The sequence below is a fragment of the Pelodiscus sinensis genome, chromosome 3, assembly GCF_052426305.1.
Source record: "Pelodiscus sinensis isolate ZL-2025 chromosome 3, ASM5242630v1, whole genome shotgun sequence".
NCBI classification, from domain to species: domain Eukaryota; kingdom Metazoa; phylum Chordata; order Testudines; family Trionychidae; genus Pelodiscus; species Pelodiscus sinensis.
In genome coordinates, this window is record NC_143054.1 from 23,425,660 (window position 1) to 23,497,748 (window position 72,089).

Below are 72,089 nucleotides of genomic sequence, written 5' to 3' on the forward strand. Positions count from 1 at the left end.
GTCCCCGTGGAACCTGGGGAGATAAATCACCTAACCCGACCAGCAGATAGATGGTAGATTGACACTCAGAGTAAATGTGCTGCTGGATCCATCTTTATACCCTTAGGGACCCGTATCCTCTTTCTTATCTAAGATGCCAAATTGTACTGGTCCGTTTTGTGGCGCCAGTTCTTACAAGCAAGTTTCAAGTTAATTTACACTTGCAAGAGAGAGAACTAAATTGTGAGTACTAGACATTTTTTTTACTGGATGAGAGATTTCTCCCCCCGCGGACGGCTGTGTGTTCGTATCAATATGGGTTTTAGCCAAGGGCGCTCCTCGGCAGCCTCTTGGTCAGCAATTGGCGTATCTCTGTTTACAGCCATTCACGGTCACAGCAGCCTGCATATCCAGGCAAGCAAAGATGGATGTTACAGGGGGGTTCCTGTCTGTCTACAAGAGGATCTGTGCCTTACAATGAGCCACAAACTGAATGAGTCAACAGTGTGAAACAACTGCAAAAAAAGGCTAATATCTTTGGGTATGTCTACACTACCACCTTAGTTTGAACTAGGGTGGTTAATGTAGGCAACCGAATTTGCAAATGAAGCCCGGGATTTAAATATCCCGGGCTTCATTTGCATCTTGCCGGGCACCGCCATTTTTAAAGCCCCGGTAGTTCGGATTCCGTGCCCGCGGCTACACGCAGCATGGAGTAGGTAGTTCGGATTAGGCTCTCTAATCCGAACTACCGGTACACCTCGTTCCACGAGGAGTAACGGTAGTTCGGATTAGAGAGCCTAATCCGAACTACCTACTCCATGCCGCGTGTAGCCGCGGGCACGGAGTCCGCACTAACGGGCATTTAAAAATGGCAGCGCCCGGCAAGATGCAAATGAAGCCCAGGATATTTAAATCCTGGGCTTCATTTGCAACTTCGGTTGCCTACATTAACCATTAGTTTGAACTAGGGTGGTAGTGTAGACATACCCTTTCTGAGTTGCCTTTAAGGGAGTGTTGAATATACAAGACATGGGATGTAATTTTCCCACACTGCTCGGTACTGGTGAGGACCCATCTGGAGTACTGTGTCCATTTCTGGGCACCATAATTTAGGAAGGACATGAATGAATTGGAGAAAGTCCAGAGGAGAGTAACAAAATGATAAAATTTAGAAAACCTGACTTATGAAAAGAAAAGTGAAGAGTAATTGATCAGTCTTCTAATATGGTAAGTGAAGTTTTAAAAGGATGATAATAATTTGTTTCCATGTTCACTAAAAGGAAGACAAGAAATAATGGACTTAATCTGCAGCAAGGGATATTTAGTCTAGATATTGGGAAACATTCCTAAAAAGTTTAAGGAAAGTTAATCTGTTCAATAGATTATGGAAGTTATAGGGAATTCCTTTCGTTTGGAGCTTTTAAAAAACAGTTGGAAAAATGCCTGTCAGGAATGGGCTTGATTTACTTGACGAGAAGCACTGGATGACTTATTGAGGTCTCATCCATCCTATATTTCTGTGATTCTGTGAGACCTACCTTTCGCTCCCTGTAATCACCTGCTTCATTAACCATATTTTTTTGTAGATGTTGGATGGTACGAGTCAGGAGTACTATAGCCAACAGCATCCTTCAGCACTGATTCATCTCCAGTGCTGATCCATCTAGAGAGCTGTGATACACCTTCTGGAATCAACCAGTTGAAATCAGAACTAAGGGCCCTATTCCAATCCCAATGACGACAATGCATTAAGAAGTTCAGCTATAGCTAGAAGTTGAATCAAACCCTAATGCTTCCAGCATAGGTTCTTGTGTACATTATTAAATGTTCCCGCTTTTAGAGTGAGAGGACTGTTAATTATACTCAGTCAAAGGGGGTTTACATTTTAGATTATTGTTATATAATGCGGCTCAGCATATGATCCATTCTTTGGAAAAGTGTCTTGGGTGTATATGTATAAATTTAAAATATGATTTTCTTCCTCTGAGAATTATTCAGTTTTAAACTTGTATTCTGTTGCTTAAAGCATTTTCTATATGATTAATGGTTTAGCAAAGAGGCTGATTTGAATTCAGGCTGTCAGACATGACTGTCTAGCAAGGAAAATAAATGCAGTTTATTTTTCCAAATATAGCTGAGCATTTGCAAATGAACATTTTATATATATAAATGTTCAATTGTATGTCTTATTTGAATAAATGTCAATCTATTATTATAGCACTTAAGGGCCCCAGGTGAGAACATGTCTACACAGTGGGGTAGGGCGCTCCATAGAGATTTGATTTCTAAAGCATACTAATGTAACTGCCACCAGGTGGATTTGAACTTCGGACCGCTTAGCTAAAAAGCCAGATGGCTCTCAGCCAGTGAGAGCTCACTCATTCTTATTTCTCACTGTAAGTGGTCTAAGTGCCACTACATGGAACAGTGAACTGTACTACTAGGTGTGTGGGTTACACTAACATATCACACACTAATAGATCCATGTAGACTTTGCTGTGTGCTCTATAGATGTTGTATGCTAAATCACACTGAGGAACCTTTCATGCTCACCAGCAGGGTCTACATGAACCAGTTATAGTGCAACAAGTTACTGCATTCAAGAAATCACCCCCCCCCCCCCGTATGAATTACCCACTGTATTGGGGTCTGGTGGTGTGAAGGCACTGTGTATATAAACATTCTCTACCTTTGATAAATGTGTAGTCTAAATGAACAAGACAGTAAAAAGTGAAAGACAGGAAATATTTTACTCCTATTTTCAGATGAGAAACAGATTATGAATTACTCAAGGTTACATGAAATGTCTGTGGCAAACTTAATAACTAAACCCAAATCACTGAAGTATCTGTCTCATACTTAAATCACAAGATCATCTTTCCTGTCACACAAATACTGTAACACATGAAAATCATGCAAAACCCAAAGAAAGTAGTCACTTTGATTGCACCCATGAGTTCATTTGGAATTTGACACTTGAGTTTTATGAAAAATATATTATAGGGTAAAATAATTTGATATTTAGCAGGATAAATGGATGGGCATCATTAAGTAGCACAGTGTATACATTCAAGAGTATCAGAGCTCCTGACTCTTCTATGGTTTTTTCTCCTTACACAAAGTTTTGTCTCCTTTCCTACCATATTTCTGAGCCTAGGTCTACACTAGACCAAACTGGTTGGCTTAAGATACACCATCCAGTTATGTGTAGCTGGATTTAGCTAACCTTAAGATAAGCCACCAGAGTGTCTACACTGTGGGAGGTTGACAGGAGCACATGCTCCCATTGGCTTCCCTTACTCCTGGCAAAATGAGGAGTATGGGACACAGGTGGGGAATGTAGGGATATGTGTAGACAGAGGATATGTGTGGACATACCATGAATATCATTGAATCCTCAGCTAGATTTCAAGCTTACACCCTCAACCAGTATATGTACACCAAAATAATTACTTCATATTTTAAATTTTTAATATACAATTTTCAAAATAATGTTGCCTTAGTCTGTCATAATTGATCTGTTTTGTAAAGTAATAGGAATTATTTTTGCCAGTAAAAAAATCCACTTTCTAGTGATCAAATGGTGCAACTGAATTAAATTTCTATATATTTTGAAGCAAAAAAAAAATGGAGCTATATTCATTGTGTTAGTAAATTGTTAATATGTATAAAGTATTAAGTATTGGTGGAGCATATAGATTGAGAGCTACAATACTGAAGCACTTTGGGGCATCCTGTTCCATCCAATCTCTATCCTGAGACAGTTCATTTAGGTGCAGCATAAGAATAGCATGAATTTCAAAATGGCTCTTTCTCTTCAGTGAATTCTTTCTGCAGAAAATACTGCTTATTCAATTATTTTAATCTGCTAATTATTTAAATATGTCTGACTACATTATCCATTAACAATTAACACCTCTACATTGTGATCCAAAAAGAAAATGTAACATTTTTATTTTGCATCCATATGTGGAGATCTCTACTGGGATGTAAAAACAAATGTCAGGAAAATTGCAGTGAAGTGAAAAGGACGCCTACTGCATTGCAGATCCTAAGCAAGTACTTCATGAAAAACAACAGACTGCAATGAGCAGTGCAGAAGCTGGCAGCATCTAAGCATTAACCAATGTACTGTTAAATTAGATTTCAGAAATTGTCCTTTGTCTGCTATTCTGTGTTCTATATTCAGACGATAATGCATCTCAATCTATTTTAAGATCTCTGATTTTCTCACTATGTGCAAATATTCAAAGGAAATCACACAAGGAAAAGCACTAGACAGATAATACAATCACTGAAGTGAATCAAATGAAGGAAGATCCAGTAGAGAGAATCTGGTGCCTGAAGGAAACACGTCCTTGGTTGCTCCATGGTTAAACCTCAGCCTCTCTGAGGAAAAAAAAAATCTCTAAATGACTCACTAGCCAAGAAAAGGATTTGAAAGAGAGCCTTCATTTTGTTTCCAAAAAGAGGAAGTAAATGTGCTTTTTTTAACTAGAGTCCGTTGAATTTCTCCCTCTGTGAGCTATATGTTTAGTAAAGTTGTTCTGGACAAAATAGATGCTCTGCAGTTATCTGAAGTTGTTATATCGTTCTATTTAATCAGATGGAGAGAGATTCATCTCACTCTCTGAGTGAATTGCTTTACAGACTTTTTACATATGCCATTAGAATTAATCTATTATTCAGTACAGTACAGCTGCAAGAGACTTCCTCAGAAAGTAAGAGAGAATGCATTAGTAATGGATATTTTATTAAAGTTAGCGTTAGGGATTAGAATCTGCTAATGTACACTAGTGGACATTATTTCCTCTATAATAGCAAGTAGCACTGCCCTGGCATAGCACAAAGGGCACATTCAACCAGCTTTTCTCCAGTGGAGGAACTGGTGAGTCCCTGAGGCAGGTCCTCCAGTTAGGAGACTGCAGAAGTAAAGAACATGGATTGGGCATGGGTAGAATCAGAGAGTGAATGAAACCAGATAAATGATGGCTGAAGAAGGGGTAGGCTAGCAAAGCCAGGCAGTGAATTTAAACACTGAGCTACTAGAACGGGGAAAAATCTAGAGTAAGAAATAATAAATCTACTACTACCTCTTTGGGAATTAATTCTTTTGGAGCATTGGAGGAAGGTGGGAGTTCAGTTGTGGTGCTTCCAGGACCAGGTGGCAGTGGTACGCTAGATTGTTACTTAACAGCTAGGCTGTGTCTACACTGCACCCCTTTTCCGGAAAAGGGATGCAGATTAGACACATAGGAATAGCAAAATCCGCGGGGGATATTTAAATCTAGATGTGATTCTCCGGAAAATAAGCCCTTTGAAAGCCTACTTGAAAGTAGAAATAAGAGATCCTCCAGAAAAGGGCTTATTTTCCGGAGAATCACGTCTAGACTGGCGCTTTTCTCCGTCTTATCCCCAAGCCGGAAAAGAGCGGCAGCCATGTAAATGCAAATGCCGCGGGGGATATTTAAATCCCCTGCGGATTTTGCAATTCCGAAGTCTACATTGGCATCCCTTTTCCAGAAAGGGGTGCCAATGTAGACACAGCCCTAGAGTGTATGGCCACTTTGCTCTTGCCAAATGGCAAGAGTCAGTAGCTATAGCATTCAGTGGCAAGGGTCATTGGCCACCATGACTAGCAGTGTGAGTCACGGTACTAGGCTCCCCTCCCACTCACTGGGTTCCAACCCAGCAGCCAATGAAACAATAATTCAGAAGGTAGTTGTTACATTTCACTTGTAAGATAGAGGGGTATGTCTACACTACCACGCTAGTTCGAACTAGGGTGGTTAATGTAGTCATTCGAAGTTGCAAATGAAGCCCGGGATTTAAATATCCCGGGCTTCATTTGCATCTTGCCGGGCGCCGCCATTTTTAAATCCCCTTTAGTGCGGACTCCATGCCCGCGGCTACACGCGGCATGGAGTAGGTAGTTTGAATTAGGCTTTCTAATTTGAACTACCGGTACACCTCGTTCCACTATGTGTTAGTGGTGCTCCTGTTTAGCCTTTGTGTGACTTATTGGATGCTCATGATGTGCATGGCAGTTGTCATGGCCTTCCTGAGGAGATAGAGGTCAAGTCTACCTTTATTTCAATGAGGTCAGAGATCAGATTAAAATCCAGGTAGAGTGTGATGTAAAATTAATAGAGTCAACTTTCTAGGACTTCTGCTAATAAATGTGCAGAAGTCTACTTTCTCCTCAGTTCAAAGAATAGAATATATTTGGCAGATCTTCAACTCAGTCCAAGCCTTCCTCTGGAAGGCTTGGGTCTAAGCAATAGGGATAATTCTAGAGTGTCTCATAAATCAACCAATTTCTATGGTGAGAAACTTCTTAAAGCCGCAGGGCCACATGACATCATGCATTTGTGTGGAAAAACATGTGAGACTTCAGCTCAGACCTCTCCAGGAATGGCTCTCCAAAGCCATATTGACAGGGTCATCACTTCCCCATCATTGATCATCTCTCTCCATTAATACAACAGCTGCCTGCAAACCGTAGAGACCCATTGCTTTAACTTAATGACAACATAGATAGCTACAATTTATATGTATCTCATGGTAATAATTACCTTGCCCTGTTATTGTCTGAGAGTTGTGGCAGATTGGTTTTGTTATAACATCAATGTTTGTGGCTTCACCAGCTTGCAAAAAGAAACTACATTTAGTAAATCTTCATGTGCCTCCCTGCTCTGCAGAGGAAAGACAATATCTAACCACAAAATAAAATCTTAGAATTGCCAGAGTTTCATGTTTGAACAGTACACATTCACTTTTCTGGCTATACTGTTGCCTTTGCATGCAGATAATACATACACAATAAATAATAATATTGTTCCAGGGGATAATGTGTTAGTTGCCTATCCAGAGATTGTTCCTTTCCCATTGCTCCAAGATGTCCCAAAATGTTGTTGCTGTAGCAAGGAATTTCTAAGAAGAGTTTTATAGCACTGGGATAGTTGACACTGTGATACTGTTCCTAGATATACTGCTTTCGTAAAACAAAATTTCTGGGAATGAGTTCAAATCATGGTGAGCCAGCAAATATATTTATTGCACTGGTATAATCCTGCCTTTTTAACAGGAATTTAAAGTTATTTAGTGGCATTCATCATAGAGGACAGGTAGAATTTTAAAAAGGATAGCAGGAGTGAGGAGGATAACAGCTACTCTTATATTAGGACTTTTTAAAATGTATTTATAGGTATTTAAGCACTTTACACGGAAGTCTGAATTGTTGTTTTACAGATGTAGAAACAGAAGGTGACCTGGATGCACAAAAGGAAGTAAGCACAGAAGTCCCCACTTTAGGTGAGTAGGTCACAGTTGGTGTGTAAGTTTTTGGAGTAAAAATTCCAGCGGTGCCTATGTTTTTGCCTCTGAGCATGTTTACTGCTTCCTGCTTCTAAGGATTTCATAACTCCTTCTATCTCTTGCCTAAGTCCCAGAACATTACACAGACCAGAGAAGATCGATGTTCAGCTGCCTTTGAGACCTATGGGACCTGATCCAGTGGGCATGCTCAGAGGATTCTATCAGATCAAGCCCCACACCTGAATTCACAAAAAGCAGTTGGGGAAAAGAGGAGGCTTGTATTTCATTTATAATCATTGTAGCAGAAGAACTAGATTCTTAGTCTCTCAAGTCTTGGGTGAATGCTCTAACTAGCTGGCTATGGTCATTCTCATGCTTGTGTGTGCTCTCTTTCTTCTCCCTGCCCAACCCCCATGACTCTTCCGGTACTTACAAAGAACGCAACAGCTTCCTTGGGAGAGACCAAGGGAGCCTCTGATGTGACTATCCTATAGTCCAATGGATAGAGCACCCAGCTGAGGATTGGCAGATCCCTAGTCAAATGCCATCTCTCTCTCAAGTGGAGGGAGGCCTTGATCTTGGAATCTCCCACATCCAAGGTGTGTGCTCTGACTTTAAGCCCAGTGACTAGGCAGGAGCTCCCACCTCCCTTGGTTTCTTGTTAAAATGGCAAAGGCACCCACTTCCAGAGAAGGTTTTTACAGTGGAGAATCACTACCAGAGAAATAGGTCCCACCCCGCAGCCTGGACTTAGGCACTATTGTGTATGGGAGGGTGGGATTTTACCACACCCCATTCTTATTGGCGTCTCTCAGTGACTAGCTTAGGTGGCTCTCTGGCTTTTACGAAATGTAGTGGAGAGTCATGCACATCGATGCTGCTAGTTAAATAACAAAGATGAATAACTATTCACTGTTTTTAAAGATGAATTAGTGGGCCTCTGTAGATGTTGGGTATCCTGAATCCAAGCCCTAGTTACACTTGCAACATGCTGATGTGGGTGAAGACATGCCAGGCAATATAAACCTGGCAAGCAGTTCTGGAAGCTCTCAGAAATGTGTGGCAGTGACTTTTCATTGATCCATTATGCAGTAACAGATGCTACTTCATTCAGCCTTGGCAAGAATAATAAGAGAGAGGCAAAGGTAATGATGATTCATTGCATCATAAGATGTTTGTAGGCAGAGTCTCACTGTATTCAGAATGTCAGCCATTATTTACCAACCACGAGCATCCTGCAGTGCAGGTTTCATAGCTAATTCTCCCAAGATTGTGCATGCCATGTTGTGTGTAAGATAGCTACCAGCAAGGTGAATTTTCAGAAGAGGTGAAAGATCAGAAATTGTAGGTGGGGACCTTTTAATTTTTTTTTGACTAGCACAGGAGAAAAGAAAATACATAATTTCAATATATAATGCTAGCACTGAAACTGAAACTAAGCAGCAACAGAAAGTCAGAATGGATTTTATATCTGCGCTAACAATAATGATGGTATATTTCCTGTTAACTGATTGAACTAGAAAGTGCTCCCATAGCAAATCGTACAATTAGAGGTTTGATTCCATCAGATTCCATGTGTTTGTAACACTTGTGTGATCTTAGTAGGTGCTGAGTGCTCAGAATCTTTTAGCATCAGGTAATATTCTTAAATTGTACTTGATCTAACTCAGATAATGCATAACACACATGTAAGAGGCAACAATTTCAAAAATTAAGTGGTTAAGTTGCCTCCCAAAATAAGCATGGGCAGGCTCAAAACTGCAGGGGTAAACAGTGAGGTGGTAAAGTTTGTGGATGATACCAAACTGTTTAGGATAGTCAAGACAGAAGCAGACTGGGGGTATGTCTACACTAGCCTCCTAGTTCGAACTAGGAGGGTAATGTAGGCATACCGCACTTGCAAATGAAGCCCGGGATTTGAATTTCCCGGGCTTCATTTGCATAAGCGGGAGCCGCCATTTTTAAAACCCCGCTGGTTCGAACCCCGTGCAGCGCGGCTACACGGGGCACGAACTAGGTAGTTCGAACTAGGCTTTCTAGTTCGAACTACCGTTACTCCTCGTGGAATGAGGAGTAACGGTAGTTCGAACTAGGAGGCCTAGTTCGAACTACCTAGTTTGTGCCCCGTGTAGCCGTGCTGCACGGGGTTCGAACCAGCGGGGTTTTAAAAATGGCGGCTCCCCGCTTATGCAAATGAAGCCCGGGAAATTCAAATCCCGGGCTTCATTTGTAAGTGCGGTATGCCTACATTACCCCGCTAGTTCGAACTAGTGGGGTAGTGTAGACATACCCTGAGGGACTCCAAAAAGGTCTCACCAAACTGAGCAATTGGGCAACAAAATGGCAAATTAAATTTAATGTGGATAAGTGTAAAGTAATGCACATCGGGAAAAATAACCCCAACTATACATACAGTATGATGGGGGGCTAATTTGGCTACGACAAGTCAGGAAAGAGATCTTGGAGTTATCGTGGATAGTTCTCTGAAAACTTCCACACAGTGTGCAGTGGCAGTCAAAAAGGCAAATAGGATGCTAGGAATTATTAAGAAAGGGATAGAAAATAAGACACAGAATATCTTACTGCCCCTGTATAAAACTATGGTTCACCCACATCCTGAATACTGCGTACAGATGTGGTCTTCTCACCTCAAAAAAGATATTTTGGCCTTGGAAAGGGTTCAGAAAAGGGCAACTAAAATGATTAGGGGTTTGGAACGGGTTTCATATGAAGAGAGGTTAAAGCTACTGGGACTTTTCAGTTTAGAAAAGAGGAGACTGAGGGGGGATATGATAGAGGTATATAAAATCATGAGTGGTGTGGAGAGGGCGGATAAAGAAAAGTTATTTATTAGTTCCCATAATAGAAGAACTAGAGGATACCAAATGAAATTAATGGGTAGCAGGTTTAAAACTAATAAAAGAAAGTTCTTCTTCACACAGCGTGTAGTCAGCCTGTGGAACGCCTTGCCAGAGGAGGCTGTGAAGGCTAAGACTATAACAGAGTTTAAAGAGAAGCTAGATAATTTCCTGGAGGTTAGGTCCATAAAAGGCTATTAGCCAAGGGATAAAATGGTGTCCCTGGCCTCTGTTTGTCAGAAGCTGGAGAGAGATGGCAGGAGACAAATCGCTTGATCATTGTCTTCAGTCCACCCTCTCTGGGGCACCTGGTGCTGGGCACTGTCGGCAGACAGGGTACAGGGCTAGATGGACCTTTGGTCTGACCCAGTACGGCAGTTCTTATGTTCTTTTGCATATAATGCATTTGATTGTGGAACAAAATGGGGGGATGAGGGCACAGATAACAATCTTTGCCCATGAATGTAGTTTAGGTGAATTTTTTGAAAATTTGGCCCCAAGTATGAAGTGCCCAAACCAAAAGTTCTTATTAATGGAAAGACGTTAGTGGACTTTGGATCAGGCCCTCGGGGTTTTAAAAATTATTGATATTGATTATTCAATGAAACATCTGTGCATGCATGTCTTTCACCCTTTGAGGACCTATTAAAAGGCACATTTATATATGTGGTCACAATAAACTCAGTCCTGTTTCCAGTAAAGTCACTCGCAAAATTCACATTGACTTTAGTGGGAATGAAAACAGGTTGACTGATTTACAGTTAAATTCCATTAAATTATCTGTCAAAAGGGCTATGCCTACGTGACAGGCTTATTGCACAAGAAGCTTTTTGCGGAAGAGATTTTGCGCGTCCACACAACAAGAGCACAGTGGAAAAGTGATGCGCTTTTTTTAAAGGGAAAGGGCCTACTAAAACAATCCTTTCATTTGAAAGCTGCTGAAACTAATGAATACAAGGACATAAAAAGAACCACTGCCTATCACTTTGACCAATATTACCTCACTGTTTGCTTGTACTTTATCTGCGTATATTCCTTTGCACCTCATCTTACACATAAATTGCAAGATCCTTGAGATGGGAAATGGGTTTTTTGTTCTGTTCTGTGTTTAGTACCCCATTGTGCTAGATGTTATACAGTCTATCACTAGAGCTCCTATTATCACATAGCTAATTTGAAATAAGTGCTGTGTAGACCGTGATGGCCACTGCAGCCTCAAACAAGAATCCCATTGATAGTCCAAATGTAGGTATTGTAAAATTCCTTTTATCTGGCACTTCACCAAGCAAGCTCAATAAACTGACATTTCTGATCTGCCCTGAAAGCCTGGTTTATAGTGCAGTTGGTGGAGAGTTTGCAGAGGGTTGGAGCATGATGCAGATAGTATGTAGCTCTGGCTGAGCAGGGATTGGCCTGGCTTGATGACCTGGCAGTGCCTCCCCTACCCCACCTGTGAAATTACTTTTTGTGTCCAGTCAGTACATCTGACCAGACACTGCCATGTCTCCTTTTTTACCACAATTTCTGATTGAAAACCAGACACATGGTAGCACCTCCCTCTGTCAATCAGGGCATGTCTATATAGCAGAGCTAAAGCTGAAATAAGCAACGCAACCTGAGCTATGTCAATTGTGTAGATTAAGTTGAAATAGCTTATTTCGGCTTTTGGTGCCCTCTACACAGCAGGAAGTCAAAGGAAGAACACTCTTCCTCCAATGTCCTTTATCCCTTGTAAAATAAGGGTTACAGGAGTCAGAGTAAGAAGTCCTCCAGCTCGACATTATTTTGACGTTATGTCAAAATAAGTGCTTGTAGTATAGATGCAGACTCTGTTTTTTTGGAATAATATCAGTTATTCTGAAATAACTGCTGTGTAGACATAGCCTAAGTCCACTAGGCATTCAGCCAGCCTCTGTCCTTTAGTGATAGCATGCACTTCCTCTTATATGCTCTATTCTGGCTTCCTGGAGATTAAAATACTCCAGATAGTTGGTGACTCGGCAGGTGAATCCTTTCCTTCCTTCAGAAACATCTTGGCATGTAGCTCTGAGATTTTCTAACTGTATCACTTCCTACCCAGGTGGAGACCTATCTCCATTCCTTTTTTCAAAGCTGTCTATTTAAAAAAAAACTATTTAAATGTACAATATACAGTGGAGTAATGCAGGATAAGGAACATAGGGAATGGCATCTACACTACAAGACCCCTACAAATGAGTGTTGAGTCCCACTGGGATGTTGGGAGTCTGATTTAATAGATTACTAGACCGTTCACTTTGTCGTCAATCCGACATGGCTTCTATGCGAAATTTTCTTTGTAGTAGTTCTTAAAATTCCAAATGATTAGACTTTCAACGCTAGAGAAAGGAAAATGAATGGAGGAGAAACATGCCAAAACCAAGGATTAAAGAAACCTTTAGCTCCTAAATTGTGAAGAGCCATTATCATTCCCCTATGTAATATTGTCTCTCAATGTTAAATATACCTGAATAAGTTTACTTCAGTCATTAATCAGCAAAATCTGTTGTTGAGGGGTCAGGCACAGAAACTCTCTTGATGAATGAGGTAAACAACATGCCAGTCAATTCTGAGAGTGTGATTCTTCTAAGACATCTAGAAAAGTTAGATGCACCACTCACATTGGGATTCAGTGAAAGTTGGGTATTATGAGGGGTAAAGAAAATAGATATTTCTATAAAATTAATAATTAATTCCTGCTCACAAAAAATCAGAAATACTGATTACCTCTATTTATCCGCAAATAGGAGCCACCTAAAAGATAAAGAAAATTATATGATATAATATGAAACACTTTGTCAAAGGATCATAGATCATCCAAGGTTGAGAATAGAAACTAAGGCTGTATCTATAGCACAGCCTATACTGGCAAAACATGTGCCACTCAAGGGTGTGAATATTTCAGCCCCCTGAGCAACCTAAGTTTCATGGAAGTAAATTCTAATGTGCACAGTGCTATATCAGTGGGAGAGATTTTCCTGCTAATATAGCTTTTGCCACTCATAAAGGTGTTTTTTTATGTTGACCAGAGAGCTGTTTCCCATGTGTATAGGGCATCTTCACCAGATGCAGCTGCTCAGCTGTACATGGAGATGTACTTTAAGATGATTAAATGAAATTATTGGTAATAACATAGGCAAGAACCTCTCACAATTTGCACATGGAAAAAGCATCCTTTGTTCTCCCAATGTGGCTAAAAAACTCCAGGAAGTCACCAAAGTGGTGTTGTCTTATGTAATACTATTGATGAGAGAATCAAGAAATGGATGGGGAAGCTGCTTAACCAAACAAGAAATAACTGTAAGATTAAAGGTCAAATAGGGAAAATTGCCTATTAACCCAAGAAATCAAGCCATACATTTTTACCCCACACTATAAACCATACATTTGTTTGTCTTATAAATCAAATATGCCATGATAGCTATGTTCCATCAATTTGCCTTTCACTGGAAATTAGAAGATCCACATTTGTTTGCCTGATATGTCAGAAAAAATGCTCTTTCTGTATATGTGAATAATGTGTCTCAGGATAATGTACGTCTTAAATAATGTGAAATACTTATACCTAGTCAAACAATGCATGGAGTATATCCACACAATGTTGCCATTTTTGTTTTATTTTGTTGATAAATGACTATTGCTCTTTAGAGGCAATAAGCATTATATAGCACCGAAAGGAAGGTGGAAATATATCATTCCTACCAAGAGTATAACTTTTACTTTCTAAAAGAAAATGCTTTAAAAGGATAAGTTTCCAATTAATTACCTGGGCATACAATCCTTGACATGAACCAAACATAAAATGCTTCTGATAAGAAAAGGATTAAAGAAATGTGTCATCTACTGGATAATGACAGAAGTAACAGAGGCACTGAAAGGGCTGAAATGCAAAGCACCCTATTGGCAAAAGGCCAGTAAAACTCAGAAGGTGGCCCCCTCCAACGACCTCTGGAATCACGGTTCATAAAACTGAGGTTTCCATATGGGATCTTATGCTACATGTATACTACGAGCCTCTTCCGCCAGAGGAAATACAAATAGAGCACTCATTTGCATTTCCTCCTCGGATCCCTTTTGTGCAAGAGGTTTTGCACAAAAAAGCTCTGTGTAGACGGCTCCTTTTTGCACAACTCCCCCTTTTTTTGCGCAAAATGGGATCCGAGGAGGAAATACAAATGAAAGTGTGACATATGCAAATGAGAGCTCTATTTGCATTTCCTCTTGCGGAAGAGGCTCGTAGTGTAGATGTAGTGTTAGAATTGTCTGAACCCATGAAGAAGCTGTGGAATCCCCAGTGTGACCGAAGGCTGCACCAGCTATGTGGAAAGGGATCTCCCCACATCCCAGGGTTCACAGGATACGAAAGTGAGATTTCATGTCAAGGACTGCATTTATTTATCAAAGCAATAATGCATATAAAATGCTGCTATTAACATAGCTAAAATAACTGAGGCATGGTTTATTTGTTTCTCAGAATATTTAGCATTGCTTAGCACATAGATGACATAGTCAGGATCAGAACATCGGAGGCTGGTGCTGTGTGGACATCTCAAATCATATTTAATATGAGTTTAATTCACAAGTAATCTCATACAAATTAGTGGGCCCACATATGGGTTTAGATACACCATACTTTCAGGTTACGTCTATGCTGCAGGCTTCTTGTGCAAGAGCACGTCCACACTGCCATGTGCTTTTGTGCAAGAGATGTGCTTTTGTGCAAGAGCGTCCATGGCAGTGTGGATGCTCTCTTGTGCAAGAAAGCTCTGATGGCCATTTTAGCCATAGGGGTTTCTTGGGCAAGGAGCCCCTGTTGCCCGTCCAACTGCCTTCTTGCGCAAGAGGGCTTATTCCTCGTGGGGAGAGGAAAAACTCTTGCGCAAGAAGCCCTCTCTTCTGATGCTTTACTGTAAATTTACTTGTGCAAGAACATGCGTGCAGTGTAGATGCTCCGCAAGTTTTTGTGCAAGAACAACTGTTCTTGTGCAAAAAGCCTGCAGTGTAGACGTAGCCTCATTGAATAGTATCAGGATCTTGCCTATAGGATTAGAGTTAGTTTGAAGTCAATAAGACTACTAGGGCTCGTCTACACTGGCCCCTTTTCCGGAAGGGGCATGTAAATTTCACCAGTCGTCGTAGGGAAATCCGCGGGGGATTTAAATATCCCCCGCGGCATTTAAATAAAAATGTCCGCCGCTTTTTTCCGGCTTTTAAAAAAACCGGAAAAGAGCGTCTACACTGGCCCCGATCCTCCGGAAAAAGCGCCCTTTTCCGGAGGGTCTTATTCCTACTTTGAATAAAAGCGCCCTTTTCCGGAGGGTCTTATTCCTACATTTAAATAAAAATGTCCGCCGCTTTTTTCCGGCTTTTAAAAAAGCCGGAAAAGAGCGTCTACACTGGCCCCGATCCTCCGGAAAAAGCGCCCTTTTCCGGAGGGTCTTATTCCTACTTTGAAGTAGGAATAAGACCCTCCGGAAAAGGGCGCTTTTTCCGGAGGATCGGGGCCAGTGTAGACGCTCTTTTCCGGCTTTTTTAAAAGCCGGAAAAAAGCGGCGGACATTTTTATTTAAATGCCGCGGGGGATATTTAAATCCCCCGCGGATTTCCCTACGACGACTGGTTAAATTTACATGCCCCTTCCGGAAAAGGGGCCAGTGTAGACGTAGCCCTAGTGTGTGAGTAAATGCTTACCAACACTGTAAGGCTTGCAAAGACTAACCCCTAGTAAGAGGACATCTGTGTCCTGGTGAACTTAAAGTTTATACAGAAGACACAAAAATGAGCATTAGAACCAAAGAATGAGGCCAATCAAGAGTAAAACTCAAATTTTCACCACTTGAGCTAAAGGAAGAGAAATAGGATATATGAGAAACTAGCTTTCCATTCAGCTGAAAAATAATATGCTCAAAAACATTTAATACTATGCCTTTGTCTTCATTGTGTCACAGCAATCCAGCCTGCCTTCAGTAAATGTTACAATATAGTGTCAGCTGGTTTTTGAGCGTCCCTATTTATATTTGTTTATTATGATCACTTAATTCACCTGTAACTGTTATTTTTCCAAATAATTCCAACATATGAAAGAAGATCAGTTCTGCTTATAGTTGCTGGGTTTTTTCCCCCCGGATAGGTCTTTTTTGTTTGTTTCTGTGACTCCCTCTCATTTGATTACAAAACACATTTGTGACAGTGTCAAAGTCTGAACTGCTTTGAAATGCAGTTCATAAGCTAAGGGCAATCAAGTATTCTGTGGACATGTTAAGAAAACGTCCAGAAGGCACATCCAGGCTTAGACAGATCAAACTTGTTTATATTACAATTTAATTTCCTAACCCCATTGGGTTTGAAATAATAAATACTTAACTAACCTTAGTTTGACATAATAGGTATTTGCATATCAGCCATTTCTTTATGGACAGTGCAGCTTTTGCCAGATGCAACTGAAGAGTTACTATGCCTTACTAACTTAATGTAACAAATAGAGAAAAGACCGAATATTATTGTTTGAAGAAAAACTGGAGCAGAGGACTTGATTTTCTCCTCAGGAAATCTATATCTTCTGACAATTCAGTATGAGTGTGAAGGATGAAATAGGTTGCTAGGCAATGTGATAGTAGGCTATAGTAAAATTAACTGGGCAATTCAAAATGAGTAGGCTGGGAGGAAATATATTTTGTTTAATTCATAACAGGGCAAGATGTTTTAAATAGGAAGGACAGATTACCAGACAGCTGGAGACTGCAGTATAAATGGTAGAGAAGGGGGGAGGTGAGTTTTTTGTAAGAAAGATAGAAAGGAAATTATTTAAATGGGAGAAAAAAACCACAAGCACTTCAGAAGACATTTAACAAGGTACAATTTTAGGAAAAAAGATTTTTTTGGGGGGAAAATAAGTAATAATTTAAAAGAGCAAGAAAGGGTAGAGATGAAAAGATCCACTATAAATGTTTGCTCAGTTACAAAGCACAATTCCATCACTGTGTCAAATCAGTGCTAGAGTGCAGGAATGAGCTCCCAGACACTAAATACTACATTATACTCAGAGATGGTCAGGGGCAGCAAAAAGGAATCCTCCCTACCAACCTGTAGACTTACAGCAGAGATACCAGTACACCTCCCTGGCTACTCTGTTCCCCATCACTGGTTGTTGGTTTTTTGTTTTGGCTGCTGGATTCACCTGACCATGGATACACTGTTTGTGCTTACCTCACCTTCAAAATCCTCTGTGTGGGGATTATAGCTTCTCAGGGCTGTATGGACCCTGTGAGGGTTTTGGTATGTTGCCTGAGCTACATTCATGCCACAAGCACACTGGGGCTGATGAACTCTGGGACAACTAGAAGGAGAGTGTTAGGATTTTCTTTGTTGGTCTAAACTCTACACTCAGTTACACTTGCTCAGTTCCGTTAGAGTCTTTAAGGCTCAGTGGCAAATTTAGGCCTTAGTGTGAATATGTAATTTACCAAAAGGCATCATCAGAATCAGGGCCTCATCACATATTCCATTAACTCTTTCACTCGCTATTGTAGAGCAGCAGTCTGGAGTAATTCTCTGGGCCTTAATCAGCTCTCATATCCAGTTTTTGTCCATTAGTCTTGCTACCTTGTATCATTGGGTTGGCACACCCTCCTTCAATTCTGTCTTTGACAACAACTGCAGCAAAGTGTTACATGTGACAGCCTGCTAGAGCTAGAATCTTCAACATATTTTTCATATGTTTTTGTTAGTCTCTAAGGTGCCACAGAACTACTCAATATTTTTCAGTAGTAAATTTTTCTTAACTGGTTGCTCATATGGGTCAGTTCTCCTTTGAAGCTGCTGTTTGGATTCAATTTGCACTCTGTGAAACTGCTATCTTTGCTTTGCAAGCATTCATACTAAAAAAATTGATGTTCTGTGACCCCTTTCAATACTTATGAACTGATTCACAGTGCACTTTCAGCACTTCTGACGGTAAATATAGATGTGAAATTTCACCGCCAACCAAATATGTAATTGTAAATATGGGATAGACATGCAAGGATTGTGAGTCTCTGAAGATAAATTCCAATGAAAAAATGTGATAGATTAGGACTGGTTAGATTAGAGAGGAAATTAATGAGGAGATATGTAAAAATACACATGATTGCTATGGAGAAATTGAATTGAAAACAGCTTTTTACCTTTTCGCAGAGTAAGAGAGCAAAGAGAAATGCAAAACAATTAACAGTGATAAGCACAAACAACAATTTTTGCACAGTAAATAAGTAACTTTCAAACTCATTCCTCAAGATATCATTTGGCCAACAGCTCACTAGGTTTGTCTACACAGCAGGGCATAACTCAAAATAAGCTATGCAAATTGAGCTATGTTAATTGTGTAGCTTATTTTGAAATTGGGAGCATCAACATAGCACTTATTTCAAAATAGAGCACTCTTTTTCCGACTTCCGTTACTCCTCGTACAATGAGGGTTACGGAAGTTGGAGTAAGAAGTCTTCCAGCTTGACAGTATTTCAACATTATTTCAAAATAACTGCCTGCTGTGTAGACACAGATTAAGTTATTTTGAAATAGCACTAGTTATTTTGAAATAATGTTATATAGACGTACCTGAGGAGAGTTAGACATAGAGCAGATAATATTCACTGGTAAATTAGACAAGACAAAAATTATAAGGGATATTAATCTTCACACTTCAGGGTGTAAGCCAACCAATAACTGATGTGGGTCAGGAAGAATCTTCTCTATGAGGAGGTTATTCCATTATTGTCTACTATGAGAAGTATTTCTCTTTCTGATGCATAGTGCATCTGACATTGGCCTATCAGACAGAATACTGGCCTAGATGGACCACTTGACTAATCTGTTTTAGTAACTCCTATGTAAATATACACAGGGTGAAATTTATTGTTTTTGCAGCAGATATCCCTTGTTGGAGTTGGAAATTATCTCTGCATTCATTTGAGAATGCTTTATTTTGATAAAAAATTAAGAGTGTTTTATTGTTCTATTTCACCACTGAAATAGTGATGTCTGCAAATGATGAACATATGATTTATCAGCTTTGTTTTCTGCTATTTTAGGAATAAACTAATGTAATAGCTTCCTTTGTTTGAAAATAAGCTTCTATAATGATCGACAAAATCCATTTTCTTAAAAGGGATAATCACAGAAGACAAACATGCTGCTAATCCTACAACTTGTATTCAAATTTACCTAAATGCATGTAAAAGCTACTTTTTTTTAATAAGGAGTACAGCATTTGTTAGTATTATTTATTAGCATGAGTATTTTCCTACACATCAGTTGAGTATTTCACTGTACAATATTGTTTGGGAATCACATAGCACCTCATTTATATAAAATATGTGTCTCAGCTCTTGTTTTAAATGAGGGAACAATCCCTGCAATTCAAGCAAATGGAGAGTAAAAATCAACTTTTTCTTGAACATTATTCTTCACAATTTCCTATAGCACTTACAGACAAAAGTGATAGGTGCTGTAGGAATAGCTGACAGATTACATGGATACAGATAGGCAGTCACATAGAACTCTTTGCAAATCATTTTACTGCATGAAATGGAGCAAATCTTTTCAAATGAGGTCTTACTATATTTGAAATTGCTTTTAGCAGCTTAACTGAAATTGGGTATGACATGTAGGTATAAGAGCCATAAGAAGATGTTCGTTTTCATGAGATAGGAACAAAAAATTACACCTATTACAGCACAGTAATGACCAGATCCAACAGGTCCAAACTTGCATCAAGCAGCAATGGCCCAATAGGAATAGTAGAAAATCACTTTGCCTAAGTTTTTGAACTAATTTTAAAATGGAGGATTCAAATTTGCACCCTAAACACCAATGCAATTGCATTCCCATTTTGTTTAGTAAACATATGTAGAAAAGGAGACTTACTGGGATTCTCCCACTTCCCTCGGAGCAGGAAGGAAAAGAAAGCAAATGTAGGGGCCCTTATCCTAGGATTTGGGGGGGGGGACATACTGGAGAAAGTCGCAGCAGACAGAAAACAAATCCTAACATTTACATAACTACATAAACTTGCCTTCTCACCCCTTTTGCAGGGAGTCTTGCATTTCTACTTAGAATTTCATGGAATAATGGGTCACTTTCCTACTGGAACTGTACTTATTGTCTCTGCAAAGCAGGAAGGTGGAACCCTTTGACCTGCTAGAGGAATAGCAAAGATCTTCACACAACCTACTATAATGAACCTCAGTCAAATATATCATCAGAAAGGGCTGAACTAAGGTTGTCACCTTTCTAATGGCTGTTAAGACCCCTGATGCCCTGTCCTTTGCTCTGCCTCTGCCCCTACCCCTACCCTGCTCCCTTCTTTGCCACTTCCCCCAAGTCTCACTCCTATTCTCCCTTGACCTCCAGATACCCCTCACAGACATTAGGGCTTATCAAGTGGCACCTGGGCACAAGCCAAAACTCAGATTGCCTGGGTGAAAACTGGGCAGGTGGCAGCCCTACACTGAACCAGAGACTGTCCATAGAAACCCACAGATCTCTACTACTTAATATGAAGATCTCCATTAGTATTTATATTAACATACATAGTTGCTGTGGACTGCCCTGAGAGGAAGTCAAGTTCATGTACAGTCAGCCTGTTGCACTCCTTTAACAGATAACAAGTGACTATTCACTTTCTCCCTTAAAAGATCTGCTCCATTTAGCATTCAGAGTCAAAACAGGTGCCGTTAGTGACTCCCACTTAGGCAGATATGTAAACATGGATGTATGGCAGTTAGTTGATGCTTTTTACTGTTACCCTTATATTTAAAAGTACAGTTATGTCTACACTACAGTTTAGTTGGAAAAACGGCCATTTTTCTGACAAAACTTAAGGAATGTCCTCACTGCAATAGCGTTCTTCTGCAAGAAAATTGAAAGAACAGAGGGTTTTTTCCAGCATTGGTGATCATTCTATGAGGAAGAAGCCTTTTTGGAAAAGAGGTCTTTCGTAAAAAGGCATGTGTTGACAGGAAAGAAGGAGTTTTCAGCAAAAGAGGAAAAAAGCAGAGGTGCTCTGGTGGCCATGCCATCCATAGCAATCACAGCTTACATGAGAGAGAGTGTCCATTCAGTGTGGATGCTCTCTTTTGAAAAAAGCAGATCTTTTTTCGATGCACTTTTGCAGTGTGGACACTGTCTTTCGGAAAAAGTATTTTTGGAAGATCTCTTTAGAAAAAAGCTTCTTCTGAAAGAAGCCTGTAGTTTAGACCAGTGTTTCTCAATCTTTTTAATAAAGTACCCCTTTAAAAAAATTATAAGTACCTTCTGTACTTACAGTTTTCAGACACACAGTTTTTGCTACTACAGGCAGTCCCCGGGTTACGTACAAGATAGGGACTGTAGGTTTGTTCTTAAGTTGAATTTGTATGTAAGTCGGAACTGGTACACATTGTAGGGGAAAGTCTAGCCAAACATTTCTCCAGAGCTCAGTTTTATTCTCCCACACCTCACTTCCCTCAGTCCTTTATTCTCAAGCTGAGGTGTCTGCTGAGAAAAGCCGCTCTGCGTCTCCCTGGTCTGCGGGGGGCGGGGCGCTAGCTTCGCGTCTCCCTGGTCTGCTGAGGGGAAGCAGCTAGTGTGGGGTTGCCTCACCCCGTTTGTAAGTAGGGATCCGATGTAAGTCGGATCCATGTAACCCGGGGACTGCCTGTATTGCAACACATTTGTTTAAAGAACATAATAGTAGCCGGGTGGGCGATGAAATTTTTGGGTGTAAAAAGTACAAAAATAATAAAACGCTGTGAAACTTAAAACAAATTCGGTTTTCTCCAAATTTCAGACTTTTCCCGAGTACACCTAAGGGTACTCTTACTACTTGTTGAGAAACAGTGATTTAGACATAGCCTCAGGTGCATCCATGTGTTACTGCTGGAACTCCATTGGTGATGGCTGTTAGAGTGAGTTACTCTCTTGCTTTAAAATTTTGTTTTGCTAAGCCTGAAATTAAAAACAATCCAGACTAAAAGCAAAAGCCTAAATTTTGCTTTTGGGGATATTGAAAATGTAAAGTGACAAGAATGGCATTGGAAAAACAGAATGCTCAGAGAACGTGAATAAATAGTGAATTCTATGGTAATTGAAAATAAAGAGAATAGAAAACGTGAGCTGCCACATAGGCCATGTTTACACTAGGAAACTATTTTGAAATTACAGCCATTCCCTGACTTATGACCACCTTGATTTACGACCATCCACACTTCTGACCAACCTTGCGGCAGGACGTTGTGTTTGCGTGTCTGCGGTCAGGCAGCGTGTTTAGGTTTCATTCCCTCATAGTGTTTTCGGTGTTTGCTTGTGGCCATCATGTCAAGTAAAAGAAAAAGGGCTAGTGATAAGGGTGGTGAGAAAAGAAAGAGAAAAACTATTGATTTGGAACAGAAAATAGCGATGAGACAATATGAAGGGGGTCAAACAGCGTCCTTCGTGTCGCATAAGTTAAAATCCACTATCAGCACCATTTTAAAGGATAGCGATCGCATTCATGAAGCAGTGAAAGGGTCTGCTCCTATGAAATAAAAAATTCTAACAAAGCAAAGAGCAGGTCCCATCCTGGAAATGGAAAAACTCTTAGTGCTTTGGATGGAAGACCAAATTGAAAAATGCACGCCATTAAGTCTCATGACGATACAATCTAAGGCTCATAGTCTTTTTAAGACTTAAAGAAAAAAGGGTATGACTATGACCAAACTTTCACTGCCAGTCACGGTTGGTTAGACCGTTTCAAGATGCATGCAAACCTTCATAATGTGAAATTAAGTGGGGAGGCAGCCAGTGCTAATTCGAAAGCAGCAGAACCTTTCATAGAGGAATTGGATAAGCTGATAAAAGAAGGAAATTATTTTCCAGAACAAATCTTTAATGTTGATGAGACAGGTCTCTTTTGGAAGAAAATGCCCGAACATACCTACATACATAAAGAAGCAAAAACTATGCCTGGTTATAAGGCTTTCAAAGATCGTCTAACAGTCTTGCTAGGAGGCAATGTTTCTGGGTATAAATTGAAACCCCTCTTGATTTATTGCTCTGAAAACCCTAGATAATATCGGGGGGGGGGGGGGGGGAATTTGATAGCAGCCTTCAACTTCCTGAAGGGGGTTCCAAAGAGAACGGAGAAAGGTTGTTCACAGTAGTGATGGATGCAGAACAAGGAGCAATCGTCTCAAGTTACAGTGAGAGAGGTCTAGGTTGGATATTTGGAAAAAACTATTTCACTAGGAGGGTGGTGAAGTACTGGAATGGGTTACCTAGGGAGGTGGTGGAATCTCCATCCCTAGAGGTTTTTAAGTCTCGGCTTGACAAAGCCCTGTTTGGGTCGATTTAGTTGGGATTGGTCCTGACTTGGGCAGGGGGCTGGACTTGATGACCTCCTGAGGTCTCTTCCAGCTCTATGAATCTATGATTCTAACAGGCTTGATAGTGTAGACGCTCCACTTATAAATTCGACCTTAGGGGGGTTATTTCAAAATAAAATCCTGGTATAGATCAGGGCATAGAGAAACACAGAGGGTGCGTCTCCACTGCACTCTTACCTCAAAATAAGCTACGCAATTTACTCTACGCAAATTGTGTAGCTTATTCCAAGGTAATTTCAAAATAGCTTATTTCAAAATTTCTAAATAAAGCGCTATTCCAATAAGTCCCTTAACCCTTGTGGAATGAGAGTTACAGGGATGCTGGAATAGCACACCCATTATTTTGAAATATATTCTGAAAGAATTAGTGTGTTTAAAGATGCAGAACTAATATTTTGGGATACTTCTGGTATTCTGAAATAGCACTCTCTCTAAATGTAGCCAGAGAGTTAAATGAAAATTCTTGAAAGCTGTACAGTAGAACCTCAGAGTTATGAACTGATCAGTCAACCACACACCTTTTTTGGAAACAGAAGTACACAAATAGGCAGCAGCAGAGAACAAAAATAAGTATAGTACAATGTTAAACAACGAAAAAATAAGGAAAGCAGCATTTTTATTCTGCATGGTAATTTTTCAAAGCTGTATCAAGTCAATGTGCCTTCTTTTGAATGTTTTGGCCTTGTATTTTTCATAGTAGCCATGTGAGATGGAGTAAATAGACATCATAGATGTGCTTAAAAAGGATTTGATTAAATTTTTCCCTAATTAAACACAAAGAAGAGAATGAGGTCAGAATATTGTCCTGTATATGTATAAATAAAACAAACCATTTTCAAGCTGAAAGATGTATTTCACTTAATGCAAAACAAATATAAGGAAAAACATTCAATATATATTAGCTTGTCTAAAAAAATCCTGTCTGTAACCTGCTATATCAGTAACTTGCTCCTAGAAGAACTGAGAGATTGACTGTGGGAGTTTTGGGGGGGATCAGGCAGTGAGAGATAAAAGGTCCTGAATGAATAGAAAGGTTTCTGAGTTCTGGGCAGCGGACGCTGGCCAGTACCATGCCTGGTAGAAGTGAAAGGAGAGACAATGAAGAACCATGTATTGGCTAATGTTACAAGACCAATATTAGGAGTTTCAGAAAGGCCCTGGTATGTGAGCACTAGAAAGGAATATTGAGTCTGCTTGGTATTATCCTGAAGAAGATTATGAAAATGTTGCTGAAGGGACAAAGAGGGTGCTTACAAGATGGAGAAGGAACGGAAAGATGAGTAAGAGCATAATGCTTTTGCTGGGGGGGAAGGATAGCTCAGTGGTTTGAGCATTGGCTGCCTAACCCCAGGATTGTGAGCTCAATCCTTGAGGGGCCATTTAGGGATCTGGGGCAAATCTGTCAGGGATGGTACTTGCTCCTCCTAGGAGGGCAGGAGACTAGACTCAATGACCTCTCAAGGTCACTTTCAGTTCTTAGCTAGATAGATAGGTATATCTAACAGGTACTTTTGTCTGCAATACAAACAAACCAATAGATTCAGGCTTATACTTTATAAAGTGTCCACTGATTTTAGATGCCCTGCTTGAAAGACATCTTGGATTTCTCAAGTAGTGAGCACCCAAATGTCATCAGAGAGTAATTCAATAGCAGCCGTCACCGCTATCCAGCCACTCAGCTCTGAAGGCAGCAGTGCAGAAGTAGTCTAGCACGGTATGGTATTGGTATCCTTACTTCTGCACTGCTATGGGTGGGGCGTTGCCCTCAGAGCTGTGTGCCCAAACAACAGCTGCTGCTCTCCAACCTCCTAGCTCTGAAGACAGTGTAGAAATAAGGGTGCTAAGACCACAACTCCCCTAAAATTACCTTGCATCCCCCTGTGAGTTCCTTTTGGGTGAGGACACCCAATTTAAGGCTATGTCTACACTATACTGTTCTTCTGGAAAAAACTACGCAAATTGTGGTTCGCAATTTGTGTCGCTTTTTCCGCTTTTTTTTTCCTGAAGAGGCTTTTCTGACATTTGGCCCAGTGTAGATAGGCCAAATGTCAGAAAAAAAGCCTTTTTCGGAACATCCCTTTTTCCTCATAAAACGAGGTTTATAGGAATGCCGAAAAAGTATGTCTGCTCTTCTGAAAAAATTTTCAGACGAGCAGATGTGTTCCCTGAACTGTGGACATACCCTGAGGAGCACTGGTATCCCTGTACAATCTGTATAGTATGGATAAAAGCACAAAAGACCAGATTTCACAGTGGGAGACTAAATTTCATGGTTCATGACACATTTTTCATGGCTGTGAATTTGGTAGGGCCCTACTTCCATCAGAGGATTTTGGCATGTTCATACAGACCCACACATTCTCTATGCAGTACTGTATAATAGGGTGAAGAAGAATGCTATTGCGGCCATTTGTGGCCCTAACCAGAAACAGAAATGCTAGAAATCTTGCAAGAAAGCCTGTTTTTAGGAGCCAAATTTTGCAAAGAAGGAAAGGGTTAAATTAGTTTCTTTAAGAATCTGTGTTTAAGATACTTACGAACCCTAACCTCAAACAGTCAGCTCTCACTAAATGCTGATAGTAATTTAATTACCCCTACATGCTGGACTCTTTTTGTATCCAAACCTTGCACCATAATTCAACAGAGACATGAGTGGACACAATAGCCATTAGTTGTTAGAGAGTTTCAGTTTCCTTGAGTGATGTTATGGACTTAAATAGTTTAATCATAGACCCTGCAAAACTTCAGAATAGGCAGTTTTTGAAATCTGTCCTTTTCTACAGATGGTGAGTTACCAAATAATTTCAAAGGGGAGTTGGAGTAATTTCAGGAATAGACTGCAGAGTCACGCAGGCTGTTAAGCTGTGCGCTCTACTGTATGAGACTGTTACATAACAGAAATTCAGCAAAGGAAACAAAGTAGCAGAAAACGAGCGAGCCCCCCAACTATCACAACTTTGTGAGTGTTTTTCTCTATCAAAGATGCTGAGGGAACAGAATCACTGAATTCCAATCTGTTCTTTATTTATTGCATTGCTTTTAAAGCATCTGTCACCATAGCAGTTAGAATATTAGCTACATAATTCAAAAAAACAGAAATACCCAGAGAAACACTAATAGCAATACAGGCAAAGTAAATATTAAACGAAATAGCCTTGAATAGTATTCTGAAACTGGCTAGTTATGCAAAGAGAGCAAAAATCCAAAAGCAGGAGGAAGGTTTTCTGCTGAGAAAGCTCTGCTGTCAGTCAGGGATGGTTTAATAACAAGAGCCTCTCTGTGGAGATGGCCTATGAGATTACAGCCTGATCCCTAGAATAATTGTTATCCCAGACTTTTGAAGACTAAAGATTTTCCTGACGCCTTGAATGTCACCATAAGGGGAAGCTGTGAGAGATATGGTGAACATTGCCAAACCTTTGAGACTATTGTACCAACTTTACAAATGTTATCTGCATTTATGTAAGCCAGACCTTGAAAGCCTGAAGATGTCACAGCCTATTACAGTATATTGGAATGTGACAAAGGATATGGCCCTATAGAATATTCACAGATCTTTGTACAACTAAATGTTATATGGATGTGTGTGTTCCTGGGGGTATGTCTACACTACAGCGCTAATTCGAACTAACTTAGTTCGAATTAGTTAATTCGAACTAAGCTAATTCGAACTAACGCGTCTAGAACTAAAAACTAGTTCGAATTAGCATTTTGCTAATTCGAACTAGATTGTCCACATTAAGTGGACCCTGAACAGGGCTTAAGGATGGCCGGAAGCAGTGCCGGCAGGGCATCAGAGGAGGACTTAGAGTGTGGAGATGCTGTCTCAGGCTAGCCGAGGGCTGTGCTTAAAGGGTCCCGACCCCCACCCCGGACAGACAGTTCTCAGGGGTTCCCCGCTTGAAAACCAGTCCTGGCTTGGAGTGCCCGGAGTGCCCACACTGGGCACATCACACCACTTGGCCATCAGCCCGACTGCACTTGCCGCAGGCTGCCATCTTGGGAGAGGGGGCAAGTGGGGGGCTGCAGGAGAGCTTCCACCCCCAGAAGCCCGCAGAGCCAGCCCAGTCCTCCCCATCGGGGGCTCGTACCCCATTCCTCCCTCACCTCCTTCCACTTACCCTTCCCTAGCCCCTTTTCTTGATGTACAAAATAAAGGACAATTGTGTTCAAAAATGGAATCTGTCTTTATTGAACAAAATTGGGGGAGACTGGGATAAGGAGGTGGGAGAGGGGAAGAGAGAGGCTGGGAGAGGGGAGGGCAACTACAATGATCAGGGATTGGGAACAGGTCCCATATGAAGAGAGGCTAAAGAGACTGGGACTTTTCAGCTTAGAAAAGAGGAGACGGAGGAGGGACAGGATAGAGGTCTCTAAAAGCAGGAGTTGGGTGGAGAGGGTGCATGCAGAAAAGTTCTTCATTAGGTCCTATAAAGAAGGACTAGAGGACACCAAAGGAAAGGAATGGGTAGCAGGCTTCAAACTAGTAACAGAAAGTTGTTCTTCACAAAGCAAAGAGTCAACCTGTGGAACTCCTTGCTGCAGGAGGCTGTGAAGGCTAGAACTAGAACAGAGTTGAAAGGGAAGTGAGATCAAGTCATAGAGGTTGGGTCCATGGAGTGGTATTAGCCAGGAGGTAGGAGTGGTCCCTGCCCAAAGTTTATGGAAGGCTGGAGAGGGATGGCACGAGACAAATGGCTTGGTTACTGTCTTTGGTCCATCCCCTCCAGGGTCCCTAGGGTTGGCCACTGTCGGCAGACAGGCTACTGGGCTAGATGGACCTTTGGTCTGACCCAGTACGGCCATTGTGAGCTCAGGGCTCAGGGTCGGGGGTCTCAGTGGACCACCTTGATTTTCATGCACTCCTGCTCCTGGGTGGCCAGGCTGGCAGCTCTCCTGCCCTAGACGGCCACCTTCCTGTGCCTAGTGCGGAGATCGTGGACGAGGTTCACGATGTCCGCACTAGCCCAGGCGGGTGCCCGCCTCTTGCGTTCCCAGGGAAGCTCCCGGGAGCCGCCAGCCTGGTCCCGGGAAGAGGGGGAGGGCTGGGGGGCATCGGGTGGCTGGCTCGATCCGTGCCAGGTGCAGGGTCTGCTGGCTGGGTGCTGGCAGGCTTGCACCTGGCACGGGCACCGTATCCAGCCCGTGCCCCTTTAAGGGGTCCGGGGCCGGGAGGGGGGCATAGAGTTTCCCTGGTGTTGGCCAGAGTGGCCACCAGGGAAACCTGGGAAGCCTTAGCCTCCCACTAGTTCGAATTAAGGGTCTACACAGCCCTTAATTCGAACTAGCTAGTTCGAACTAGGCTTAATCCTCGTAAAATGAGGTTTACCTAGTTCGAACTAAGCGCTCCACTAGTTCGAATTCAGTTCGAACTAGCGGAGCGCTAGTGTAGCGCCTATTAAAGTTAGTTCGAACTAACGTCCGTTAGTTCGAACTAACTCTGTAGTGTAGACGTACCCAGGCTCACTAAGGCTTTGTCTGCACTGGCAACTTGTCATTCACAGGTGCTCATATCATCCCGTCCTCCTCCCCCCCACCCTAAGCGCTTGTGTAAACAGTATTTTGTCCTCAGGAGTGCTCTCCTGCCAACAAAGCAAATGTTGCTTGCGAGGGGTAGAAGTTTTGCTTTTTAATTTTTTGGGGTTTTTTGTTGGCAAAAGAGTTCCCAGACATTATAACATTTATATTGATTGAATTATAGTGATATGACCATCTTAACATGGCTGTGTCGATAAAAGCTGTGTTAAGCAGACAGAGCCTGAATGCATTTCCTAATGTAAAACACCAATATATGTGACACTTGTACATGGCTTTTGGAGTGTCACCCTGGAGAAAGGGGCATTAACTAGTTTTATCTGTTGCAGGTGGCTTGGGAAACAAAGGCCTCCCAACTGTGTAAAGTGGCAGCCTGAACTAACCAGGAAGCCCTCATTTTGATCTAACAAGCAGTCATGAACCTATAACCAAGGGGACAAACCCTGCCTGAAAGCTCTGAAGACTTTTCATTTACCAGACCTCTTGTGAAAGATGGGCAGTCCCTGGTAAGCTTCAGTAAGCATTTAGATCTTTCAATGTTTGATGGTGTTTTCTCTATAACTGTGTTCCAAAAGAAAGGAACTGTGCTTTGTTAAAGTCTGACCTCTGATAAGCCACTATCTTAATCCTTGAGAGAGTGAGCCAGAGCGCAAGTACACACATAACTGCAGGTGCCTAGGTAGGTCAGATTGCTGAGATACTCAGTGACTTGCAGGACTGTTGCATGCCTAAAATCCCAGTCTGAAGAGAAAGGGTTGTGGGACTCTGCCTATAGGGAAGTGATAACTAGAGGATGGACTTAAGAGAGTGTCCCTTGGGTAGATCAGAGAATGGGTCAAAGATGCACTTACCCCAAAATTTTCAGGAGCCATTGCAGAAGGAATGCACAGGAGTATGTGTTCATAGCAACTCACTCAAGGAGAGGTAAGTATATTGTGCCCCACTTGGAACTTCTGGGTGATCTCCACTGCAAGTCTACATAGTGTAGGATTAGATAATATGTTAAGTGCAATCAGTGGGTGCTGACAGGAACTCACCAGAGGACATCAGTTCCATTTTGCAGCAATATTAGTTTCAAAAGTTTCAAAATGTGGTTTTGTTCTGCATTTGAATGAAACCTAAGCCTTTGGAACGCCATCATGAACTGTGCCAACTTGTTTTCTGATTTGAAACCTGAGTTTTGGTTCAGGAAGAAGAAAGGTGTGTGGTTAGGGTTCTGGGCTAAGCTATAGAAAACCCAGATTCCAATCCCTGCCTGATTTAGAGCACTTTTTTCATCCCAAATGATTCTGAGGCAGAACAGAGATGTGTACTTGGTTCTCCCACATCACAGTCTAGTGCCTAGACTTTTATTGGCATGTCTGTCTGTTGGGGTGTAAGGAGGTGTGATGTCTGACTGATGTAGCTGTATCAGCAAACATCCCTATTGTGGATACTGCTACTCTGGCAAAGCTATGGTTTTATCAGGATAGCATATTTTAGGGTAAAAGGGCTGGATTATACTAGGAAAGGTAGCTAAGTCCACACTAGGAGTACTTAGTATACTGCATATCAATACCCATAAAACACCCTTTTCTTAGACCCAGCCTGAGTGTCTTTCTCAGTTTTGATTAAATGTATTTTCATCAAATATTCTGATCAGATCACATGACAGGGCTCTTGACCTTTGATAGCCTGAATCATGTCAGGTGACTGGAGGCCAGGAAATGAGGACCAGTCTCTTAGCTGCACTCCTGTGCATATCACACCCTTACTGACTTACCTAAACTTGCATGTGACAAAAGCACGAGTTCCTATTGTAAATGCTGCATTGTTGAGAGGGTTTACTGTTTTCCTCCAGACCAACAATAAATAATTAAAGGCACAAATATCCAATCTAGATGCCCTAAAACCCAGGAGCAGTGATGAATTCAACAGTACCATAAAGCTCTGCACTATTTCAATTAAATATGACCATGCATTCTTAATAGAAGATGCAGCCGCAGTGTCTAACCATTTCACTAATTCCTCTCTCTTACACTAAGCATCAGTTCCATCTGATGCGGGGAGTTTCAAACAGTTGGTGTTTATCTAGATCCCTATCTTTGTCAGACCTCAGGGAAAGTAATCAGACTCTGGAATCTGGGTTTGATGACAAAGAGATTTAGAGGTAAAACTCAGCAGCACATGGATGGCACTGCAGTCCAAAATATCACACCATATCGAAGTGTGAGCACTGAATGTGATGGAGTCTTCATGTGAGGGCTCCTGGGGAGTATCATGCATAAGTATATAATATCCTTAGTTTGGCGGGGGGGAACCTCAAATCTGCTAAACTTCTTTCAATGAGTGTGTCCTTTGCTGTATATGAAACATACACTGAAAACACTAGCTCCATTTTGCAGGAATACTTCTTTCTTGGGAATTCTGTCAAGGGCTGACTTTGTGCAGAATATCAGTAGAGGTGCAAGATCAGGCTATGGTTAGGATGGCTCCTTTTTCTCAACACACCCACACAGAGCAGAAATCATCAGTAGGTCCCAAAAGCTCTGTCCTGTGGGGTTTCAGGCAAGAGCTAAAACGTCTCACTTAATAACTGTTATCATGGCATGAGGTGAAGGTGGCAGTGTTAAGGCCAGTGGTTTGCCAGCAGGCTTATTTGTTCGAGAGCCAAAAGGGGACAAACAGTGCCACTGTCATCACCACTCTTCAAGTCTCAGCTTCATAACAAAGTCTCCTTTTATAGCAATGCGGCTGCTGGCGCCATTTGGTCCTCTGCCCCCTCCTCTCCAGCAATATACTGCAGGAGTATTTTTAGCCCAGCTTTGAATGAATTGTATCCTTCCCTGTGTGAATATCAGCATGCTCCTGGGCTAATATGTCTTCTTAGGGAAAAGCTGTCACTGTCGTTTGCGCTGTCACACTCCTTCCTGCAATTTCCTTTTGTGTAACTCTTTGAGGAGAGACATTTCAGCACTCAGCACACTGGGGTTAATTGCTAGGCAAAAGTAGATTTTTCTCTTGATCCTTTGAGACCACCTCAAGCAAGATTCAGCAATATAGATGGAGAATTATATCCTCATTTGCAGGTGACCCTGCCTCTGCCTTCACTGGCTATGCGGGAACAAGAGGGCGGAAAGCCAAGGAGCAGTAGTATGACATCTGTGGCACCAGAGCTCAGGGATTTCCAAGTGTAATTCCACATTTTTAATGCAAATATAAGTCACTGCTGTGGTTTTTATCATGCATTCACTAAGGTGAAAAAGAGTGAACATTCAGTGACACAGAGAAATGGAGCCTGCAGAGCAGTCTACAACAAAGGCTGACTCTTTATAGGGATGGCCCTGGGTGGATCTTGAGGATCTCACCAGCATGGGGAACCATGACCCCAGCTGCTTGCACAAGATACAGAATAGCTAGATATTCACATGTCTGTTAAACAGATGGATAAGTTGGGTTTCCTCTTTTATGGCTTTTCCTTGGAGATGTTATACTGCATCCCACTTTGTGCATGGGACCTACCATTTCACATCTGTCACCAGTTTGCATCATGTTGGCCAGAAGCCATTATAATCTCAAGGCTGCTTCGAGATCTTATGCAAAATGTCTGGATACAGTCCAGGTCCCAGTGAACAAGCAACCACATAAGGATCAGTCCTACAGATGACACTACTGAGACCCTGTCTGACAGTCCTAGCAGACATTTCAAGACATGGAAAGAGAACTCCCTCTCAATGCTAGAAGTGGCACACTGGACTGAGTATGGGGGAAGCCTGCATGGTACTAGTTGTTCCATGGCTCTAACAGAGGACAGGTCTAGGGAATCCAGGTATGGGTATTTTAAAAAACGTATCTTTGATGTTTCTGCTTTGTGCTCATTCAAATGATTCAAGGGTATGAAGTTATTTCAGCAGTCAGTCATATTCAGAAGCGTTGCTTGTATTTATTATGGATCAGCTTTTTTACTCCACCAGCTACATGATGGAGTTTACAATTGTAAAATATTAATTTCACAAGTCCCTTGGTCACATAAGATAAAGATTGTAAGGAGACAAAAGGCATTTGGAAGACTTTAACACATTTAATAGGTCATTCTTTTAATTTTACCTCATTGATACAATAAAACTAATTTTTGACATCCCAGATGTTTGAAGGAGGGAAACAATCATTTAATTTCTTAGAGGTCAAAGGAAAATTCTGATTACAGATGTATTTTTTAAAAAAATACAAACAAAACACCCCAAAAGATAAACTGGATAAGGTGTCCTTTTCTTTGCAATCACTTTATACCTTTTCTCGCCCACATTATTTATCTCTTGCCATTGTGAAAACTGGCAATTTATTCCTAACCTTTGATTCCTATCTTTTAATCAGTTTTGATCCACAAGAGGACCTTCCCTCCTATCTAATGACTGCTTACTTTGCTTAAGAGCCTTTGGTGGGGGAGATTTTCAAAGGCTTTCTGAAAGTCCAAGTACACTAAATCCACTGCAGTACTTTGTCCATGATGGTAACTCTCTCAAAGAATTCTAATACATGATTTCCCTTTTAGAAGCTGTGATGACGCTTCTCCGACAAATTGTGTTAATCTGTGGTTTAACAATTATTTTTTTCATTATAGTTTCAGCTAATTTGCTTAATAACGAAGTTAGGCTGATCAGCCTGTAATTGCCAGGATCCCCTTTAGAGCCTTTTTAAAAAAATTGGTATCACATTAGGCCTCCTCCAGTAGCCTGGTACAGAAGCTGATTTAAGTGATAGGTTATATTCCACAGTTAGTTGTTTTTCCCTCTGTATCATATATATGTTGTCTATATTGCCCTGAGTTCTGCCTTTTATTTCCTTTTTCATTTATCTTCTTCAGTGACTTAGAGGACATACCGTATTTTATATTAGTGCATTAGAATATGTTTCCTTTGTCATGTTGAAGAAAATCTTCCTGTCCACTCATGGAAAAATATTACTAGGTGAAACACAATTGTACAATTGTGGATTCCATTACCTTAAATTCAATCTACCCTATTTGTTTAAGAAACACGAAAGTTTTATTTGAGAACATCTGCAATTTTAGCTCTCCAGATATCATCTGTGAAATGTTTTTCTTCTGGCTTCAGGCCCAGGCATATTAACAAGACTGTAATTGGGAGGGACTTGAACGACCTTCTTTGTCAGACTGATCCTGGCATAAGTTCATTTTTTAGTTTTATAGGGCTGCTGGTGGCTTGTGATGATCAGGGGGCCATGATATAATAGGCTTCAGCATCTGGTGGTCCCCTCTGGCATTATGTTAATGCTATTATCATCCTGTCTGCTTTAAAAGGGCCAGTTTATCCTTTTTCTCTGAATCTATTCCAATTAATTATGGCCAGTGAGGCTCCTCCAAAGTTCTATTTCAGCCTCCATGATTTTTACTACCAATTTATCTTTAAGTATTGTTTTCTGTCAGTAAAACAATGGTAGTATTCTGGTATATTTATCTTTGTAGCGGAAGGGATTTATTATTTATAAGGCCTGGGTAAAATTGCCATCAGCCTAAACAAAATTTCACCCAAATTTGGCTCATTCAGCCAAAATGAATCAGTTTTTTTTCCAGATTTGGATTACTTCTGTGTGATTGTTATTTAGGAGTATTAGTTGGTAGTCAGCGAACAGGGAGTTAACTCCAGGTCAACTTTGACCCTCCTCAAGCAAAAGACTCAATGGAAGGTCTATGAGACATGCTTTTTGGTAGATGTAAACAGGAGAATGGATTTGGGAAAGTCAGGTGCACTTCTTCTGATCATGGTACTGTGTCACCATCTTGTAAAATGTTTATACTTAAGTTAAATAGTTTTATTTTTTTGAGAAGGAAACCTTTATTAACCTAGGACTATTTGACTAGTACCTTATCCCACAAGATGTCCCATTGTAGTTGATCTGGCCCTAAGATTGTTGTCTATTCTTCCCTTCAAAATCATTCCATCATGATTTATTTGGTTAAATGAATTGGTATTCCCATCTCAGTACCCTATTCTTAATAGCTGAATTTAAGTTCTGCCATCATTTCAGCCTCTTGTCCATACTCAAGGACCTTGAAATGCATTCATGTTCTTCACTGAACACTTGCATAAAATAAAGGAAATTTTAAAATAAAGTTGTTTTAAATTGAAAAATCAGCATGCTATGTTTCAGTTTTCAGAACAGTTTTAGTTTTTTTCAACCAAATTTTTCAACCAAATTGTCAAATCAACATGAATTTGCCAGGAAATTTGCCAAATGTTTCTGAATCTGACATTTTTGTCTACCTATTTCTATCCTTTCCCAACCCACACAGAAAGAGATTTCATCCAAAAAAATTGCTCAGGTCTAGTGGTTAGTACTTAGTGCTATAAGCATATATTTTAATTGTTAATTAATAACAAGGAAGAAACATTGAGGCAATACTGGCAAGTCAAGCTCAAGCATTTGTATTTGAAGGTGCTAGTGTTTAACAGAGAGACTTCTATAGCTATCGGGCATGTCACAGGGGTAACTGAATGAAATTATTTTGCCTCTGTTATAGAGGGTTGTGAATAGACACCCCCTTCCTTCCCAGGAGTATGTTAACTTGTAAGCCCTCTTAGTGAATTAAACAGCACAAAGGTTCAGCAAGGTAATGTAATCACCTGTGGTTATTGTTTGTTTACTTCTTAAAGCTCCAGGTACAATACAGCCACACAGTAGCAGTTCTAAAGAGTGCCCTCTTGCTTCTAGTGTTAGATTTTCTGTTGCTTAGCATCCTTGCTGGGTTCACCACATGTTGAGCTAATTACTTCATTACCTTATCAGGCTACCAACAGGTGTAACCACCTCTAATGCTATGATAATTTCAGTGACCAGGGTGCTGGCTTCCATAGAGCCCAAAGGGAAGTGGTTAACAGCAACCTGTCACACATTCCCCTCCCTTTCTTTCCCACACTTGGGTTTATTCCCAAACTCATCCCTGTTTGGGGGTTGCTTCCACCTTTGGGCCCCATAACTGAGGTATGGTGGGTTCATCTTCCATCTTTTTTTGGCTTGTCCTTATGGGGGTGACTCCTCCTCCTTCATTCCCCTTTTCCAGATTTGCTTCTGCCCTGGTATTCTCCACCTCACTTTCTTGGCCTGTTGTTATTTGTCTACAGTTTTTGCTTTTCAGCTTCTCCTCTGTATTAGTTCCCATAATAGAAGAACTAGAGGACACCAAATGAAATTAATGGGTAGCAGGTTTAAAACTAATAAAAGAAAGTTCTTCTTCACACAGCGTGTAGTCAACCTGTGGAACTCCTTGCCAGAGGAGGCTGTGAAGGCTAGGACTATAATAGAGTTTAAAGAGAAGCTGGATAAATTCATGGAGGTTAGGTCCATAAAAGGCCATTAGCCAGGGGATAAAATGGTGTGCTTGGCCTCTGTTTGTCAGAGGCTGGAGAGGGATGGCAGGAGACAAATCGCTTGATCATTGTCTTCGGTCCACCCTCTCTGGGGCACCTGGTGCTGGCCACTGTTGGCAGACAGGATACTGGGCTAGATGAACCTTTGGTCTGACCCAGTACGGCCGTTCTTATGTTCTTATGTTCTTATGTTCTGACCTGGTCTTTCCTACCTGTGCACTACTTTTGTGGCTTCTGTTTTCCATTTCAGGTTTTCTTGTATCTCCCTTTATGGTCTGGAGATTCCATGCTTAACCCCAACCCAAGATTTTCCTGACTCCACATTGAAATTCCTTCCCTGAGGCCTCCCTTCTTCTATGTGGAAAGTTATCAGCCAAAGGTGACAGAGAGCAAGTAGCCAGCTTGTTTTAGCTAGGAACCTAGAATTTCCTGTGGCTTTATGAGGGACAAGTTGGAAGATTTACAGAGATTTGAGAAGGACCAAGGAAACCTGGAAGATAGGCTACTCTGTGTCAATAGTCAACTTAAGAAAGCCAAAAGGATGGAGAACCATATGGTGTCTGGCACCAGTTATGGAGGGGCAGGAAATCTAAAGAGAATAAGTTTTGCAGGACGTAGGGAGGTGATGTTACCAAAACATTAGGGCTGAATACCAGCACGCTGACTATATGATCCATTGCAATGAGATTTTTTTTTTCTTTAATATGTTTTCAACTGGTAGAGTTAATTCTCAGTGACATATGTTCAGGAAAACCTGTTCTTGGTAGAACTCAGGAGTGCCAAAGGCCATCACAGCTAAAAAGAATGAAAAAATATGTTACCTGTTAGAATGAAAAATGTTCACAGTAAGGCTAGAGAATTCTACATATATCAAAATGTGACATATACAAGTGTAAAGATTTTCTCTTTTCAGTTAAGAAAATAAGCATTGCATTGTAGATTAAATCAGGGGTCCAGCTAGTCCAATGTCCTGTCCTACATACTGGCCTGTACCAGGAATTTCAAAATGAAGTCCAAGAACCCTGAAGCATACAGTTATTGAATATTCTTTTAAAACCCAATTCGTCAAGGACTGGCTTGTGGCCCAAAGCCTGACTGCTTATAGTCCTTCCAAAATTATGGCACCTCTTTCTGCATCTTTATGTTTTAATCCTTAGTTTTATAACGGTATGTATTTTCATTATCATTTCTTTACAACCTTCTATCCTTCATGTCAACTTATGACAATGAGTTCTGCAGACTAATTTTCTATTCAATAAATAGTATTTTCTTTTATTATTACTTCTAAATTTTCAAGCTTTCAGGTTTGCTTAAATAAAAGTGTAATCAATTAGAAGTAAATATATAATTAGAGCCCCACACTAGTAGGTATTGCCAGAGATTACTTTCTGCACTCCCATTACTCTTGAGAATGAATGTTTTATGGAATTCTGAAGGGATTAGATGAGATCTGGAGGAATAGCACAAGGAACTACCTTCCTACTTGGGGTTTCAGAGATGTTTATATATTGTCTTCACATCCAAACAAATATCGTGACATTTTTGTTTGTTTGTTTGTTTGGGACACGATCAAAATATCTCCACTTGCCCTGTGAAAAATGTGATAGAAATTGGAATGGAAAAGTGGTAATAGGACATTTCCCCCCTTGAATAAAAGGTGAATTCTCACAAAATAACATGTAAGCTCATTCCAACACTCCTGACAAGGAATTTGACTCAGAATATCCAGTCAAGTTCCATTCTACAGCATCTCCTACTTAAGTAATAAAGAACCACAGAAACAGACGGAAAAAAGATGCAGCAGCTTCAATTTTTTCAGTACCTCTTCTGAACTCTTAAAATACTGTTATTCATCAATATTTCTATTTTTGTCATCACGTCATTTTCAGTTGTCCAAGGTCAAAGATCTCTTCATCACTGTCTGTGACTGTCAGGTTTAAGCCTGCTAGAATCCATGTGTGACAGGTTTCCCACCCTGAGTTGCAAACCTATTGTACTGAAATACCACTGAGCCTGCCTGGGCATCCTTTCTTCCTGTCTTGTTGAGCCATGCTATTAATCCTCCTCAAGTACACACGGGCCACATACAACTGCAAAATAAGACACACTGAGATCAGCTCTGGTAAGACTCAATTTAAGGGACTTGTCCCAGCACACAGTTGTCTACCTCCTTGGAGTAGAGACCCAACGTTATAGTAGGCCTTGTTTGAACACTAGCACTATGTGTCAACTAACTATGTAAATACACTCCTTAGACACTGGTACAGAAACACACAGACCCCTTGTAAGATAAGAATAGAGTGGCAGGATAATGGGAGAGGCCTTGTTGGAACTATCAGGTACAATGTACAAGGATGGTAATGAATATCTGGAATGTTATAGGTAACTTGTTTGTGTCAATCTATAAAAAGAGTGAAAGAAATGACATGATTGTATTAGTTTAGGGAAGAACAATATGTTAATAGACTTGATGTCTTGTCACTGGCATACATGTGTTATATGAGGCCCTTTTGTTAACAATAAATCTGGCTGAGCCTTTGCCACTGAGTTGAACCTGTGGTGTTTCTTTATGATTAACTTCAAGGGCTGCTGAAACAAAAATCTATACTGGTCCAGAAACACTGGAGCTCTAGGAACAGCACGGAAGAAACAGAGGTAGATCAGTATAAAGTATAACCTAGTGTGCAGGTGACTGGTCAGAGGAAGGGAAAATACATATATAGAAGAGCTGGTTAAAGGTTGTTTTTTGTTGCCAAAAATGGCTGTTCCAACCAAACCACACATTTTTACAGAAAATATGGATTGATTTTTTTTCTTTTTTGCTAAAAATCTGAAAAGCAAAAACTGAATTCCTGGAGAATTTAGAAAAAAAATTGAAATTTTCTGTGAAAAATAATTAACTTTTCAACCAGCTCTAATTTATAAATTGTTAGAAAGGAGCTTAGACAGAAAATATAACACTTCTGTATAATGCTGTAATCCCTGTGTATTGTAGAAATTTGGTCCAGTTTTGGTAGTTAGGTTTAGTGTGCAGCTGGTGGTGCCCTGTGATATTCAGGAGGTCAGACTAGACCATCTAGCCTTAAATTATGTGACTCTATAAACACAGTTGCACTGAGAGGTTATGTTCAGCTTCTTATCTATGGGGACACTCATAATGGCACCCATGCATCTTTGAAGGATAGAGTACCACCATCCTGTTAAGTATGGACTGCATTTGTTGTTCCTTGATGTATGGCCTTACATATTATTTGTCTTTTTCCTAGTTTACAAGCAATCTTGACTGCTCTATCAGTGATCTTTTGTCTTCATTATTTACCACACCCCATGTCTGTCATCTACAAATTTTAACAGCGATAATTTCATGTTTTCTTCCAGGTCGTTGATGAGACTGTTAAACAGAGTAGGGGCAAGAATGGATCCCTCTGGGATTCAACTGAACACTCATTCATTGTTTTTCCTATTGATAATACATTTGAGACCTGTCAGTTTTAATCCTCTTAATGGGTGCCATATTAATTTTGTATCATTCCAGAATTTGCATGGTACCAAATTAAATATCTTAGAGAAATCTAAATATTATATTAATATATTAACACATTAATATATTAACCTCTCTAGTTGGGCAACTCTCTGGTCCAGCACCAGGTTGAACCTCTCTAGTCGGGCACTCTCTGGTCTGGCAACATCCATGGTCTGGCATGATTTTAGTTAGCCAAATGTCCACTTATCATGGCTGTGACCAAATTTCCTGCAGTCCCATAAAGTTTGTTTAAAGCCACCAGTCCTGGTTCTGTGCTGTTATTTAGCTCTACTTTACCCCCAAATGTCTTCTAAGAGCCCAATAAACAGTGGAAATGTTGGTAATGCTGCTAGACAATATTGACCTCCAGTGGTTGGAAAATTCTCTGGGTGTGGCACCAGTCAGGTCCCAAGAGTGCTGGATTAGAGAAGTTCAATCTGTACCTTTATCAACCAATTTTTTATTAAATTGTCTCAATGTTTTTTGGTGCTTCTCCTGCTTGTTGTATCCACTTTCATTTATTATACTAAGAAAGATTTAAATCCTTCATGACAAGCACTGACTTTGTGTTTTTATAATGCCTAGCACTGTAGGTACCTGTATAAGTAAGTGCTACCATGACAGAAATAATATATTATAATAAAATGATGATAATCTGGGTAGTCAAATGTATTTTATTTTGTCTGTCTCTCAGTGGCTGCAGGTGTGCGTGGAACTGAGATACAGAAGTTTTTGCTTACAGCAAGTCAATAGCAGAATGGAAAACAAAACACAGATGTCATTTGCTTTAAACACTAGGCAATACTGTTTTGCAATATTACACAAATTGTTTACATTGGAGGGATTTTTGAATTAATTACAAGAAAATATCTGACTGGAGCAGCTGTCTTTCTCTCTCTCTCTTTCTCTCTGCTGCCTATAAGACAGTTTTATAAGAGACAGACTTAAAAATGGAGGGTGTATTTCTGCACTTTCTTTTGTTTGTGGATTCTGTAAGAAGTGGCTGAATCCTTGTACTCCCTTGTCAGATTAGATCATTTTTTGAGTTTCTGAAGGTTTGAAATTTGTCTCCTGAGGTCTGAGTCCTGTAATCATCATCCGTGTTCAGTGAATAATTTACCTGATTAATTGAGCTTCCTTTTTTACCCATGAAATATCCATCAGGAACTTATAATTTTCCTTACTATTTATTGGATATTGAAATGATCTCTTTAGAATTATTTGACAAATGTTCAGAGATTTTTCTCTATGGCTTGATAACAAGCTATCCATGACAAGTACTTGTCAGGAGAAATTTGAGCTGTTGCTTGGTTACAATTGGTCATATTACATAGTTTCTGTTCCTTCGTTGGATAAGTATTAACTCAATATAGCCTATTCCATCTCCCAAGGAAATTAATGAAAAGGCTGCTTTTGAATTCATAAATAGTTGGTTCCACCTTCTCATGTTGGGGAAAGTTTAAGGAAGCCAAAGAGGATTTGGATCTGATGAGCAGGTAAGTAGGATTAGGAAGCTTTTGCAAACTTTCTCCTTTTCCGTTCTAGGCCTGGTAGGATATAGGAAATTTTAAAGCGGTTGTGCCTAGGAAAATAATGTTCATCGTATTTAATTTTTTCTTATTGCATTAACACAAAATAATTGTATTTGTGGTCCTAGAAGTGAAGGATGTTTGTCTGTGTCAGCTGGCAATCTGTTGATAGGTTTGGGGAACACCATCTCATTACTGTGATAATAAACTGTCTCTAAATACACCATTTATCTTGTGAACTTGTATGAGAGCTTAACATTTTCTTTTTGTGAGGATTTGGATGTGTTAGGGTTACTTAAATGCTGGGAGCTAAAGGCAAATCTTAACTAAATCCAACAAATTGAATATTATGTTTATTTACAGTTTTCACTCAGACCTACTTTTGATGCATGGAAAACTTCAGTGGAACATTTGCCCACGTCATATCTCATAGGAATGCATAAAGAGGTAAAAGGGTCAAGATTTTATGGAATGAATGGAAATGCATAGAGGTACATCTGGCTTTCATCCCTGTTGACTGACAAACTTTTGTACTAGTTGGAGAATTGTACTTTCCACTTGACTGCGATAACTACATTTAAGCAAATGGAGCTGAAAATACGTCTAGCTGTATTGTTATCAAATATCTGTCTGTTGCATTTATGACACTAGTACTTCAGCATCACTTATCATTCTATATATTTGTTGGCTTATGCTAAGCAAAATAAGTTGCTATTCTATCCATTTCCCCATGGATATGTGTGTGCATATTCTAAAACATGTCATCACAAGTATCACTAAGAAAGATAGACCTGATATTTATTTATACAAATGCCTCTTTATATCACTCTGCAAATCTAAAAGAGCTTTAAACTGGGATTAGTGCATGAAAAGTGAGGAACACTGTGATGGTCTGCTGGGGTATTTTCTCCGTGGCAAGAACTGGTATTCGTATTAATTATTTATACAATTGGATATTGATTCTTGATTGGAGTTCCTTGATAATACTGTATTAAAATAATAAATTATCTAGAATAGAATTGGAAGACCACTAATATTGTGCCAGTATGTAAAAAAGATGTACTGGTTGACATGACTATTCTGGGCCTGACAGTCTGATGCTGATCCTCTTAAAATAAAAGAGAAGCACAGGGCTCAGTTAAAAAGGATTAAAGAAGGGTAATATCAATCCATAAGGTTTATGGAATGTAGATCCTTGCTACCCTGATATCTTTTTTGATGACATCACAAATTTGACTGCTGAAGGTAATGATTATGGTATAATAGATTTAGAAAAAAATAGAATGATATAACATTAACATGGCACACATTAAATGGATAAAAAACTGGGTAATCAATAATTACCAAAGTCTGTAGTTGTCTTTGAGTGGCACAATAACAGCCTTCTGATGTCCACTCTTATGTCTGCTATTGGAGATTCTAAGATGTGTCCACAAAGTATCCAGCAAGCTCAGACTCCCCACCTCCACTTTTACCTTTGTTAGTATCATAATAAGATGTTAGTCAAAAATAAAATCTGTTAAGCTAGCAATTTAAAGGATAAACAAGAAGTTTCCAAGCTATTAGCTATACAGATATTTTACACACACACACCATCTTTCAAAGCCGCATGCTTCAGCAGTTTGAAAAAAGCAAAAGAAGATACCATAGGACAATACTCAATTCTTGTGGTCACCCTGTGTCCCCACCTGGTCTGTGTAGTTATGCTAAGTCTGTTGCAAAGGCCTACTATCTTAGCTGATTTTGGCAGTAAACAAAATAATTGATATTCTAGTTACTGGCAATGGACTGGGCAGCCTGCTGTTCTGTTAAAAAAAACCCACCCCAAAACAAAAAAACAAAACAAACCCCCCCCCCACACACACACATACAACACGTAGCCCTTTACCAATATATATAGTATCACGAGCTTTCATGGGCAAAACCCACTTCCTCAGATCACTGGAGAAAAAAGGGGGGAACCTCCAAATTTAAAAAGGAGGAAGAAGGGGAGGAAAAGAAATATATATCTGTCAATTGTAGTGCCAATACTAACGAGCTAGAATTGAGTTGGCTAGAAGTGTATCATATTTACCTTTTGATGTCATTTGGGTGTTGAAGATAATAGCCCATCCAGTTCATGTCTTTGATAAAGATATGAGACGATGTCAGATTTGCATATGAAGGCCAGTTCTGCAGTCTCACTCTAGTTGGTTTCTGAAATTCCTTTGTAGAAGAATGACTACTTTTAAATCCATTAATGAGTGCTCAGATAGGTCAAAATTGCTTCTACAGGTTTTGATGTGTTTCCATTTCTGATATCTAACTTGTGTCCATTTAACCTTTGTTGTAGAGACTGTCCAGTTTGACCAATATACATGGCAGAGGGACATTGCTGGCACTTGTTGGCATATATCAGAACTGTACAGTCTCTACCCTTATAAAAGGAGACTTGATCAGAGTGTACTTACATGGGGACACAATTTGATAAAGGGCTTATCAACCTAGCAGACAAAGGAATAATTTAATCCAATGTGTGAAGATTGAAGCTAGACAGATTCAGATTGGGCATAAGGTATACTTTTTTTTACAGAGAAGATGGTTAACTGCTGTCAGTTAAGCAGAGGTCATGGTGGATTTGCTATCATTGACAATTTTTAAGTCAAATTTGGGTGTATTTCCAAAAGGTATATTCCAGGAATTATTTTGGTAAAATTCTGGGGCCTGCTGTCACATGGTTCTCTTTTAGCCTTGCAATCTTTTAATTGGAGAAAGGAAATCAAAGGAAGTATTTCTAAATGGGGCACTCAATTATTTAGAAATAAAGGGATGAAGGGATCTAGCACTCAATATACTAGGTGAATAGTGAGTTTTTATGAGGACAGTAATATATTCCTAATTCATTAATAGTTGGAAAGTGTTTGGAAAGCCACTGATGAGAAGGTATTATACTTACTCACACCCTTGATAGTAATCTCATCACAGCAACCAAAGACTGAAAGTGTACAGAGACTGAAACACCCCTAGAGATGTGTTCTTCAAGCCAGGTGTTTCAGGGCTATCAGGGCCCTCAGCCCACCCCGCATGTTCTGTAAACAGTCTGTAGACTGGCCCCTCCCCTCAGGGCTGGATGGCCAGAAGGCCAGAGGCAATAACCCAAAGTTGCTCACCGGTCCTTTAAGGCTGGGCTGAGTGGCCCACTGAGCCAAGTCATGGGGTGGGGTTGTGCCCCACTAGGGGGACCCGGGCCCACCCTACTTCACCAGGTCCTGGGCCAGGGCCCTGTGAGTGGCAGGATGGCTCACCACTCCCTCAGCAGGGAATCCGTCCGAAACGCTTTGGGGATCTCCAGGTGGGAGAGGCTGCTCCTGCACCCTCCCTGGACCACTTCCTACCTGGTCCAGCAGGATAGCTTCCCACATGCTTGCAAAGTCCTCTAGTACCTCGGGGACTGCTTCTCCCTTGTAGTCGGTGGTGTAGATGCCTCAAATCATGCTAGAGTCTCCACTGTCCTCCTATTGGGCGGCTGGCTGGTGTGGGTCAGGAGCTCTCCTCTGAGGTTCTTCTCCTCCAGCAGCAGCCCAGACTGAGCCTCCCTCCAGGCTTTTATACCTGGGCTGCAGCCCAAGTATGTCCAGTAGCATTGTGAGGGCAGGGCTTCTTCAGCCAGGTGGGCCTGATTAAGCTTAGCCTTCACAGTGTGGGGCTGGTACACCCCGTCACACCAGGGTTGAGGCACGTTGGTAGGGCAGTGTTAGACAGGTTTTGCTGCTCCCTCATGTGCTATACTGACTCTGATGACAAAGAAAAGAACTTACTTTCAGTCTTTTATTAACATTAAACTAACAAGAATATATTTTAAAACCCTCATTAATAGATACAAAGGCTATTCATGCACTCCCAGAAAATACAGACACACATTCTTGAGGTTCATGGGGTTAGTCTAATTTGTGTGTAATAAAAACAATTTCCCAAACTAATGGTAGTAAAATTACGGAATAAATGGCATGATCCTATAAAGATTGGTATTTTGCATTAAGCTGTATGAGTGAAGTGGCTGACAGGCAAATAGATGCAACCCATGGCATTTCCAAGCTTTGACACACACAAAGTATCTTTTCGGCTCATTTAATCACATTCTGCTACAAGAAAATAATATTCTTCTGTAGAAACCAAGATAGTACTGTGAATAACAGATTAGAAGGAAAAGTCTGAAATGATTAATTAAACTATGTTTCTACAGATTTAAATGAAACATACAATACTGAGAAGTCACAGCCAGTAAACAAAAATTCATGACCTTTCACTATATACCCAGCTAAATCTTGAGGGGAGGTGACCTGAGGTGTTGTGAGGGTCCATGAGAGGGCATCTCAGGGAGATGATAGGGATTCATGTAGGGGGAAGGCCTAAGGTTGCTGCTTGTGTTGGAGTAGTCCAGGACCCACCATTGGTGCTGATGGGGACCTGCAGGGGCTGGCGGGTTACCTACACAGCTCCTTAGAAGTGGCAACATGTCCCTCATCTCCTAGCTGTGCGCACTACCTCTGTCCCAACCACTAGCTCCAAAGCTCCCATTGGCCAAGAATTTTGGCCAGTGAGAGCTGTGGGAGTGTGCCTGCAGATGAAGTCAGGGTTAGGATCTGAGAGAGGGACTTGTTGCTGCATTTGGAGAGCCCCCTACAAGGTTAGTGCATCCCAGAGCCCTCATCATCTTCTGTCCTCCAGTCCTGAGGGCCCTCCCACACCCAAACTCCTGCTGCTTCTGAGGGATGGGGATGCAGTGGCCCAAAACTGCCCCTGTAGTAGTTGGTATATTTGGGTAGTCTGAGCTGCTCAGATGGTTCCCAGGCCAGCTGCACCTACAACTGCAAAAGTCACATAGGTCCCAGAAAGTTCTGGAATTTGAAACTTGCACGAGAAACTCACTGCCTTAATAATAGTTAACAAAAAAAATGGAGAGAATGTGAAGGTATCAGCTAAAGAACACATTTAAATGTATTCAGATTAACTGTGCCAAATTATATTTTTAAAGAGGAGTTAAAGAAAATGGTGTTTTCCCCTGTTCTAGTTCATTTTTAACCTAAGGGTGGGCAGGTAGCTATGTCAATGCTGATTCCTCCTTTTCCCTTTCACCTGCAGTTCACTCCTTGCTTCTGGCAGTAATTAGCTACTGAAGGATTTTCAGATGGTTATCGGGTACACTTCCTGTATTTTTGCCTGGTCAGGCACAAACTTGAAGTAGGGAGAAACTAAAAAATTCTAGCCCAGCCAAACAAAAATGCAAACCATGTATCAGATAAACTGGGAAGCCTACAGCATCATCAGGGTTCTGGATGGGTTCATCCCTATGAAAACAGTGATTTGCTGTACTGATCTGGAATTCGATGGGTCAGCTCTGAAAAAAATTGGATAAGTTTAGTCTATGAAAAAACTGAAGGTATTTTTTTGGAAGAGAATGATTTGTCTGTGGTTGACTTTCTCTCAAATACTGTATCTCCCTTAAATACCTTAATATTACAAGGCAAAAATCAGCTAGCTTGTTCTAGGCTGACTGTTAGCATCCCACCAAACAAAACTGCAAAGATTTTTCCTTTCTATTTTTAGTGGAATATATTTTCCCACTTTGTCTCAGGAAATATGAATCATATCCAAACTCACTGCTATGCTGAACAAATCCAGAAATGTCGAGAATCACTTTTAATGTTCTTAAATGCTCTAGATTGTTGTCAACCACTTTCAGCTGATGCTGAAATTCAGGTAGTATGTGTTAACTTACATTGCTACAATCCAAGTCTTTAAGAGGAAACATACTGAAATAGTATCTATGGGTATGTCTAGACTACATGCCTCTGTCGCCAGAAGCATGTAAATTAGACTACCCGACATAGTCAATGAAGCCGGGATTTAAATATCCCCGGCTTCATTAAAATAAAAATGACCACCGCGCTGTGCTGGCTCAGCTGATCGTCGACACAGCACAGCAGTCAAGACGTGGATCGATCGACGGGTCCTGGCGACAGAGGCATGTAGTCTAGACATACCCTATGTAGTCTAGACATACCCTATATTATTTCAGATAGCCAGAGTTCTTAGAGAGGGTGGCTATTTATGCAAACCCATCAGGGACTACTTTATATTTGAATCTTCAACTATCGATCTGAACAAATCTAAATTGCCTAATATACTCAAACCTTGCAGAGGCTAGCCTACAAAGTTACATGTTAAGAAGTTGATATCAGAGCAGTAATGACATTTTCCTGATGGAGCCATCTAAGCATGTTTGTCTTCCTAAGAATTTTGTTGAGGACACTGTACATGTGTATGGTCTAAACAAAAGTACTGTGTTTTTCTTATTGACTGCCATGTTGTGTAAATTAACATGCAAATTATGTGTGGCAATCTGGTTCCTAGTACGATGGCACTATTACAGTGGTGCTGCAAAAGTTGTTGCTAATGGTACAATATAAGAACCTAGACACTCCTGTACCTCCGGGCTTTTGATTTCTCTGGGAAGGGAAAGCGATAAATTGATGTGTCAATACATGGTATAAAAATCTCACTCACTAAGGGCATGTCTATACAAGGAAATTATTTCAAAATAACTTATTTTGAAATATAACTCCCAAAATAATAATTTTGAAATAGTGTGTCCACACTATGGGGAAGCTTTGAAATTAGTCCGAGGCAGGTTCCATTAATGTGGATGTGCTACCTACACTTAGAGCCCCTGGAAGCACTTGGGAGTAATTACTTCATATTACTCTGAGGAGTAGTACTGCTATTTCAAAATAACTTTCAAAATTCGTGTTATTCCTCATGGAAAGCAGGCATTATTTTGAAATAATGAGCCCATTATTTCAAAATAACAGGCTTGGTAGTGGACGCTTCATTTGTTAGTTTGAAATAAGGGGAGTTTTTTCAAAATAACTCCCTAGTGTAGACCAAGACTGATATTCCTTTAGGAAGAATTTGGGCTGTATTTCATTCTTGTTGTTGATGAACCCTTGCTCAGGGACTCTGTTTGGGAAGCTCACCTTTGCTTTTATCTCCTCTAGTTTAAGCTATTGTATTGCTCTGCTTGCCAAATAGATTGGTAGCCAAACTTCAGCTTGTGCAAATGTATACTGGAAGGGTATTATAACATGCAAAGAATGATCACATAGCCTCTCTGTTGGCATCTTTCACTGCTTTTCACATTGTATTATTGATCCATAGGACCCTTCCCAACCCAGTGTTCAGTAGGCATTTCAGACACAAATTTAAAGAATCACCAATGCCTGTTGAAAAAACCCTTTAGAGACAAATGCGCTGATTTATCACTTGACTGGTTCACTTTGTAGTTGATTCTTTTTAAACAAAGTTATTCTGTTACCCTAGGAGAAATATTATTTAATGAAGTGAGTGAGACAAGATTGTGAGTGAGACAAGAGGATTTAATTTGTTAATATTCCTCTCCACTTCAAAAGAAATACATGTGATTTCTGTCCATTTTATAGTTCAAAACATTTCGCATTTTTGTTACTAATGAGGACACAAAGGCCAAAAGATGTGGTTTTTAATTTAGCTGCAGTCAGCAATGTTATAGAGCAAAAATAGAAATTGAAGGTACTTGATGATTAAATCTGACACTGTAAATTGACATGGCCTCCAATAATCAGGTCTAGTGGTTGGAACATGGGTTACAGGTAAGTGTAGGGTTGGGCCTCCACAAGGGTGGTCCTGGGATCAAGATCTGTGGCAGGCTGTGGGTCAAAACTGAGCTCAGTGTCCGTAAACCAGGGACTCGCAAACTTCATTGCATGGCAACTTCCTTCTGACAACACCAATTGCTACATGACCCCAGTCTGCAGCCTGAAGCCACCTGAGCCCTGCAGTCTCTGGTGGAGGTGATTGGAAAAGACAAAGCCCTTGGGCTTCAGCTTTAGCCCCAGCAAGTGTCAGCCAGGCCTGGCGACTCCATCAAAACAGAGGTGTGACCCATTTGGGGTTCCTGGCCCACAGTTTGAGAACCACTGTTGTAGACAAACCAGAATCAGAAGTGTAACCAGGGTGCAGAGGCAGGCGCTCAGAGTCCAAAGGCAATCCAAGTTGATACAGAATTCAGTGATGGGATACACACCAGAGTTCGAAACTGGATAGTCAAAGTCTGAGAGTTTGGGAGGGTGGGGAGACAAGACTATAGAAGGTTGATGACAAGACTAGAGTTAGGACAATTCAGGGCAAACACAGGGTTTTAGCAAGGCTAGGGCAAGAGCAGGCTGGGAATTGCTGAAGACTGGTGCACTGCTAGGCATCAGAAGGGTTCTTGGCCGAATAGCACCATTGTTCAGATTGATCTGCAGCTGTGCTGGGCCTCTGGAAATGGCTGAGCCATCTGACCCAGGCTTTGCTCTGTGATAGGCTGCTGCTGTATGCCCGAGGGCTAATTCACTACTGGCTCTCTTGAGTGCTGACTTGTCACAGCACCTAAGCAAGAAGCCCTGATTGGCTGTTAGTTTGCTTCTCAGTTACTGACAGGATGACCATGCTGGGCTAAAGTGAAGATACTTTCTTACCAGAAAGTGGAAGTCTGTTTTCTTCTACAAGCTGAGTGAAATGCAAAAAAGCAAACAAACAGCATAAATAGCATAAATCAAATGTTACGGAATTTCTATGGTAGATAGCCTTACATGCTGTTAGTGATCCAAATAAAGGAATTTAATTTTGAAAAAGGAATAATAAGTGGGATTTATTTTACTTGGCAGTAAAATGTGACCCACATACATTGACTAACATGATTAAAATAAATTTTGAACTGACTTCTTAATTATTTATCATAATTCAGCAAGGCTCCACGGGCAATGTTATTATTGACATTTCCAGACCTCTGAGTGATTCACTTTGCAACTTTGCTATTCTGTTTTGCATACAACTCTATGTGAAAATATTCAGCATTGTTTTATGTGCATAGAGTGGATGCATTGTGTGTTACATTTATGGAGAAAATAAGAAGTATACTATACAAGCCTATTCTCTCAGCCTTAGTAGGGTTTTTAAAAGGATTAGATTTTTTTTATGGCTGATAAAAATCTCTTCAGTTTTATTAGCTAAGATGAAAATGTTCAAGGGATATAAACCATTGTGTTTCAGAACCTAGGCCTGCTGGTTACTCCCTAGTGTTAAGAAAATTCCCCATGGAAAATTATTCCAAAATGTTCTGTGGGTGGAGTTATATGCCTTCCTGTGGTACAGTTCTTGTGATCTGATTCATATGGTAATTCATACACTTCATGTTTATTTGGATATGGGTGGGTTTTTTTTTCCTTGCTTTTTTTTAAGGATGCCTGTTACTATACCGCATGGGTGTGGTATTCAGTTTTACATAGTGATGTGCTTACTAAACGTTATCATGGGTGGCACGTCTAAAGTCTGTCACATTCAGCAGCTTTTCCTTTACATCTCTGTTCTTGCAGTAATGAATTGTCTTCGGTCATTGTGGGTTAATTTAGACATTTTTCCTCTAGGATGTCTTCTTACAGTCAAGCTCCTTTGATGGAGAATGACTTGTCTCTCTTTTAAGAACCTTACTCTGGTAACTGTCAGGAGTATTATCCCACAGGAGTATGGATGTTTTAGTGGGTTGTGCATGAGAAGGTGGTAACTGGGCTTCTGCTTTAAGGGTATTAAAGATTAAGACTAGAATCTTGTTTTGGCACTACAAGTTCACTGAGAGCCAGTGGAAAGTGCAGATCACCAGCATGATGCATTCTCACTATTTTTTCTTGCTAAGGAGGCAGGCTGCTTCCTTCTGTGCCTTTCAGAGTAGTTCTGTGTCATTTTCACATCTGTCTCCAGAGACAAGCATTATAATAATGATGTTGTCTATGTGAGTGTTGAAGTCTCTGTAGGGGACTGTATCATCATGCTGGGCAGCATTAAAGTTAGTTCCTTTAAAGAACCTATGGTGTCTTTTCAATATTCATAACCCTGAGAGGACTTGAGTAATCATATAGATAGTCAGCTGCCAGGCTGGCACTAAATCTCAGCTGTGGGACTACAGTGGGAGGCTAGACAGCGTGGTCTCTCATTTTCTCCTTCTGTCAGCAGGACCCAAGTAGAAGACAACTTAGCTCGACCTAATTTAGTCCCTATTGTGTGGCCTACCTAGCCACACAGTATACCTAGTGGTATACTGTAGAGTCTTATCAACTAAAACATAAACACTGGGAACTATAAGATTATAAGAATGATATAATTCAGTAATGACACAGATGTTATACTGAAATAGGCTGCAACAGATTTTAGTAGCTGCTAGAGGTGTTTGATTTTTTTCACCATTCCCTTCTCTTTAAGAAGAGAAAAGAGAATGTTGAAATGCATGAGGAACTGGCTGCAAATTGGTGCTGAAAGAAAGTAGAAGAGAGCCTGAAGAATGATTGCAGTGAGACAGAGAAAGGGGTGATTGAACAGATCAAAGAAATAAATATTTGTTTAGGTAAAAACCCTGAGATTGTCTTGTCACCATCAGTAGGGTAATTTGTATTTCTTATACACATGTATTGAATTACCTGTTGAATTATGGCTGGGTATTTGTGAAAATGCACAAGAATCTCAGAACTTTCAGCAGTCATAGCTCCAGATTATGTTTGTCCAAAATTTCATTATGAAAGTGATTGATTTATTGCTCGTTGTTCAGTAGTTTCCTCTAAAAATCTGTGTCATCCAGACAAGGAATATAAAAGAATACCAAATTAAATTCATAGCTTTTAAGACTTGTGTTCATTGTTTCTAGATGTATAACTTTTCTTTTGTCTATTTTAAAATGCTTTATGTTTGAATGAACCCAGATTACCAAGTGATCTAGCTCTCTATAGATAGATGCCTTGTCCTCGTCATTATTTACCATGTGCCAATCTTTATCATATGTAAATTTGATCAACAGTAATTTTCTATTCTTTTTCAGATAATTAATGATGGAGAATACCATCTGGCCTAGTTCCAGTCTCTATGAAAACATATTGGAAAACTCTAACTGATTATTTCCCATTGATGACTATTTATTGAGATCTGTCAGCTAGTCAGGTCTTAATACATATAATGTGTGCTATAATGTGTGCATTGACATTATACAATACTTTTTTGAATCAAAAAGCCATGTGGTACTAAGACTTACAGAAATCTATTACATCTGCCTTTAGCAAGCAACCTGGTGGGCAAACAATTAAATCAGGTTTGTTTCTTTTTTCCATAATACCATATCAACTAGCATTTATTACATTCCTGTCCTTTAATTGTATTCTGTATCAGTTTTTCCATTATGTTGCCTGAGATTGATGTTAGGCTAACAAGTATATAGAAACCTATATACCTGCTTGCCTTTCTTCAATATTGATACAAAATTAGCACTTTTCAAGTCTTCTGAAATTTCCTTAGTACTACAAGATTGGCTAACTAATAATTAATATCAGTAGGTGTGAGCTGAGCAGGTCTGCTGATTTAAAAATGTTTATTTCTAATAGAAGTTATTTAATGTCCTCTTTCTTTATTAATAGAGTATGAAGTACTTCATCCTGTTTCTTTCCCAGTGCAGAACAGAAATATTTACAGGCAGTCCCCGGGTTACGTACAAGATAGGGACTGTAGGTTTGTTCTTAAGTTGAATCTGTATGTAAGTCGGAACTGGCATCAGCCGCTGCTGAAACTGATCAGTTTCAACAGCCGCTGAATCTGGACACCAGTTCCACTTACATACAGATTCAAGATAAGAACACCAGGCGTCCCCAAGTCAGCTGCTGCTGAAACTGATCAGCAGCTGATTCCAGGAAGCCCAGGGCAGAGCAACTCTGCCTCGGGCTTCCTGTAGTCAGCCGCTGGTCAGTTTCAGCAGCGGCTGACTTTGGGACGCCTGGGGCAGAGCAGCTCGGGTGCTGCTGGCTTGGTCCAGTAGTGCGGCTGCTCCTCGGAGCTACTGGACCAACCCAGCAGCACCCCAGCTGCTCTGCCCCAGGCATCCTGATTCAGCCACTGCTGAAACTGATCAGCAGCTGAATCAGGACGCCTGGGGCAGAGCAGCTGGGGTGCTGCCGGGTTGGTCCAGTAGCGCCAAGAAGCGGTGCTGCGGGACCAACCGGCAGTGCCCCACCTGTTCTACCACAGGCCCCCGGCTTTGCTCCACGTCTCCCTGGTCTGCTGGGGGGGCACTAGCTGCATCCCCCCCCAGCAGACCAGAGAGACGTGGAGCAAAGCTGCGGAGGACCCGGGCCGAACCGTGGCGCTTCCAGATCAGCGCCGCGGTCCGGCCCGGGTCCTCCGCGGCTTTGCTCAGCGTCTCCCTGGTCTGCAGACCAGGGAGACACTGAGCAAAGCCACAGAGTACCCGGGCGGACCCGCGGCTTCCAGATCAGCTGAAAGCGCTGCGGGTCCGGCCCGGGTCCTCCGCCGCTCTGCTCAGTGTCTCCCTGGTCTGCAGACCAGGGAGACACTGAACAGAGCGGCGGAGCACCTGGGGCCGGACCCGCGCTGCTTCCAGATCAGCTGGAAGCGGCGCAGGTCCGGCCCCGGGTGCTCCGCCGCTTTGTTCAGCGTCTCCCTGGTCTGCAGACCAGGGAGACGCTGAACAGAGCGGCGGAGCACCCGGCAGGACCCGCGCCGCTTCCAGCTGATCTGGAAGCGGCCGCGGGTCCGGCCCCCGGTGCTCCGCCGCTTTGCTCCCGTCTCCCTGGTCTGCTGGCTCCGCCAGCAAACCAGGGAGACGGGGAGCAACTTTTCTCGCCCCGGAGAAGGCGGGCGGCGGGACCAGGCGTCCCGCTGCTCTAGTTCTCCGGGGCGAGAAATCCCCGTTCGTAACTACGGATCCGACATAAGTCGGATCCGCGTAACTCGGGGACTGCCTGTATTGAACACCTTGGCCTCTTCTGCACCATCATATATATAGTAGCCCAGTGTCTGTGAGTCTGTAACGCTGAGGTACACGGCCACGCCCCCTGGCCGTGTACGTCAGCGCCCCCCCCCCCCCTTCCCCTCCCTCCGTATCAAATGCCTTACTAAAGTCTAGGTATATGACATCCACCGCTTCTCCCTTATCCACAAGGCTCGTTATCCTATCAAAGAAAGCGATCAGATTAGTTTGGCATGACTTGTTCTTCACAAACCCATACTGGCTATTCCCTATCACTTTATTACCTTCCAAGTGTTTGCATATGATTTCCTTAATTACCTGCTCCATTATCTTCCCTGGGACAGACGTTAAACTGACCGGTCTGTAGTTTCCTGGGTTGTTCTTATTCCCCTTTTTACTTAAGGGGATAAGCGAATATCTAGCCGTTGCTGGAAAACAATTGAGGGTCTATTGTTCTGTTACTGTAGGATTCGTTAGCATCTTCCTTTGAAGTTGATACCGGATTCTGTCAGAGACAAGATAATGAACTAGATTCTGATGTATTCTAGTTTGGTCTTTTTATGCTGCACTCATTGTGACATCTGATTGCTTTGCAGTAGTGCATTAAGCAGCATGACTACTCATCTATCATCATGTGTTTGTTTTTTCACTCTATGCCCATGGAGAGAAACCTGTGGAGTGGAGTGTTTTGTTTTGGCAGCATGACTATTGAAAAACAAAAATAAAAACAAAAACCGGTTGACATGTGTTTGTTAGAGAAAGGAGAGTAAAATTAAAAGTGCCTTACACTGCAAGCAGAAAGTGGTGAAATTTGTGATAGTCCTTAATTCTCAGGGTTGTTTATTCTACATTATCATGCCACCCTGGTGAAGATGTTGTCTCCCACACAGATTAACTTTACTTTTACTATTGATAGTTCCAATATGCCAGAGACGTGTAGCTATCTATCACAGTCTTTGTCCCAGAGGTTTAAACAGTTTTTTAAATGCCTTGGGTTTGAAGCACTTTGAAGATAAGTAGTGAGACCTTGCCATTAATTATAAATTCTGTGGGTACCCAGTGTACAGGATAATGGACAGCTTTATGATATTTTCATAGTAGTCTGCATTGCTAAAGCATTTTGAACTCCTTGGGTGTCTTAAGGTGCTGATGGTTTAATGCACATGTGAATTGCATTATTGCAAGCCAGCCAACAGGTGATGAAACATGAATAGTCGAGGCTAAGTTTTCATCCTCCAAGATGGGATGGAGTTTCCTAATTAAGTGAAGATGGTAGAAATCATTACTCGTGGATGCTGCTATGTGATAGCTTGACATCAGCAAGATCACTCTTAAATAGTGGTGGATGTGTATTTTCAACCACTGGAGACTGCACCATTACTGCAGACTTTTCAAAATGCTTACTCTGTTCATCAGTATCACTTCTCTCTTGCTTATGGTCATCTTCGGCCAGATGTTCTTCCAAACTCTGGGCCATTTTTGGTGGTAGTGGTGTGGGAGCACTGTGTGGGAAGCTGTTGGCAAAAGGCTCTGCTGTTACCATCCAAAAACATTGCTAGGGTACTATTCTGTTTTCTCATCAGTCCACTCATACACAGAGAGCAACCACTCAAACTCTGTCATGTACTCCCAGATTTCCATCTCATCCTCATGACTATACATTTCTTCTCAAGCAAAAGTGCCTTTGCCATCACGAACCCACTGGCACCTATTGTATTATCAGCTTATAGAAATTAAAGGGTGTATTGGAACACAGCAAATAACTCCAGCAGCATGAGCAGGACTGACCTCCCCAGATCAAGTTACAGGAATATACAATTTTTTTTAAAAAAAGTTAAGAATAAGGTACAGATTAAGAACCATCTGGAAGATGCTAAGTATACAGAATCTTTACAATTTAAAAGAGATTCTAGACTCTACATTCTGTGCAGTGACCGGTAGGAAATGCTTCCTTTGAATATAAATTTTAATCAAAATAAAATGTGACAGCTTGTGTCTGAATTGTTTTACTGTCCATGTTACTGTGCTAACATTCTATGAGCAAGAATTGGCGTGCACTTTAGATATTTGAGGCTTAAAGTCATGTTCATTGACAATTGTATCTTCTTTAGATTCATACCATGCTGTCCATGGATATTGCAGTAAGTAACTTTCTATGTGAAGATGGGATATTCTTCTTTACCAAAAGAGCTGGGATTGTAGACAACAGTTTTATAATGTTTTATATAATGTGCTTAATGGGTAATATGAGAATAAATGATTTTACCATCCACCCTCCTCTGGATAGCAGTGAAAAACAGTGTTCTAGGACCTTAATAAAGAGCCTGTATCTGATGTCATAGCAGAGAGTTCAGAAGGATCCTTGCAATTCAGCATGATCACACCGTTGCTCTTAGGAATAATTAGAATGTAGATTGTGTTATAAAAAAAAGATGATGAATGATTAAAAGTTTGTACTAATAAAAGCTTTGTATCAGAAGTAAATTGAAACCTTTTGTACAGGCAATTGTATCTCTTTTCCCGTGTAACAATCATGTAGCTCCGGGGGTGGGGGAGTGAACGAGTTTGGAATGTGAGTCTTTGGAGAACAATAACAACTTGTAGGCTCAGCACTTTCAGAGTACAGAGACCACTTTCAGATGGTCAAAGTAGCCATAAGACTCAGAGGCACCAAGGTGCCATCAATTGGGCCTACGGTAAGGCAGACCAGTGCAAGACATACAGGCAGCCTTGGAATTAAGAGCAAATAGCCCTTTTAAATAAATGCCAGGAAGGAGGCACCAACATACTGATACCAGATTACAAAGAAATATGACTCTCAGATATACAAATGTTAAGCAGAACCGATGGTGATTGATTAAGAGCTGAAGCAGCAAAATGTATAGACATAGAATCATAGAATTATAGGACTGGAAGGGACCTCGCGAGGTCATCGAGTCCAGCCCCCCGCCCTCAAGGCAGGACCAAGCTCCGTCTACACCATCCCTGACAGATGTCTATCTAACCTGTTCTTAAATATCTCCAGAGAGGGAGATTCCACCACCTCCCTTGGCAATTTATTCCAATATTTGACCAGCCTGACAGTTAGGAATTTCTTCCTAATGTCCAATCTAAACCTCCCTTGCTGCACTTTAAGCCCCATTACTCCTTGTCCTATCCTCAGAAACCAAGAGGAACAAATTTTCTCCTTCCTCCTTGTGACACCCTTTTAGATATTTGAAAACCGCTATCATGTCCCCCCTTAATCTTCTTTTTTTCCAAACTAAGCAAGCCCAGTTCATGAAGCCTGGCTTCATAGGTCATGTTCTCTAGACCTTTAATCATTCTTGTCGCTCTTCTCTGTACCCTTTCCAATTTCTCCACATCTTTCTTGAAATGTGGCATCCAGAACTGGACACAGTACTCCAGCTGAGGCCTAACTAGTGCAGAGTAGAGCGGCAGAATGACTTCACGAGTTTTGCTTACAACACACCTGTTGATACAACCTAGAATCATATTTGCTTTTTTTGCAACAGCATCACACTGTTGACTCATATTCAACTTGTGTTCCACTATGACCCCTAGATCCCTTTCCGCCATGCTCCTTCCTAGACAGTCACTTCCCATCTTGTATGTATGGAACTGATTGTTCCTTCCTAAGTGGAGCACTTTGCATTTCTCTTTATTAAACTTCATCCTGTTTACCTCTGACCATTTCTCTAACTTGCTAAGGTCATTTTGAATTATGTCCCTATCCTCCAAAGAAGTTGCAACCCCACCCAGTTTGGTATCATCTGCAAACTTAATAAGCATACTCTCTATCCCAATATCTACATCATTGATGAAGATATTGAACAGTACGGGTCCCAAAACAGACCCTTGCGGAACTCCACTTGTTATCCCTTTCCAGCAGGATTTAACACCGTTAACAACAGCTCTCTGACTATGGTTATCCAGCCAATTATGCACCCACCTTATCGTGGCCCTATCTAAGTTATATTTGCCTAGTTTATCAATAAGAATATCATGCGAGACCGTATCAAATGCCTTACTAAAGTCTAGGTATATGACATCCACCGCTTCTCCCTTATCCACAAGGCTCGTTATACTATCAAAGAAAGCTATCAGATTAGTTTGGCATGACTTGTTCTTCACAAACCCATACTGGCTATTCCCTATCACTTTATTACCTTCCAAGTGTTTGCATATGATTTCCTTAATTACCTGCTCCATTATCTTCCCTGGGACAGACGTTAAACTGACCGGTCTGTAGTTTCCTGGGTTGTTCTTATTCCCCTTTTTATAGATGGGCACAATATTTGCCCTTTTTCAGTCTTCTGGAATCTCCCCTGTCTGCCATGATTTTTCAAAGATCATAGCTAAAGGCTCAGATACCTCCTCTATCAGCTCCTTGAGTATCCTGGAATGCATTTCATCAGGACCTGGTGACTTGCTGACATCTAACTTTCCTAAGTGACATTTAACTTGTTCTTTGTGTATCCTGTCTTCTAAACTTACCCTCTCTTTGCTTGTATTCACTACGTTAGGCACACCTCCAGACTTCTCGGTGAAGACCGAAACAAAGAAGTCATTGAGCATCTCTGCCATTTCCAAGTTTCCTGTTACTGCTTCTCCCTCCTCACTGAGCAGTGGGCCTACCCTGTCCTTGGTCTTCCTCTTGCTTTTAATGTATTTATAAAAGGTCTTCTTGTTTCCCTTTATGCCTGTAGCTAGTTTGATCTCATTTTGTGCCTTTGCCTTTCTAATCTTGCCCCTGCATTCCCGTGTTGCTTGCCTATATTCATCCTTTGTTATTTGTCCTAGTTTCCATTTTTTATATGACTCCTTTTTTATTTTGAGATCATGCAATATCTCCTTGTTAAGCCAAGCTGGTCTTTTGCCATATTTTCTATCTTTCCTACACAGCGGAATTGTTTACTTTTGGGCCCTTAACAACGTCCCTTTGAAATACTTCCAACTCTCCTCAGTTGTTTTTCCTTTCAGTCTTGCTTCCCATGGGACCTTACCTACAAGTTCTCTGAGCTTATCAAAATCTGCCTTCCTGAAATCCATTACCTCAATTGTGCTGGTCTCCCTTCTACCTATAAAAGATGGGGTGTCTTGTATGAATCTCCAGATCTTGTCTTGTCAAGATCAGAGCGTTGGTTCAGACTGAGAGAAGCCTCCTTACATTATCACTGTTAAATACTAGCATGGTGGCAGCAGCAAGAGGCCCAAGTCAGGGATCAGTATCCCTTTGGGTTAGGTGTTGTACACAGAAACAATGACCAAAAGCTCCCTTTCACCTAAGGCTATGTCTACACAGCAGCGTTATTCCAGAATAATTAATGTTATTCCAAAATAACAAAGAGCTCATCTACACCGCAAGCCATTATTTCAAAATAATGTCGAGCTGGAGGACTTCTTACTTTGACTCCTGTAACCCTCATTTCACAAGGAGTAAGGGGACTCTAAGGAAGAGTGTTCTTCCTTCGACTTCCTGCTGCGTAGACAGTGCCAAAAGCTGAATTAAGCTATTTCGACTTAAGTTACGCAATCAATGTAGTTCAAGTTGCATAGCTTAATTCGACTTTTGCCCTGCTGAGTACATGTGCCCTAAGAGCTTACAGTCAAAGTATGAGATGAGAGGCAACAGACACAAGAATAAATTAACCAGGGGATAATTACTAGTATAATTATAATTGATTACAGGCCATCAGCAGCTTAGCCATTCTTAAGTATATTAAAATCACAAACTACATATTTTCCTTTTCATATTCATCAGAAAAATGCTGCAAGAGCCAAACTCATTAAAAATAGCAAATCACAATGGGATTCTTACTTATCTTTCTGCGTGTCTCTAGTATTTCAGATGAGGTAGGGTCTGGAAGATGAAGGTAGTTTGTTTCTTTAGTAAGAATACCTCTACACACGTATTCTTAGCTCCATAGCACAAAACATAGACCTGATTTCTGAGGCTTTGTCTACACTGCAGGGTTTTTGTGCGAGAAGCTTTTTGCAGAAGAGATATTCCGCAAAAACTTCTTGTGCAAAAGTGTGTACGGAGCTCAAAGGTGCATTGCAAAAGCGATGTGCCACACTGCATGGACACTCTTGCACAAGAAAGCTCTGATTGTCATTAACAGAATGGCTATCAGAGCACCTGTGATTTTTCTGATAGGCTCTTCTTGCATAAGAAACCCCTGCAGAGTATCCACGCGTGCCTTTTTGCTCAGGAGCTGTAGCGCAAAAAGGAATTATTCCTTGTGGGGAGAGGAATAACTCTACTGGCAAAAGCCCTCTGTCCTGTCAATTTACTGTTTTTGCGCAAAAAAACTCAAAAAACACGCACTTGAGGTGTGGACACTCTACTGGTTTTTGCCTGAGACTTGCTACTGCAGAGATTTTTTTCTAGTGCAAACATACTTTTAGTTCAGGTGGGAAAATTCTGGCATGCTGGCCACCTGCAGTTCATGAAGGTTAGCTGTTGGTAGACTACCAGATAATTTATGTACCTGAGCATCTGCAGGCATGGAGCCCTGTACCTCCCACTGGCTGTGGTTCACTATTCCTGACCAATGGGATCTGCAGGAAGTGATGACCTTGCCCTTGCCAGTTGCTGCAGCTCGTATTTACCAAAAATGGTGAAATGCAGCCACTAGGAGCTGCAAGAAGCCATGCCTGTGGATGCTCAGATAAACAAGCCATCTGGCAGCTCACCAGCAGCTAACCCTTATGAACTGCATGTGGCCCACAGGCTGGAGGCCCGCCTACCCCTACTTTTGGTGATTCTGAAAATTTTATCCTAAGTTTCATTGATTTTTTCAATGAAACTTAAACTCCTATGAGCTTCCGTAACATTTGAAAATGTAATTTAGGCAGTTCTAATATTTTTTCTTTAATGCATTCTTACACTGAGATAACTGAGTACAGACTTTGTTGTTGAGGTACTTACATAATTATGTATCTGCGAGATATAAAAAAGTGTTCCATGTTGGCCTAACTCTGTCCTTGCTGAAGTCAGCTGACTTTGAGAGGGAAGCCGATACTGATTTCTTTTGAAAATCCAATTTGTAATATATCCAGAAAATATTTGAAGCACTTTTTCTTCTTCCATTTGCTTTACTTCTAAATTTGAAAGCAATAATATGAAAGAGAGTTATTTTTATTAATAATTAAATTTGAGTGAATCTCTCTCCATTGATTGAAACAGAACTTTGACACCAAACTTTCAACCAAAGTCAATCTGTTTCAAAATGCTCCAGATACTAATATTTGGTCTCAGAGACAAAAGGAGAAACCCCTTCAGTTAGTTCTTAATAGGAGAGGGTAAAATAATGAATGGTAATATCTTATAGCAATGTTTTTCTTTGATAGGGCTAATGTATATCAAAAACATCTAAGGTTTCAAATACTTTATATTCAGGCTTCAAAATTCAGGATGTAATTAGTCCTCTGTGCTTTATACCTTTACTAGCTGGGGTGGAGGGGAAGGTTTCAATCTCACAAGGTTTATAACAAGTTGAATTTTTTTTTTTTTTTTTTTTTGGTTAGCATGCCAGTTAGAAAAAGTCTGTTTGGAGGGTGACCAGCAGGGGAAATGCACTGAGCATGCTAGCAGCACTGAAACAGTATTCTACAGTCCTTTCAAACTGAAATGATAACTAGCAGAGATGAGGCTTGTAGAAAAATTTCCTTTTCACATTTTATGAGGGAAATGTATGGCATTTGTAATGCCATTCCCAGTGTAGGTTTTACAGGGCACCTTAGGCCCAGGAAAGTGGATCAACCCCCACATTATGCAACTGCTCTAGGCTCACTGCAACCCCTTTATTGCAGTTGAGCATGTATAAAGGGGCTCCCAAGGAATGCTGCCAGCACAGGGATGGTTCAGAGCTGTGCAACAATGCGACTATATTGCATTGTTATTTTGAGACAACTAGCATTATTTCTAAATAACAATGTGAACATCTACACAGCCATTCCGTTACTTTGAAATAATTTCAAAATAACAGATGACTTATTCCAAAATCTGTAAACTTCATTCTACGAGAATAACGCCTATTCCAAAATAGCTATTTCAAAATAAGGCCTGTGTAGACACTCTGCTGCTGCTATTTTGAAATAGCCCATCACCAGGGCTATTCTAAATTATTCTTCCCCTGTGCCTCGTGGGGCTCTAAATTGAGATAGCATGTCTGTGTTAGGGTAGCCTGCCTTGGCTTAATTTTGAGGATTTCTTGCAGTGTATTTCAAAATAAACTATTTTGGAATAACTATTCTGGAATAGCATATTTCAAAATAAGCATGCAGTGTAGACGTACCCCTACTAGATGCCTTATATCATCACCCTTGACTATGAGATCATTCTTCAGTAGAGTTGCCTTTCAAAAATAAGGGACTGTTTTCGTAACATCCCACCTATCCTCTTGATATCATTATAATCACCATTAATAACAAAAATAATTATTATTTCATGCTGCTTTTTGCAATCCTCAGCAAAACCTGATCTTGTTCTACAGCCATAAAAGAATAAGGAATTTCCCTTGTTATAAGGGACTTTTGGCAACCCTATCTTTGCTTAGGTCAGTTGGTGTAATTCTTGCTCCATTGAATCAGTGACAAAATTCCCAATAAATTCAGTGGGACCAGGATTTCAGTCTTGGAAACTGCTGTGTTTCTGCCCGATTTACCGGTATCAGCTCTTATTACAGCAGGGAAGTGGCTAGGAGACTGTAAGGGTTGAGTGAAGTAGCTAGAATATGATTCACTTTGGTATTCTGGGTTCTTTATGCACAGAGAGAATGTATTTATTCACGCACAACTAGAGCTGGGCAACATTTTTACAGTGACAGCAAAAACAAATGTTGCTGAAAATTGCATTTTTCAGTGCTCCAAAATGTATTTGTGAATTCAGGTAGAATTTGACAAATAGTTTCAGCTGAAAAATTATATTTTTAAATGTCAAAATGATGTATTTTGACCCTTTGTTTTCACAATGACATTTTCTAAACAAAATGTTGATATTTTGTTTCAGAAATGTTATTTCGTTTTAACATTAGAAAGATTTTGTTCAACCAAATAATTTTGTGGGGGAGGGAGGAGGTTTGTTTTGTTGAGGAAAATAAGAATCTTTTGGTTCTAAAATGTTTTTTGAATTTTTTTTTCTGTTGGCAAATGAAACAAAAACTCACTTATTCTCTTATCTCTCTCTCTCCCGTCTTTTGGTTTGAGAACATTTTTACAGTAGCAGCTAACTCTGAATTCAAAATTGTTTTTCTGGGATTTGGTCCTCTCACAATTCCAGTTAAGTATTAAATTTGAGACCTAAAGGAAAAACAATCACAGGCTGAAAAATATAATCCATTCCATCCTCTCTCCCACCCCTACAAAAGGAATAAAAGAAAAAAACACTGCTAAATCAGGCAGAGTGAATGCATATTCTGTCTTATTTATTATTTATCAATATTAATTAATCACATATTCAACTTTTTGATTAATAGGTATTTTAAGTACTTGTGAGTTTATATATTTTTACATTTTATAGCATCTTTCTTTTAATGATTTAAGTGTCTTACAAATATTAACTAACATTCACAGAATCCTTTCAAGATGGTTAATTATCCAGTATCTGGAAATAGCTATTCCATGTTTTTTTAAAAAACTCTTCAAAGCTATTTCGAAATAATGGGCTCACTATTCTGATGTCCCTTTTTTATGAGGATTGAGGGATGTTTTGAAATAGTGCTCTGTTTTGAAATTTAGAAATAAGCTCTTTTGATATGCACTCAAAATAAGCTATGTCTTTTGCGTAGCTCAAATTGTGTAGCTTATTTTGAGCTACCGGTGCAGTGTAGATGCACCCTGAGTCCATGCTCTTTGAACCCATCTCTAAGGGTGCGTCTACACTGCACCCATAGCTGGAAATAAGCTCTGCTATTTGAGCTACACAAATTGCATATCTTATTTCAAGTGTATTTCCCAATAGCTTATTCTGAAGTTTGGCGCTGTATGCACAATGCCAAATTTTGAAATAGAGTGCTATTCCAAAACATCTTTTAATCCTCATGGAACGAGGTTTTCAGAGACGTCAGAATAGCAAGCCTGTTATTTTGAAAGCTATTTCAAAATAATGGACTTGTTTAAAAGATGTGGAATAGCTATTTTGCGATACCAGAAGTATCCTGAAATAGCACTACAGTATATACATACCCTACCTGCTAAATAATATGTTTCTGTGTATTCTGAGTATAGGGGAAAATACAATGCTTATCTATTGCTGTCCCTCATTTTTGGCACAGTGGCACAAGAGAAGTCTGGGACTTGTCACTCTTCACTTTCAATTTCCTGTTTTTCATTACTGTAGGATAGACTCTGAAAGACTTACTGACACTCGAGAAATGGGACTAGAAAGCACATCTATGATCCTAGCAGTGGCTGTCTGTGAGAAGGATGTTGAAAAATGAAAACAGTTTTTCATATACTTGTACCTGAGTTTGGTTTTGACTATCGGGAATCATTTGTGTCACAATAAGGAAGCTGCCTCAAGAATTCCTGCTGTGAAAGAAACATCAAATCCAGCTCTCCTCTGCAGATGCCAGTACAAATGAGTGGCATTGCATAGGAAGTATGTTTTGGGGGCAAGTATTATGGCATTAGCAATACTGTCACAGGCTTTGTCTACACTATGGGGTTTTAACTCCACCGCAGCCAGGGAATGCGTCTCCTCTTCTGCGCACTTTTTTTTTTTTTTTTTTGCAGAAGAGCAGACGCACTCTTTCAGAAGCCCTGCCTTCCTTCTCCCATGAGAAAGAAGGGAACTTCCTAAAGAGGAGGCTTTTCTGAAATTTGGCCCAGTGAAGATGGGCCACATTTTGGAAAAGCCTCTTCCGAAAAAACGATTGGAAAGAGGTATGCAAATTCCAGAGAGCAATTTGTGTCCCTTTTTTTGATACATCATTGTAGCGTTGACATAGTCACAGTGAAGTCGTAACTTCTTTGACATAAACAGATCATTGCTAATTGTTAACAAATCCATATCACCTAACACAAATTATCCATGTTAATTAAAAACTGCTGCTAGTAGATGCTTGGTGTGCTTCTGTCTTACGGTAGAACACTGCAAGAAGAACCCTGGTAGATTTGCTATTGGCTTTACAGAGATCAGGATTTCAGTTCTTGACTTTTGTTAAACAAAATGGGCTGCATTTAAACAAGCTGTGGGGGGAGTGATTGCAAGCTCTTTGGAGTACAAGATAATAATTCAGAATGATCTTGACAAATTAGATAATTAGCTTGAAACTGACACAATTATAGTAATAGCATAGTAATAATAATGCAAAGTACTACACTTAAGAAAGAAAATCAAATGCAAAACTCCAATATTGGGTATAACTGGCTAGGCAGTGGTACTGAGGAAAAAACCTGGGGTGGAAGGCTTTAGCAGGTCACAAATTGAGTAAGTTGTTGATGTTGCTGCAAAAAACCCAAATGTCATTCCGGACTGTATTAAGAGGAATGCTATATGTATGATGTGAGAGGTAATAGTTCTGCTGCACTCAGTACTGGTGAGGTATCAGCTTGAGTACTGTGTCCAGATTTGGGCTGACATTTTAAGAAAGATTTGGGCAACTTGATGAGCATCCAGAGGAAAGCAACAAAATAAGAGGCTTGAGAAATCCTGTGGGAAAGATTGAAAGAATTACACGTTTATCCAAGAGATGAAAAGGCTGAGGAATGATTTGAAAACAATCTTCAACTGTTTTAAGAGCTGTTTCAAAGAACACAGTGATCAATAATTCTGCAGGTCCAGTGGAGGTAGGACAAGAAGTAATCAGATTAATCTGCAGCAAGGAAGATTTTGTTAGATAGAGGGAAAAGCTTTCTGTTTATAAGGATAGTTAAGCACTGGAACAGGTTACCTAAGGAGGTTGTAGAATCTCACTTGAGACTTAAAAATAGGTTAGAGGAACACCTGTCAGGGATAGCATAGGTGGTATACCTTTGCCTGTGTGTGTGTAATGAACTAACTGACTTCTTATGGTCCCTTCCAGCCATACTTTTCTATGATTCTAAGATTGAGGCAGGATACCATGGTACAGCATAGCAGCACTTATGTGATACCAAAATTGTTTTTTCTGAGAAACTGAACATTCTTTTAAAAAATGGACCCATTCTAACAATTTCAAAAACAATTTTCTGTATATGAATCTATGTATTGTTGCCTCATTACAGCCCTTGATAGAAGCGCAGCTCGAAGTGGTTAGAGTTGCCTTATAAACTCCAGGGAGAAAGGGAGTGTTAACTCTGGAACCAAGCAAGAAGAATTGAAATGACAGCACTGTTATCTGCACCTGGTCAAAAATTGATTTTTGTTTTTGCCAAAAATTTAAAAATGTGAAAATCTGCAACCACCTCTACTATTAATTGCTTCATTGCTGATCATTTTAGTAGAAACTTCTCTCAGGTTTCAGTCTCTGAGGAGATTACTTAATCATAAATCTGGGTCTGAGTACCACTTTTATTCTCCACAGTCTCATCCCTGACCTAGAAGGGCAACCACCCCGTGACTACAGGAGAGGCATTTTGAAATATTGTTGCTGGGCATTCCGTTTTCTGTTATGTTTGGGGGCATATACATTCTGGTGCTAAGCATTGTATAAGAAAACATATGGAATAAAATAGTGCCTGTTTCTTTCAGATAAATGGGAGCTCTTTAAAATATTCTTTTGTGAGAGTTTTCTAAGCTTTTTTATTAGGCTTTGATGCAAAATCTGGGTACTTTGTATTCTTTGGGATCACAGTCATTTTTATTATTGAAATAAAGCATTCCTCTGTGGAAACTTGGCTTCGGCATTGCAATATTAATTGTCCGAAAGGTACATCCTGTTCACTTTGATGGAAAGCTGCTGTTGTGAGGTCCTCAGATAGTATCAGAGAATGGCTCCAACTTCCTCTCCTCAGCTGGAGTTCCTGAGATGTCTTTGTTGGAACGATATTTTCCCACTGGCAAAGAATGGGAAAATAATGTGGTTCATTTCATTTCCCAACATCCCTTGATAGGCTGGGGCAGTGAGCATGGAGATTTTGATCATTTGTATTAAGTAAATATATTGTAGTGGAAGTTTCAAAGATTGTTTTCTAGACCCCAGGAATTCTAAATGGAGGCTACAGCCTATGATTTGCATTCTGTCAGGACTGCAGTTTGGCCCATGTTTTCAAACATGTGTACCTACGTGGAAACAGGATATGGTATGCACAGGTATTCCAGACTTGGATGCTGAGCAGAGGAAATAGTCTGGCATAACTAAAATGAAGGCTGCGTCTAGACTGGAAAGATTTAGCGCAAATACTCTAAACACAAGAGTTTTTGTGTTAGAGTATTTGAGTAAGAGAGCATCTATACTGGCATGTGCCTTTGCGCAAAAGATTTGCTTTAGCACAAAAGCATCCGTGCCAGTGTAGATGCTCTCTTGCGCAAGAAAGCTTCGATGGCCATTTTAGCCATTGGGCTTTCTTGCGCAAGAAATTGATGCTACCTGTCTACACTGGCCTCTTGCGCAAGAACACTGTCACAAGAGGACTTATCCCTGAGCGGGAGCGTCAGAGTATTTGTGCAAGAAGCACTGATTTCAGACATTAGAACATCAGTGTTCTTGTGCAAATACTCGCGGCCAGTGTAGACAGGCGGCAAGATTTTGCGCAAAAGCAGCTGCTTTTGCGCTAAATCTTGCCAATGTAGACGTAGCCATAGTGTCTATCCCCTATTCAGTCTAACCACTCACAATTCAGAGCAAAGTAGCTGAAGAAAGAAAGAAAGAAAGAGCTCAGACTACTAGTCTTTAGAGTTCTGAGACCGTCATAATTTGTGATCTCTTTCCATGAAAATGTACAAGCCCAAGGGTCTGACGACCAAGAGAAAAGGGAGCACAGGGTTACCACATCTTTGTGAAATGGGAAAAGAGCAGCTCAGAGCTGTTTCAGATCTGCCAATAGTCAGGAGATCTGTGCTGGCACCTGTTGGGGGAGAAAGGAGAGTTGGTGGAATAGAATTTGCATTTGTGTTATGGGATGGGTTGGGGCATTTTGTTTAATCCCTCAGTTTTATTTTGTGTTTGGGGGAAATAAAAAGAAAAATGAAAAAGATCTTCTTGAGCAAAATGTGGGAATGAAATGAATGAGGGAAGTAGAGCAGATGAAAGTGGCTGCACTTCCAGAAGAAATGTACGAAGACTGTTTTGTTAGAGGGCTGCTCCACATGATCATGAATTGAAAGAGAGGTGGTCGAATTAAGGAAAAAGACTGAACCCCTGTTATCTAAAATAATAAGCATGCCACTGTATTTCATGGCAAATGAAACACAATATGCAGTGAGAAACTACAAAGTCAAGTCATAGAGTCAGTGGCTGCTCCTAAGTGAGGCTGACCTTGATTTTGATCTAAAAGAAATAATACTCCAAGACAGATTTAAATTCATGGAAGAGATTGAGTCATTGGAGTATTATAAACATCACTTTTTTGAAATCAGTCTGCAAAGAAACCTTTTCCCCCGCATTAGACCTCAGGCTCATTATATAAGATTTTTCTACATTTTCTGGACTTGACACTTAAACTTTGAGAACTGCGTATAGAGATTTTTTTTTCCAGCGGTAGGTTTGAAATGAGTGTAAGTCTTTGGGAAAGTGAAATAGAATGGTTTTGTTATTTAGAAGGTAAGAATCTGTAATGTGAATATTTTGGTTCAACTGTATGAAATGCTCAGAGAAATGAGATACTGAGTAGTCTATCTATATTAATTTCAGTTCAGTACTCCTACCTTTAGATTTTCTTAGACATTGTAAGTGAATATTTATAAATAAAAAATGCATGCACGGAGATTGAAGATGTCTTTGCATAATACAAAAAAATTAAGGGGGACTGTTCATCAAAAGTTTCATTTGACAAGTTGGTTTACTAAATTTTAGCTAAGCAGCTCTAGCTAATACCATAAATATGAAAGTATTTATTTGAACAATGAAAAAGTTTCTATTTGTGCAGTGCTAATGAATCATCAAACTTGTTCTTTATGTGGGCAGAATTCCTGAGAAGCATCTTTCATAAAGCAGACATTTTCTTGGCACACCTTATACACAAACACGCACTATGGAAATGAACATTGCAATCCCATTTTTACCCTTTGATTTCCAGACATGAAACATTTTTGAAGGAAATCACCACTGAGAGATGTAAGGAATTTGATCTTCGCTTAGCTGTATTTTACAGTCTCATTTTGAGGAATGTCACTGTTGCTGAACAACTGAGAAGTAATTTTGATCTTCTGCAGTAGAAATTTCAGTATGGATTGAAATTTGTATTCTGGCAATGGAAGAATGTCTATCAAAACATACAATGCACAAAAAAACAGTGACTATCAAAGTTCGTTGTCTTCTTTGGACAGCAGTTGTGACAGCTGCAGCAACATCTGCAGTAACAGACTTGGAGACAGTTTTCATACATAACGTAAATGAAGATAAAATATTACAAGCTGTCACCTTTTAATGTAATGGTGAATGAGGACCACAAGGTAGGAGAACTTGAACAATTACTTCATATGATCACAATCAGCCAACTCTCTAAGCACTTCCTTGAATGTAGTATTATAGTTCCTCCTGTTCAAACCAGGACTCCGATTGTGCTAGGTGCTGTTCAAACATAGAAAAAGAGTTACTGCTTGTCCCACAGAGCTTACAGTCTAAGTATAAGGGTATGTCTACACTAGCTCGTTAATTCGACCTTGGTAGGCAAATCAGGCAACCGGAGTTGCAAATGAAGCCCGGGATTTAAATATCCCAGTCTTTATTTGCATGTTCCCATCCGGCCGCCATTTTTAAATCCCCCTTAGTTCGAACGAACTGCACATGGCTACACGCGGCAGTTTAAAATTAATCCGAACTAAGTCCTTAACTTTAAACTGCCGTGTGTAGCTGCGGGCAGTTCGTTCGAACTAAGGGGGATTTAAAAATGGCGACTGGACGAGAACATGCAAATAAAGCCCAGGATATTTAATTCCCTGGCTTCATTTGCAACTCTGGTTGCCTGATTTGCCTACCTCGCTTGAATTAACGAGCTAGTGTAGACATACCCTAAGAAAGCAGACAGACAGGGAAGTGCTCCACATAAACAATGAGACAATATAGTTTGTCTCAGCATCCCAGCAGCTTGACTGTTAAATTTTTTGTAGTCAACACTGCAATAGGCTGACCACTCAAAGAGAATGGGGATGGAATGCTGGCTAGGATCTTACTCTAGGTTGAGGTCACTAGAGATTTAGCTCAGTGAGCAAGGAATGTTGGAGACACCCCTTCATCAGCTCAAGGTCCTCTCCACGTGAGGGGGGAGAAGGAATCTAAAGAAGGATCTGTCACATCTCTGGTGAATGCCCTAATGACTGAGCTTTGGGATAGGCTGATATGGGGCTCCCTTAGTCTCTCTTGTTGAAGTTGTTCCATTGCAAACATCTCTCTAGTTATACAAAAAGTTTTTCCTGTTAAGTTGCAGTGGACAGCTTGTACACAAAAGTTTTAAAGAGTTAGTTGGGGAGCTCTCTAAACTCAATTGTTTTTTTAACAAATCTAGAAACAATGGGTAAATTCCAGAGCACTGGAAGATTGCATCAGAGTTCACTTGATCTGGTGGGATGGTCATTCAGTTTCCCTGTACTGAGTCCCTGTTTGGATTATGGCATCCTTAGTTGGTGTGGTCCTGGGGGCTATGGAAGGTCTGTCGTTGTTAAATCTTTCCAGTGGTAGATTCCACCCTTTCCACTCGATTTCAGCTCAATGAGACTGGCCAAATCAGGATTCAACAACTCTGTCTGCACTCTGAGCTTGTTCTTATCTCCCTTGGCTTCAGTAGGCTTTGCAGCCTGTTGGTGGGTCATGCCTTTTCAATGTGCTCTATTTGAGAGGCTTTTGAGCAGTTTGTTAGCAGGATTTCCCATCTCCAGACCATATGCTCCTTGTACAATTGCCCAACCCCTCTGCTTGCCAGCTCTTTGGGTCTCCATTTAGCTCTGATATGGCTGGAAGTAATTGCATTAACCCCTTGGTTACTGGGCTAGCAAAGGGTATATATGTAACCCACACACCTACTGGGTGTGGTGCACTGTCCCATGTAGTGGCACTAAAACCACTTACAGAGAGTGTAATGAGTCTGATCTACTGCCTTAGCTACCAGCCAGATGGCTTTGAGCTCATATGTTAGAGGCTCATGCTCTAAGCTCCAGAGGTCCCTGCTTCGATTCCATCTGTTGGCATTACGTATACACCCCATGACACAGCCCTTCCCTCAAAATGGCCTATAATTTGCAATCACCTTCCATCCACCAGAGAAATATTAAGTAACATGTCAGGAAGAGGAAGCATGATTCAGAGGGAATGACAATGTAAAGGGACTCAGGAGAGCAGGAGTGAAATCATGGGTCCATTAAGTAACTTACAAAAATTCTATTCAAGCGACAAGGAGTCCTATGGAACCTTATAGATGAACAGATGTATTGGAGCATACGCTTTTGTGGGCAAAGACCCACTTCGTCAGATGCAGGGTCTTTGCCCACAAAAGTTTATGCTCCAATAAATCTGTTAGTCTATAAGGTGCCACAGGACTCCAAGTTGCTTTTGGAGATTCAGACTAACAAGGCTACCCCTCTGATACTTAAAATCCTATTAACTTCTATGGAGCCAAATGTTTAGCCTGGGGCTATAAACTA

At 40.6% G+C, this 72,089-nt stretch overlaps 1 long non-coding RNA gene across 1 annotated transcript; it reads left to right on the forward strand.

Annotated features, from left to right (window-relative positions):
* The first annotated feature begins 7,229 nt into the window (after positions 1-7,229).
* On the forward strand, positions 7,230-42,612 carry LOC149524630 (uncharacterized). Its single transcript, XR_016349042.1, has 3 exons — positions 7,230-7,296; positions 29,416-29,592; positions 41,869-42,612. It is a non-coding gene; the product is annotated as an uncharacterized LOC149524630 (long non-coding RNA).
* The last annotated feature ends 29,477 nt before the right edge of the window (positions 42,613-72,089 follow it).